General features: G+C 43.3%; 1 protein-coding gene and 1 pseudogene across 1 annotated transcript; both read left to right on the top strand.

Annotated features, from left to right (window-relative positions):
- Nucleotides 1–37504: 37504 nt before the first annotated feature.
- On the top strand, nucleotides 37505–49331 carry LOC121282089 (pepsin A-like). Its single transcript, XM_041195548.1, has 9 exons — nucleotides 37505–37590; nucleotides 38805–38964; nucleotides 40378–40495; nucleotides 42130–42248; nucleotides 43491–43690; nucleotides 44213–44332; nucleotides 46042–46186; nucleotides 47804–47902; nucleotides 49167–49331. Exons 1-9 carry the CDS (start codon nucleotides 37535–37537, stop codon nucleotides 49314–49316), a joined length of 1167 nt encoding a protein of 388 aa, XP_041051482.1. The 5' UTR covers nucleotides 37505–37534; the 3' UTR covers nucleotides 49317–49331.
- Nucleotides 49332–55393: 6062 nt separating this feature from the next.
- LOC121281869 lies at nucleotides 55394–67467 on the top strand (annotated as a pseudogene).
- Nucleotides 67468–67671: the final 204 nt, after the last annotated feature.

Here is a 67671-nt window from a genome sequence, read left to right as displayed (position 1 = left end):
TAAATCAAGCTAAAAACAATTGTGTTAGAGCCACAAAATATCAATATCACAAGAAGATAATTCACTGCTGGATACAACATTTAACCAGTTCATGTTTGAGGCATCCCATCCACAAACATTCACTCCCTCCACCACCAATGCACACTAGCAGCTGTGTGTTCCATCTGCAAGGAACTCACCAAGGCTCCTTTGACAGCACCTTCCAAAAGCATTAAATCTACCATCATAAGGACAAGGGCAGCAGATACATGGGAGCACCACTAACTGGAAGTTCCCCTCCAAGCCACTCATCATCCTGACTTGGATATATATCGCTGTTCCTTCACTGTTGCTGGGTCAAAATGATGGTACTCCATCCCTAAGAGAACTGCGGATGTACCTACACCACAGCGGTTCAAGAAGGCAGCTCACCACCACTTTCTCAAGGGTAATTAGGGATGGGCAAGAAATGTTGGCCTAGCCAGTGTTGCCCCCATCCCATGAAGGATTAAATCAAAGTTTGCCACTGCGGAGGTTGAAGAACCTCTGATGTTGAATTTCTTGGAGGGTACTAATTTATCAGGCTTGCATTGAGTGGGCGCAATTGACAACATCAGCTGCAACAGTGATGCCCTGCGATTTAGAAAAATCATCTGACTCCAACAAGATGAGTTTTGCATTTGAAATTTAGAAATATACTCTTTCGGTGTACAAATTTCACTTCAGAGTTATGTTGTGCTGCTTTAAAAGCCCTGATCTGGGACTTGGATATGTCACCTAGGCTTACACATTTTATGCCATGTTAAAATATGGATCTTCTGTGAGTTCAGGTGAACTTTATCAAGGAAGACCAGATGGATTCACCAAGTGCTCGATCCAATATTTATCCCCTCATCCAACACCACCGAAAGAGATTTAATGTTTTTTTTTAATTTCTTCTTAGATTATGAGTGTTACTGCAAGGCCAGTATTTATTGCCCACCCGTAATTGTCCTTGAGCAGGCAATGGTGAACCCCCTTATCAACTTTTCTGCAGTGGGATGATAGAACTGAGCAGCTTGTTAGGCCATTTCAGATGCCTGAAATGCCTCAGATGGTAGTTGTGAGTCAACCATGTTGCTGTGCGGCTGGAGTCACATGTAGTCCAGACCAAGTAAGGACGGCAGATTCCCACCCCTGAAGGGCATTAGTAATTCAGGTGGGTTTTACTCAGTAATACTGTAGTCACATTATCATTTTTAATTAGACAAGTGCTTTGTTCCAGGTTTATTAATTAATTGAATTTAAATTCAGCAACTTGCATGGTAGGATTTGAACTCATGCCTCGGATGTATTGCTAGGTCATGTCACTGACCACCCCATCCTTGCATTTCCATCCCATTGTTGCAAGTCGGATTTTCCTGTGTACGACTGGCTGCTGCCTATATGTACAAAGCAATTAGGCCCATGCTTGAGTATTAACTTGTTCCTCCACGGCATTGCAATTGAATCCAGCATTTTCCAGCCCAAGAAATAGAAAAAGCCAAGCTTCCTGCTCCTGTTTATTATCCACTGGACTCTGTGGATTGTTGTATCCCTGGACATTGCAAACAGGCAAGATTACAAACTGCGATAACCATCATTGTGTCCAACAGCCCACTTGCATTCATTATAAATGCTCAGGTCGTGAAAGGTCATTTGGGAGAACTCAGCAGTTGCCAATAGAAGAGAAAGTCAACATTTGCTGATAATCTTTGGGAATTAAAACCATACTGAAGAATTCTGGGCAATCATTTGTAAATAGCTGATTTGATAAACCATGTGTTTTTAAAAAATAACTTGTGGGTTGGGATTTGGAATTTTTTTTTAAAATGTAGTGACTTGTTCCAGTATATTATGAACTTTCAGTCATTGCTTTAAAATTTTAAACACATCTCCTGACCACCGCCCCCCCCGCCCAACCCCCAAAGCCTGTCCACCATCTACAAGGCACAAGTCAGGAGTATGATGGAATACTCTCCACTTGTCTGGATGAGTGCAGCTCCCCAACACTGAAGAAGCTTGGCACCATCCAGGACAAAGCAGCTCACTTGATCAGCACCACATTTTCAAACTTTCACTCCCTCCAGCACCGACGCCCAGGAGCAGCAGTGTGTACCATCTACAAGATGCACTGCAGCAACTCATCAAGCTTCCTTTGACAGCGACTTCCAAACCCCCAACTGCTACCATTGAGGAGGACAAGCGCAGCAGTTGCATGGGGATATCACCACCTGGAAGTTCCCCTTCAAGCCACTCACCATCCTAACTTGAAAATATATCGCCGTTCCTTCACTGTCACTAGGCCAAAATCCTGGAACTCCCACTCTAACAGCACTGTGAGTGTACTTGCACAACCCAAAGTACTAAAAACACTGGTTGAGCATTTAGGACTCACTCCAGACTTGGAACAGGTAGAAAATACAAAACCTGTAAAGGATCAGGTCACCTTAGTCAAAACTCACCTAAAGGAGTGAAAACTAGAGTTAGCGCTTCAGGCAAAAGAGAGAGAAATAGAATCCTGAGAGGAAAGGGAGGAGAAAGAATTCCAGCAAAAACAGAAAGAAAGAGAATTCCAAGGGGAGAGAGAGAGAGAGAGAATGTGTTCTTTCCAGCCAGAGAAACTTGCGAGGGGGTAACATGCAGAGACTGATAGGGAACTGAGACAGATTGCAGCAGCTAGGGAGAACTTGCCCTTACCTAGAGGTAATTTAAATACCCTCAGCCCAGAGACGAATTTCGATATCCTGAAATATTCCCGATTTGGCCCCAAGTTTGAAGATGAGGGTGTGAAAACTTTCTTCACAGCCTTCGAGAAACTGGCAGCTCAATTAAAATGGCCAGCAGAGTTTGGACACTCCTGAAACAAGGTTAGCTAGTAGGAAAGGCCCGTGAGGCTTATTCCATGCTGCCGGCTGAGATTTCTGTTAGTTACGATTAGGCAAACGCTACTATTCTCAGTACCCATGAACTTGTACCAGAGGGATATCACTAACAATTCCAGAACTCCCATAAAAAACACCCACAGACATTTCTGGAATTCGAAAGAACTAAACACTTAGCATTTGACTGTTTGGTTTGAGCCCTAAAAATTGTCTGCGCCTACCAAGGCTTAAGAGAAATACTGCTAGAGGAGTTTAAAATCTTTTTCCTTTACAGCCTTATAACTCATATAGAGGAACAAAATGTTTCCAAGTCAGAGGTGCAGCTTTCATGGTTGATGACTATGATTTAACCCATAAACTTGGAAACCAAAACAAATTTAGATCTAGTAGCTCTTACCAGCAAGGGAGAGATGGAAACGAGATAGATGGAACAGAAGTAGACTCCAGAAGAAAGGAGAATAGGAAAGACCGTGCAGGTCAATCCCCAACTTTTAAAAGAAAGAAGCTGGAGAGTAAATCAGCAGGGCCACACCTTCCAAGAGAAAAAAAAACTGTTGGTTTGCCAAGAAACTAGCAGAAGGAGCTGTGGTCAGAACCACGTCCATATTCCTGAAAGTATCAAGCCCAGACTTAAATGGGATGTAGGTAGGACAAGATACCTACAAAGGCTTCATACTTAAAGGGACTCATTTTGTATCACAATCTCCAAGAAAGGGAATACATTTTTAGAGGTACAGGTGTTTTCAAACACTGCTTGTAGTGAAGGCTGCTGAGTTGCTACCCAAAAGCAGGACAAGTATCACAGTGCTAGTAAAACAGCTTACTGGCACATGTTTAAAGGTTCTCCTAGTAAAAATTCACCTGCAAAGTAAGTGGGTCACCTAGGTAGTGACAGTTAGGGTTGTGCCATAATTATCTGTAAAGGGAGTGGACCTTCTTCAGCTGCAGAGAGCTGAATAAGTTCTTAATATCCTGATGGAGCCGCAATGAATTAGGGAAATAACAGGAAAGCCAGAGGACTTTCCAGAGACCAGCTGAGAGCCTACCGAGGTAGAAAGGGTCAAGATGGAACCCATAAAAGCTAAACAGGCCAAAAACAGGCCAGTAGAGTTTAAAGAGGCCAAGGAAGAGCCCATAGAATTTAAAAGGAAAAAAAAGATGCCTGGTTAATAGGCACCTTCTTTCAGGATTTAAATAGGGAGAGAGAAACTTCCCAAAGTAGCAAACAGACAGTGAGGGAAACACCTCAGCCAGTTGAAGAGCCACAGGGGTACTGGGTAACCACCTGTGGGGAGTAGTATCCCAAAGGACATGGGGCACATTGGAGACCAAACCATTCCCAAAGTAACAGAGAAGTCTTTTTTTATGTTCAATCAAGGTATGATGGCAATTGCCCATCCCTTAGTTTAGAGGGCATTTGTAAGAGTCAGCCACATTGCCATGGGTCTGGAGCCACATGTAGGGAGAAGAAGGGACATTAGTGTCCCGGATGGGTCAGCAGTGGTTTCATAGTCATTATTAGACTTTTAATTCCAGATTTTTTGTTGAATTTAAATGCCACCATCTACCATGATGGGATTTGAACCCAGATCCTGAGGGCAGTACCCTGGGTTGCTAATCCACTGACAAGACCATTACACCACCACCTCACCTGTCAATACCATTTAAGGTAAATCGTTCTTATTAAAGCCAGAAGGGAAGTCTAGGCGGAACTAATGTGGAAGTAGCTACAAAGCTATCACAGGATCAGATTCAATACTCAAGTCCACCTGAACCCAACAGTTTAATTTCCAGGGCCACTGATGATAAAATGCAGGGAGTGGACCCAGACACCACACAGGCATCTAAAAACAATACAACCGGCACCATTGTTGTAAGGGTTGTTAGGATGTCTCAAGAAGAAGTTCAGAGGCTTGTAAGGTTGCAGGTTAAGGGGGGAATTTTATGGCCCTGCCGCATTGGGCGTGGGGCCATAAAATGCAGTGACTTTAGCAGGACCGGAAAATCCTGCTGGCAGAAGGGGCCGTAAAATTCCACCCTAAGTATTTATTGGTAATACATAATGATATACATATGTACAAAGTATAGCCCAGACTAGGAGCTAACTTCATGTTGACTTCTACTAAACTCTCTCCACACTCAGTCCACTACTTTGTGACTCTCTACATCAGAATGTGGGTGGTACTGTTTCCCCAGTCCCATCTTAACTCTTGCTATGCCAAACACTCTTATACTACACTTTCCCCCAAGTCTTTACTCAACATATTTCCAATGCAATCTGTCTTTACATGTTACCCCTTCTCCCCCTCCAACAAATCTCTGACTTTGTAATTTCAGATGGTTTGGAGGCTTGACAATTCTTTCAGCTCCTGTACTTGTTACAGTTGAAGGACTGGTAGTCATAGTTGCTTTGGGAAGACTCTCTGCTCCATTCTGAGGCTGCCACATGGGAGTCATCAGCCACGTCCTCTGTGGGTAGCCCTTGTCCCCGAGGAGCCATCCCTGCAGCCTCTGTGGACCCTGGAAGATGTCTGGGACATGAGACCTACTGAGAATGTAGAAGTCATGGACACTCCCTGGGAACCGTGTGCTGACCTGTAGGATGTGGTTGTGGTGGTCGCATATGAACTGAACATTCAGCGAATGGTAGCCCTTGCAGTTGATTTAGTTGACCACTTGTTGCCATGGAGATCTAAGTGCCACGTCGTTGGCACCCTGCATCTGTGGGAAACCTGAGGTCTGGGAAATTCCCAGCACTCACTTCCTGGCTTTCCTGATCCCAGTCAAAATGCACTACATTCTGTGCCTCTACAAAGATGGTGTCCGTGACCTCATGGACGCATTTGTGCATGGAGGCTTGTGAGATCCTGCATAGGTCACCTGTGGAACCCTGGCAAGAGCCAGTGGCATAAAATTTAAGTGCCATGGTCACTTTCATGGCCATTGGCAGTGGATGGCTTCCATGTCCCTGTGATGCCAAATCCTGCAGCAGGTGACAGTTCCCTAGACATGCGCAATCTTCAATGTCACTGGTTCTTGGCCATCGGCAGGAATGACAAGCGCCATCGATAGACTCTGAGTGTCGCTAGGCGCCAACCAGTGACATCTCGCTGTGGCTCTTCAGCAGCGTGCACAGGAGCCCCAGCCACCCCTTCTTCTTGAGGGTGCTGCTCCTCCCTCTGTCCAGCTAGGTGTTGTCCGTCCCTCTATTCTCCATCGTCTCTGCTCTCTGTAGGCCATGAGGCATACAGCTAGGTCACCAGACTCCAAGTTCCTGATGTACCTCCTCCTGCTGAATGATAAAGAGAGACATGTGGGTTAGCATGGGTGTACTAAGAACCTCTCTTGGTTAAGTCTGAAGGCCTCTTAATGCGTCCCTGAGAGTGCTGACCACCATTTGGATGGCCAGAGTTTAGTGCGCTGCACGGCTGCCTGAAATCCCACCCACCTCCACCCCATAGCACCCTACTAATTGGCAGCAGCTTTGCCCATTGGACTGCAGGCTGTGCTCTCAGTTCAGGCGCAGGCATTCTCCTAACCTGCACTGCAAGGCTGCACTGTTAGCTTCAACCATGGGGGAGGCTGGTCCAAACCAGGATGATGACATTGCAAAGGGGCTGTGAGCACCTCCAGCAGTGACTGCTCCATGGCCAGATTTAGCGAGGAAATAATATAACGCGCCCAGCCGTCCAACTGTTCTGCAGTCCACTAAAACGCTCATTAGTTTGCAATGTGTGTGAGGGGTGAAAAGCTCTGGAGCATTTGGTGTCACTTACAGGTGTTGCTTGCCTGGGCGGATAAGCTAGGAGCCCGACTCCATTCACATCAATGTGGCTGCGCCTGAGCTGTCTCAGCTGCAGAGGAATGGTCACTTTGTATAGTTTCCCTAATGCATGGCCACTTCTCCCATCCCCCTCCCATCCCCCACTCCCCACATGTGTTTGTGCACTACCATCAGATGCAGTGCAGCCCTTGCTCCCCATCCCTCCCCACCCCCCCACCCCACCCCTCCCCTCCCCCACCACCACAACTCACCCCAACCACAGTGCAACCCTTGCTCCGGCACCACAAGGTCAGCCAGCTGGGAAAGAGTGACTTGCCTGTGCCCTCGCCTGAATGGGCGGCGCCTCAACCTTGTAGCCCAACAGGCGACCCTTACGAGGGCTGCGCAGCGTTAATATGCGCTCACCTCTGAGTTTCCCTCAAAGTGCAGCCCACCAGGCGCACACCTTAGAAATGCTGCTGTGAAACGCGTCAATGATCTGATGTGGGGTGCGGGGGTCGGGGGAGATGATTCCGGGGAGCTGAGTGATATGCAGATATATTAAAATGAAGTTCCCGATGTCCGGCGGTGGGAAATGTGGCCCTTCCATTGACTGGTGCAGTGGACGATCGCAAACTGGTTTCGTGACAGAGTGAAACCGATTTTTGGCCTTGCTGCCATATTGTACACTCACACCATGATGTCCAATGCCAACGGGCACAGAAAATTCCACCCTAAGTGTTTATTAGTCACACATAACTATATGCATATGTACAAAGTATAGACCAGAGTAGGAGCTAACTTCAGGCTGAGTTCTACTGGACTCTCTCCATACTCAGTCCACTATCATGTGACTGTCTACATCATAATCTGGGCAGTGCTGTTTCCCAAGTACCACCTTAACCCTTACTATGCCAAACATCCTTATACTACAACCATCACCCTAGAAATACGAATCATCAGTGGACCATGATCTAAATTACCAGACTCCTGGGCTGTTAAAGCAGCCAGGAAAGGGTTAAGAGTCTACAGGCAGCCCAACAAAACCATCAGAGTAACTTTCATATTGGAATTTTTGAAACAGAATCCAGCTTTGTGAAACCTGACTCCTCCCTAGGGACCAGCATGGTCAGAAATTCCTTCAACTGCATTGAGAAACATATGTCTGTCACAGTTACCATTGCTGAACCCTTCTATACTGATATTAATGAACATTCCCCAGATAACACATAACTGGGGATTTGAAGAAAAGAGAATGTGACAGAGAAACTGCAGTGGCACCAGATTACAGTGTGTGAATGTGCGAGTGTGTATGAAGAAGTAAATGTGTACATTGAGATGGAAGTGTGTCACTTCCAATATAATATGAGCTTTCAGTCACTACTTTAAAATTTTGGATACAAACAAACTTAAAATAATCTCTACCAACCATATGACCATTTGCATTTTGAGTTCCAGACAGTCCTGCATCTCTAGCAAATGCCTAATTAAATATGGACATTTACAGCAGCTCTGAGATGTGTCCTTCTATTGTGGACTTTAGATGTGGGACTTGCTTAGTAGACAGACTGCAGCCATACTCTGGTATCTGCTCAACACTTGATTACTAGTAGTACATCTAAACAGGTTACAGAGTAGGCATGTCCGTCCTAGGCATGGTTCCAACCTCGCTTTCAAGGGTTTAACACAAGACTGACTGATGTCAGTGGTACATCGCTATCTGTGTCATACATTAACATATCCCATCTGTTAATCCTTTATACTACACCTCCCCCAGGCATACTATCCTGCTTTCAACAACAACATGAAGCTATATCTTTAGCTATTTACACTGCAATTCTGTAACTCCCTTTTTACAACTAAAGATTCAATCCACGCCTAACCCCAATATTCCCCTCCCCAAGTCACAGTCCTGGGGATTCAATCTCCCACAGAATTCTCGGCCCTTAAGGAAGACATCTTGGAGACATAAAGGTTTTCTTCTGCATCTGGTAGGACATCATCATCTGCAGAATAGGACAGCAATTTATCGGCATTGCTGTCAGAATAGTTGGGAAGCTGAATGCAGGTTTCAGAATGACTTAACTGCAAAGACAACAAATACTTTTCAACAAAAGATGGATCCAGGAGAGAAGACTGAAGAGCATCAACCTTTGGACCTGTTGGGACTAGAAGAGGAGAACTCAGGACACTCTGAGGAACTTGTTACTTCCTCGAAGCAGACAGTGAATGAGCTTAAGAAGAGAAATGACCTTCAGTTTCAGGGAAGACTGTCACAGCTGGATCATCCATCACTGTGTAGAAGAATGAAAAGTCATTGAAGACCTGAGACTTCAATGAACTTAGATGACAAAGGAAAAAGCAACCGAATTCCCATAAGACTGTCAGGAAAAGAAGAAGAAATGATTCCCAATAATATTTTGGGAGGACTGTTCGTTTCCTGTAGGCAGTGGCAAGCCTTATAGGGCAACACTTCTCTGTGTGAGGCTCCTCCGCTCGGGCAATGGGAATAAATGCTGAGGATATGAAGGCGAGACAACCTCCATCTTCTGTAATGAGACACGTTTCCTGTAGACAATCAATTCAAGACAAGACCGCTGTATAGGATTCTGCAGCTTCAGAAGTGCCAGAGATTCTGTGCTGACATCCAGCTCTGGAGGGAAGGAGACTTTCAACTGGGGCTGAAATATAGGTGCCAATTGATTTTCATCCCTGGAAGGTACCAGCTCTTTCACAGTGTGATCCTCCATGGACTGTGACAAGGACTCAGGCAAAGCATTCTCTGTGGAAGACCCTTCATGAACCACAGGGGAGAGGCAGGGCAAAACAACGGCAGGTTCAGCGGAACCAAGATTTGAATGCTGCTCAGCTACCAACAACTGACTTCTCTAAAAAGGCAACAGGGACTTAATATGGTGCGTCCATCAACCAGACAGACAACCTCAATCTCCAACAGATCACTCAGTGCAGCAAGGGATTCTTCCTCATCACTCTCTAGAAAGAACTAATTCATGTCCAGCAGGTCTTCATGCTCACCATCTGCCGCAGTGCTTTCTGTATCACCACGTCTGGCTTTACTTCATGAAGAACTGAGAGATTCCTAACTTCAATCTCTGTCCAGGGTCCAGTAGGTGGTGTCTCTGTTAAAGAATGGAACTTAAGGCTGATTGTATAAATTTGCTCAGCTTCTGAAGGCTGAAGTTCCACTGCTTCTAAATAAAGGATTGAAGATTTTTGCATAAAGACAATGAGCTATTTAAATGATGAGCATCATCTGTTTGTCTAGGATTCCTAGAAGTATGCCAATATTGTTGCTCAATAAGGATGTATGTTGATTGTGAAGACCATAGAGAGAATCAATGATCTGTCACCCCTTGTGGCTAAAAGGAGCAATAATCCTGCCTCTGATTGGAAGGTCTTTGTTTTCTGAAATTTGTAACATGATGTCTGATGGATAAAGGGTCATTGATTGAAGCCAGTCGAGGTCATCGCTAATATATTAACAGCAGCTCTAGTATCAATTTTAAAAGTAGTGTTGAAGACTTGAACTTATAATGTGACTGACCAATATTCTGGATGAAGACTATCAACTAAAGTTAGGAATTCTGTAACCTCCTCTTTTTCTTGGCTTTCTATTTCTTAGATGGGATGTGCCTCATTAATACTTTTTTGTCGTTTACTTTGATTAGAATTGTTGGATTGTCAGGAACGATTGAAATGTCCAACTTTGCCGCACTGGGAGCATTCCACTGGACTGCTGGGCAGTTCTGACGCCTATGCTGGCTTTTTGTGCCACAATGCAAGCATCTCAAAATGGCTGCTGGCATGGTGTTTACAACCCTTTCGCCCAGTTTTTCGGGCTTTTGTACAGGTGGGGCTACCCAGTCCACGGGGTCATATGAAGCCTTGGAGTTATGCCAAATTATCACCCAATTAAGTGCTCTAAGCTCAGCCTGCCTCATGTACTGGATCACTTGATCCAAGATAAGATCACCTTTGGTCTGCAGAAGGTCAGAGAAGTTTTTCATCTCAGACACTCATAACTATGGATTAACCCTTCCTTTAGAGCCCCATATCCACAAGACCTAGCTAGACGATATACGTCGTTTACAGATAATTCAATCGATTCTCCAGGTTGTTGCAACTGTTGGCTAAAACGTGCAAGTTCAATTCCTATGTTTTGCTTCAGGCTAAAATAAGCGAGATAGGCTTTAAGAATGGACTCAGAGTCCACAGTAGACTCCTGCACTCCCTGCTTTAGGAGAAGATCATCTGCTACTGGACCTACTGCATAAAGAAAGGAACTGACTTGAAACTTTGGCTCCTTTTCATGAAGGCCTGACGCTGCTCAGTACTGGAGAAAATGACATTTTCGTAACTCCCACTGCTGACCTCATCCAAACTAGGCTGGGCTCATCCAAACTAGGCTGGGCTCCTCCAAACTAGGCTGGGTTTGTCTCAAAGCATCAAACAACAACACAGGATGTGTAATCAACACACCGGCTTTCATGGAAAAAGGCTTTCATGATAAGGGTTCCATTTTGTTGTATGTTTTTAATATAACAGCAGAAGATGTTCTGTTGAGACAAAGTTCCATCAGAAAGCCACCCAACCAGCTGTAAGTCAATGAAGCAGCCAAGGTAATAAACGTGCTTGAAAGTGGAAAAAAGATTCCACTGTTCCAGCTTCAAGTTCACCTGAGAACCAACTTCCTGGCAATTTGACTACAAGGGGCCTCGCAGCTTACTGAGAACCCTCTGCTCCACAAGCCCTTCACTGCAACATAGAGAATCAACCTATCCAGTCTGGGATAAGATCCAGACTGAGACAATCATACATTGTAATTGCGTTGTTTTATCTTCACCTGTATCTAATCTTTGTGTTTATGATAGCGTGTGTGAATCAAGTGAGTGAGACATTGCGTTTTAAACATCCGCGGTAAGTATGTGATAATAAACATCCTTCTTCATTTTAAAACTCACAAACCGCTTGCTGCTGTGAATTATTTAATTAGGATTATCACTCTGAGGGTAAGAAAATACATACCCCTTACATACAAACATATTGAACATGGGCAAATAAAAATACATTTTGTCCGTGACAGTAGGTAAATGGAAACACTTGATTGAGAAACTGGTGAAAATTGATTTAATTGCAAATGGAACACATCTAAGTTAATTACAGTTAAAAGATAACCTATGTTTCAATAAGGTCAAAGTTGATAGTGATAAACTTTAAACAATGGATGACCCATCTTTGAGTTTTGGTCGGCCATGAGGTTTATAGTTATTCCAATAAGGGATTTAAGTTATTCATATTTACAAATTTGTTTGAGCTTCATTTCATTTGAGACATACATTTTTTCACGTTCATTTGTTCATGGGAAATGGTTGGGCATTTATTGGCCATCCCTAAAAGCACCTTCTCATGGGCAACTAGGGATTGGCAATAAATGCTGGCCTAGCCAATGATGCTCTCATCCCGTGAACAAATAAATAAAAACATGTAGGTCACAGGTGAAAAGGAACTAAAACCAGTTTGTAAAAAAAGGAATTTCTTGTTGCACTCAACAAGGCTGGAGAAAGAGCGATCATATCAACTAGAGATAGAAATTATTCATGTGGGTCACAAAATCAAAGAGGTGTTTTGGAGGTGAAAGGTAATAAGTTTACATTTCTGTTTGGGATATGGCAAAGCATGCCACATTGATATAGAGATGGGCTGTGGGGTTAGGGAGATTTCTTAGTTTAATTTATCTGTGCATTTACTCACTGAGACAGTCAGTTAGCGTGGAAGCAGTCAGCTTGGAATAAGCAGAGAGAAAGCCAAGAGCTGTGAACCAGCTATGGGACTAGGAGCAGAGAGGGCCATTAGGAATCACACGGCTTCCTAATTTTGAAATCGCTAAGTACCTTGCAAACCCCGTGACCTCTACTACCCAGAAGGACAAGGGCGGCAGACACATGGGAACACCACCACCTGCAGGTTCCCCTCCAAGCCACACACCATCCTAACTTGGGACTATATCACTGTTCTTTCGCTGTCACTCGGTCACAATCCTGCTCCCTAACAGCACTGTGGGTGTACCTACACCACATGGGCTGCAGCGGTTCAAAAAGGCAGCTCACCACCACCTTCTCAAGGGCAGTTAGGGATGGGCAATAAACGCTGGCCCAGCCAACGCCACGTCCTATGACAGAATAAAAAAGGAATGCGAATGAAGCCTACACTGGAACTAAGGAGTCTACAGTTTTGAGGCCTTAAAGGAAAGTTGGAGAGTCACTTAGTCAAAAGCTAATGGAAGGATCCCCATAAATCTTGCACTTTGGAGAATACATGGAATACTGAGGAGAACTAAAGTGAATTCTGGAGAGCTGTGACATATCTTTGGGTTGGTTCTAGGAAAAGAAGTGAATTAACCTTCGAGGTTCTTATGAAGTATAAAAAATTTTTGGGGGAATGTCAAGTGGAGCTGAGTTTATAGCACAGGTGTTTATAAACTAAGGTGTTAATTCAGTATTGTTAACTTTGTTTGATTTCTTTTTATATACAGTATAGCTCATTTTTGTTTAAAAACACGAAATTTGTAGCTCTTCCAGTTAATCACTGGGCATTCAAATCTTTCTTTAAAGGTTAATGGTCCCTAACAGGATCATAACAATCCTCATCATGCTCGGCTGAGGCTAATGAATAGATGTGACACACGCCTTTTGTTCCAGTTTTCACGCTGATTCTTGTTATAGAAACTATCCACGGGGATTACGATCGGTCACCTTGTATCTGTTGCCAAGACGTTCTGGAAGGTTTTAATTTTCCGTTCAGGAGGAATAATTGCCTTTACATATAACTATCAACTGACTCCCCTCTGCAATGTATAATAATTAATTGATTATTTCTTGCTCCAATACATATCTCTCATGTGCACTGATCCAACAAGGACAGAGACATAGTTCAGAGCAGCACATATTAGGAGAAGATGTTCTTACCAAAGTTGTTTCTTAAATGTGGGTAATTTATATGCCCTCCATGTTACCAATTTTGTTTTCCCCAAGTTAGATTGTTATACTTTCTGTGAGGTGGTAATGCAAAACGTAGTGAGCCAACAGATGAATGATCCGGTGCATCAGATTTTTTCTATTCCACCAATGACACAATAACCTTTAATTCTTTAAGGCTGAGATAATTTTTTTAAGTCCTGCACGCAATCTTCTGTGCAATCATCCCTACTCTATCCTTGAAATGCCCTTGTTATGTCCATGTCAAGACTTTAGTAGTTATATGCACTTCATTATATTTCTGTACAATTCTACACACTGGCTGTGTTCAAAGATTATGGACTTTTTTTCTACAGAGATCTAACTGGATTAACATCAACACATGTGCACTAAAATCGCAAGTAGAAATTCTCAAACAGCTGTTCTCCATTTACTGCCAACTGTCATTTTCAAGGAGTTGTTATTGAAGGCTGGAGTTCAAAGTGCAGTAACTTTGTACACATGATACTTTCAAATGGTCACTGACGAGGGAAAAAATGATCGCATATCGTTTTTTGTTGATTAACTGAATATGGTGAAGAGCTCACAAATGGAAATAACTGTGGGAATTTGCAAGAACTTTTCTTAAAAATGCATCACAATGCTTAAAATAGTTGTTTCAATTGATTTAACATGACCTAATAAACCTGGAGGTTCCCTACTCTAGACCAATAAGGATATTTGAGAATTTTGTATCAAAGCTCACCAATTCTTCCAGCAGTTTATGATAACATTTGATTGTGTAACATCTACCCAGTATGACCCTCAGCATTTATTTTCTTATGTAGTTCATGAGAATGGTTCCAGGGCTGAGACACTTCATTTATGAGGAAAGATTAGAGAAGTTGGGACTGGTTTTCCATTGGAGAGGAGAAGGCTGAGCGAAGACTTGATAGAAGTTTTCAAAATAATGAGGGGCCTGGACAGAGTAGTTGGGAGAAACTGTTCCTGCTCATAAACAGATCGAGAACCAGAGGGCACAGTTTTAAAGTGTTTTGCATAAGGAGCAAATGAGAGGTGAGAAAAACTTTTTCACACAGTGAGTAGTTAGGGTTTGGAATGCACTGCCTGGAAGTGTGGTGGAGGTAGGTTCAATTGAAGCATTCAAGAGGGCATTGGATGATTATTTAAATAGAAACAATGTGCAGGGTTAAGAGGAAAAGGCAGGGGATTGGCATTAAGTTAAAATGCTCAGAGAGCCATTGCAGACACGATGGGCCCAATGGCCTCCTTCTACACCGCAACAATTCTGTGATTCTGTTATTTTGTTTGGAAATACGGTGAGTGATTTTCCCTTTTAATTGGTTAGATCATTTGGTTTAACAATTTGAGTATTGCTCAAGAAAGAGACATGTCGAAGCTTTTCATCTTGCACTCATCAGGACATTCGCAAGAGTACCAATATAAAGGGAAAACAACAATTTATACTGTATGTGAAGAGAGTGCTGATTGGTTGGCAAGCAGACTGTGATTTGTAAAGGTGTTGCCATGGAGAAGGGTGATGGCGACTGACAGTTAACTGCCAAACATTGTTTGAAATTTAAACCAGGCAGCTTGACACTGATTGGTCAAGGTATTGCCCTGAGGAATGAGTCAGCAAATGGCTGACACTTATTTTGTTTAGCTGAAACAAGCGCAATGTGTGCACATGTTCTTTCTGTCTGCAAAGAACAGGGCCCTGTGCATTAATATGTGTAGCTTCCAGTACACACACATGTGCCACACAGCGAGACCAGCTGACAATCTTGAATTGGTTATCAGTGTAATCCCTAGCACACAATTATAATTTTTGTTAAGCAAATCACTATATTATTCAAATGGTATTCATTTCACATCACTAAGTTAAAGCTAAATTTTGCATTACAGAAGTTTTTGAGGGCAAAAAACCCTGGAAATACTTGCATTTCAAATTTGACATTGAGCTATGCTATTTTATTCATGGATTAAATTCTGGTTAAATTTTCCGAAGAAATAACTAACTTGTGTGACAGCAAAGAGATAACTCGCAGTTATATGCATTCAAACACACATTTCACAACCACAGGTGCTTCACGAATCTGAAAAACTTTGAAATTGTAGTCACTGTTATAATGCAGGGACACACAGCAGCATGTTTGCACACAGCAAGGTCTGATATACAGCAACGAGATAAGTGACCAAAAAGCTGTTTTGGGGGTGTATGTTGGTGGAAAATATTTGGCTAGCATGCCAGGAGAGCTCCCCTGCTCTTCAGCTAATACCATGAGATCTTTCTCTCAAAGCCAGAGAGGAGTGTTAGAACTCAGATAGCCAGAAGGTGATGAAAAGAACTGGAGCCCAGTCTTCATACAATTACAAACTTTAATATTTACAAAGACACACATTACATATCGAGCACCTGCAACCAATACCCACACTTCCAGTCTGTTGCTTTATAGGTATATATACATATATGAGGACAGGTGAATCCCCAATTAATGCCCACCTGATAAACACAATTAACCCCCAGTCAATATACAATAAGCAAAAGATGTCTCCACTGAGCATCTCACTCTAAAGTTAGCACCTGCAACAGGGCAGGACTCTCTCAGTCCTGCACTGGAGCAACGGCCTGGATTATTTGTACAAATCTCTGAACTGGGGCTTGAACATACAATTTTATGACCCTGAGGCAGGAGTGCTGCTGGGAAATCAACCTTGGCACCTGCGTTGTTGGCTATCTCACTGCTGCCTGTTTCTACAGCAATAGGTAGAAGTGGTGGCATAATGGTTTTGTCACTGGACAAGTATTCCAGAGGCCCAGGGTAATTTTCTGGGGACCTGGGTTTGAGTCCCACAATGGCAGATGGTGAAATTTGAATCCAATACAAATCTGGAATTAAAAGTCTGTTGATGACCATGAATTATTGTTGCAAAAAAAAATAATCCACCTGTAGCCTACATGTGGCTCCAGACCTACAGCAATGTGGTTGACTCTTAAAAATGCCCTCTGAACAAGAGCAATTAGTGATGGGCAATAAATGCTGGCCTAGCCAATGACACCTACGTCCCATGAACAAATAAAAAAAAACTTCTTCAATGTAGAGGATAAGGAAAGAAAGAATCACAAGCCCCTTCTGGGTGCTCCCTTTCTGCCTGGACCTTGCCATCATGACTTCCCCTCAACCAGGGTTGCCCCTCATCTCCTTGCTGAGAGACCCCAGACTTGCCAGGTCCTGAGAGCTCGGGCACTTTGACTGGAGGGACTGCACGCGGCCACTGCTTCTGGTGCCATTACTGGGAATGCAAAGTTGCCAGCCAATCGGATTGCTGGGTGAAGGGGCAGAAGAGTCACCTCCAGCCAATTGATGCTCCAATGGAGTGTTAAACAGCTGCAGGGCTGCTGTGATCCGCAGGTTGCCCGTGGTCCTTTTTGTTGGTGGGACGGCCGAATATCTCACCCGTAGTAATGATAAGAAGAAGGTTAAAGGATTTAACACTTTGAAAAGGACTTGAGAGGTTATATAGAGAATGGTTGTAGAAATTGATGAACCTGTAAGAATGGAGGAGGAATTGCAAGTGAAAAAGAGGCAGAGAGTGCCCCCCACCCCCTCCCCCACCTTCCCCAATACAGCCCTCGCTCTGCAGCCTGTTCCCTTTCCTGAGGCTGCTTCTCCCCATTCCCCGAGCAAGCCCCAGCCCTGCAGCCTTCAAAAAGCCACCCCGGCCTACGGCTGGCCTGGTAGGTAAAGACCTGCCCCTGAGCCCCCCATAAATGTGATGAAGTGCTGCCTGTGAATCCTGGCGCTGATGACCACGAGTGTTGCCCGCAGCAAGGTCGGCAAACAAACCTCGAAGTCCCGAGCGGAGTGCAGGTCGCTGGGCGCATGTCGCATGTTGTGAAACACGTTGTCAGGCAATCACACCCACATGCCCAGATAATCCAAAGTGGGGAGATGATTCCGGTGAGCTGGGCTTACGATGATGTGCAGATTTATTAAACTGACATTCCTGACGTGAGGTGGTGGGAAATGTGACCCCCCATTGACGGGCAGGGCAGACGATCGCTAACTGGCTTCATGACGTCGTGAAACCGATTTTTGGCCTTCTTGCCATATTGCCCCTTTCCACCTGCCATAATGCCCCACACCAACGAGCCGGAAAATTCCGGCCAATGTTGGAAATGACTGATGGTTTCTGGTAGACCTACTGACTTGCAGCTTCTTGCCTGATCAATGCTGACGGTTACTGGGTCACTATTTCTGGGCAGCCTCAATGGCTTGTGTTGCAAGATGAGCTTTTGCCAACGCCTGCAGCATTGTTAGCACCAGATAGAGACGATAAACCACCTGTAATTCAAAGAGCTAATGGTCAAAAATCTCAAAAGCATCTCAAACATAAAATTTATTATTCAGTATAACACATAGAAACAGAAGAGTGATCATTTATTCTCACTCATTGTCCAGGATTTATTTCCTGTGATGGGATTCTCCCCAGTCCCTCCAGTGAGAGAACTCGCAGGAACCTGGCATCACTTCCATGATGCGAGTACTCCTGCCCGATATTCCTACACCGCAGCCCCCCACCCCACCCCGCTGACATGCCCACTCTGCTGGCGTCAATTAAACTCTGCCCATCGTCTCTCTAACATTTAATGGCTGCAAACTTCTGCTCCCATATCATGTGATTTGAAAAGGAGGGATCGGGAGATTTCCATTTTCTGATGAGTGTTGAGGAATATGAACCCAACAACACAAGTTGCACTGATATATTTCCAGTTGATATATTTTGGTCTTTTTGTTTTTGCTGACAGTTTTCATACTTTAACACAATCAGCATTAGGAATCCACCACAGAGCTTAACCATCATCTTTGACACTGGCTCATCCAATCTTTGGAACCCATCAGTTTATTGTTCCCAATGACCATGTGGTCAGTAAATTTAAGGCTGCAGTTAAACATGCTTATCTTCTTGGTTTTTCTTGTTGTTAAGGGCAATTGTACAACTGGAACTGGAAGAGAATAATATTTCTGGACTGGCCACAGCTGGATAATGTGCTCTGTCAGATCGGATGAAACTCTAAAATTCCACTTGGTTATCGCCGGGTTTGGAAAGAAATTTACACAGCTTTGATTTCTTGGAGGTTTTAGCTGTAGTGTTTGTCTCCCTCTGATGATGGGTGAATCTTTGGGTGGATTCAAACTGCAAATTTAACAATAGTGTAGAACTAGCTTCAGTATGAAACCTGTAATGGTGTGCTCCAGATCAGTGAGGCAGAATTGCTGCAGCAACATGTACTTTTCCATGCATGTTGTAATCTGGAGCTATTGATAGTGATGGGAGAGGCGCCAACATTCTTTCCATCACATGACTGACCAGGAACCTCTGCCACTCTTACTGCCTGACATTTGCATGCATTGAAAGGATTTGCTGATAATCAGTCTGTTTGGTCAAATTATGACCACACCTTCCTTAGTTATTACATGCTGCAGTTGGCTCCAGAGCTTCTGATTCAGAAGTAGCGAACACAACCCACTGCACCATAAGACCTTCACAGTGCAAACTTGTAGCTAAGGCCCCATTTGACTCTGGAGTGAAGCACCTTAAAGGTAGTAGCCTCAAATTACCTTGATTAATGATAGATGAAGTGTACATCCAATGTAGAGTCAAACATAGGTGCAATGTTAGATCAGTTTTAAAATCGATATTATTCACCTTGCCTGTTCTCTAAAAATTCTTTCAATTCTTTAAATCCTTAATTCTTAAAATTTTTAAGTGGCATAAAAGAAATCCGCATAGGTGCATATCAAGACATGCACAATATTCATTCCTGTGCAGGATGGTTACAGGTAAAGATTCAGACTTTGAAGCAGCAAAGCAGATTGAAAACCAGAAAGAAGGATGTTACTAATGCTTCAGAATAATTAACCTTCATAAATAAACTCAACAAAATCAAAAACCTATAATGAAGACACAATCCCCTCAACCCTGTGTCTAATTGAAGATTACCATAAACACGCGTGCGGGTGCGCACACACACATGCACAGACACACATACATACATGCATGCACAAACACATACACATGCACATACACACATACATACATGCACACACACACATATACATGCACAGACACATACGTACATGCACACACACACATATACATGCACAGACAGACACGCATACATACATGCACACACACACACACATACACATGCACAGACACACAAAGATACATGCACACACATATACATGCACACACAAACACACATACACACACACACACACACACACACACACACAGTCACACAGTTCAATACAGACACAAGCATAAAATGTCTCAGACTCACCTAAATATTTTTCAAGCATGAAAATTTCTGTCCCTTCTCGATCATGTTCCAATGTTCTCCCTCCAAGGAAAAGGCAACCATTAATACACAGGTGAGGCTAGAGAAAATTGGATGGGGTGCTTGGTTAGAAGAGTAAACTTCCTCTTAACTGTGAAGACATTTGGAACAAATGTTTGATCCAGGATTAGGCTAACTGCTGAAACCTCCTTATTAATTTAATATAATGGATGTTTCTTTGCAGGGATGCATCACAGATTCACACCAAACAAATCTTCAACATATCATTCAAAAAATCAGTATGTGTCGATTCAGTATAGTACAAGTATACTGGGATATGACACTGTCAGAGTAAGTAAATTCTAACTGTCATCAAGTAAATCCAACCCCGTAAGAGTGATCACAAAAACAGAATTACCTGGAAAAACTCAGCAGGTCTGGCAACATCGGCGGAGAAGAAAAGAGTTGACGTTTCGAGTCCTCATGACCCTTCAACAGAACTGAGTGAAATTAGGAGATGGGTGAAATATAAGCTGGTTTAAGGTGGGGGGAGAGAAGTTGGTGGGGCGGGTGGTTGTACAAACAAGCAAGCAGTGATAGGAGCAGATAATCAAAAGATGTCACAGACAAAAGAACAAAGAGGTGTTGAAGGTGGTGATATTATCTAAATGAATGTGCTAATTAAGAATGGATTGCAGGACACACAAGGTACAACTCTAGTGGGGGTGGGGTGAAATAAGACGAACAGGGCATAAAAGGTATAGATTTAAAAATAATGGAAATACGTGGGAAAAGAAAAATCAAGATAAATTATTGGAAAAAACAAAAGGAAGGGGGAAGAAACGGAAAGGGGGTGGGGATGGAGGAGGGAGCTCAAGATCTAAAGTTGTTGAATTCAATATTCAGTCCGGAAGGCTGTAAAGTGCCTAGTCGGAAGATGAGGTGTTGTTCCTCCAGTTTGCGTTGGGCTTCACTGGAACAATGCAGCAAGCCAAGGACAGACATGTGGGCAAGGGAGCATGGTGGAGTGTTAAAATGGCAAGCGACAGGGAGGTTTCGGTCTTTCTTGCGGACAGACCGAAGGTGTTCTGCAAAGCAGTCGCCCTGTTTACATTTGGTCTCTCCAATGTAGAGGAGACTGCATTGGGAGCAACGAATGCAGTAGACTAAGTTGGGGGAAATGCAAGTGAAATGCTGCTTCACTTGAAAGGAGTGTTTGGGCCCTTGGACGGTGAGGAGAGAGGAAGTGAAGGGGCAGGTGTTACATCTTTTGCGTGGGCATGGGGAGGTGCCGTAGGTGGAGGTTGGGGAGTAGGGGGTGATGGAGGAGTGGACCAGGGTGTCCCGGAGGGAATGATCCCTACGGAATGCCGCCAGGAGGGTGAAGGGAAGATGTGTTTGGTGGTGGCATCATGCTGGAGTTGGCGGAAATGGCGGAGGATGATCCTTTGAATGGGAGGCTGGTGGGGTGATAAGTGAGGACAAGGGGGACCCTATCATGTTTCTGGGATGGAGGAGAAGGCGTAAGGGCGGATGTGCGGGAGATGGGCCGGACACGGTTGAGGGCCCTGTCAACGACCGTGGGTGGAAAACCTCAGTTAAGGAAGAAGGAGGACATGTCAGAGGAACTATTTTTGAAGGTAGCATCATCAGAACAGATGTTACGGAGGCGAAGGAACTGAGAGAATGGGATGGAGTCCTTACAGGAAGCAAGGTGTGAGGAGCTGTAGTCGAGGTAGCTGTGGGAGTCGGTAGGCTTGTAATGGATATTGGTGGACAGTCTATCACCAGAGATTGAGACAGAGAGGTCAAGGAAGGAAAGGGAATTGTCAGAGATGGACCACGTGAAAATGATGGAGGGGTGGAGATTGGAAACAAAATTAATAAATTTTTCCAGGTCCAGACGAGAGTGATTGTTGCTTAACAAATTCTAGGTTTTAAGTAAAAGATACAAAGCCCTTCAGAGTCAAACATATTAGGCAGAATTTAATGCTCTCTCTGCTATGGCGACTGGACCATTTAATCAGGTGGGAGAGTGGTTGGGAACCCTGCCTCCACAACGCTTGAGTATGTGGTGGGAAAGGCCATGAATGACCTTCCCACGCTACTGCCAGCTGAATCAATTAAGTGAGTAATTAGTGACCACTTAAAGATCTCATCCTGTCGTCAGGGGTATTAACCCAGTGGAGGGGGGAAGGGGCTCACCAAGTGTGGAACAAGACAAACAAAACCTGCCAGGGCTGCCTGGTACAGTGGGGAGGATGGGGGTGGGGGTGGAGTGTGGGGTGGAGGGGAGGGGGGTGTGGGGGTGGAGTGGGGGTAGGGGTGGGGAGAAGGGGTGTGGGGTGGATGGGGAGGGGTGTGTGGAGGTGGAGGGGGGGTAGGAGTGGGGAGGGCGGCGGCAGGGGTTGGGGGGGGCGGGCAGCAGGAGTGGGGGTGGGGGCAGGGGAGTGATGGTCCCTTGTGCAAAGGCACTCAGTGCTTTATCAATGGACCCAGCATCAGGAAGTGGGACCTCTGAGTACCAGCCCCCGCCCTTACTTCGGAACCCGCTTCCAACCATACCCTCACGCTCACCCCACGAGCCCCGTCCTGCCATGGCTGACTTGCGGCCTGGAATTGTGCAACGACCCTGGGCCTCGGGTGAGAGTTGTACCAGCAGTAGGCACCCCCCTCACAGGGAGCATTGCCGCCCAAAAGAGCTGCTGGCCTCTGATTGGCTGACAGCCCTTGACAGGTGGCATTCACGCTCTCTCCGCACTGCCCCCCACCACCACCCCCCCTCCCCCCACCCCCCTCCACCCCCCTACCCAGTGTCCTGGGGTCCTTGATCCTGGGGAAGGCCAGTCACTGTCCAGTTAAGTGCCTGAGTGGCACATAATGTAGCAGACAGCGAGAAGTGGGCTTCTCCAGCCAGCAGGTGAGAGTCAGTCACCTCCAGTAAATAACACCCAATAATTCCCACCAGTTCAGAAGCCAGGAAGTTGAGTGGATGAGTAACAATGATCATTTTTAAAACGTCCCTGTTCATGTGACTGAGTCATATGTGGGGACCTGTTTCTCTCAATTTTAAAATCTTTATTTCTGTGTTTGCCAATCTTCAGCTCCCTGAGGTAGCTCCCTGCCTTCAGTGCGCCCTCCCCACCCCCGCACCTCCACAGACTTTAGCGCCGCGCTCCTCCCACCCCCACCCCTGATTGGCCAGCCAGAGTGAAACTGTGGTTAGGGGGGGTGGGGGGGGGGCGCTCGCAGGCCGCAGTCTGTTTCCCAGCTGCTCCTGGGCCCACCCACCGCGCCAGCCCCACCACTGGAAAATCCTGCCCATTGGTTTGTCACTTTATCTTATTTTTCTTGGTTTCAAACATTGCTTATCCACAGTCAAGAACTTGGTTGAACTGTGACCAAACCTGGCAGTTTCTTTACCTACACCAAGGTTGATGGAATCCTGGGCTTGGCCTATCCTTTTCTTGCAGCATCAGGTGCTACGCCTGTGTTTGACAACCCGATGTCTCAGCACCTGCTGCAGGAGCCTGTCTTTTTTGTGTACCTAACGGGGTAAACGTCTTTCAGCATTTGTTGCTCCACCTTATTTCCCTGAATGAAGCAGGAACTCTTTTTTTGCAAGCGGAAGCAAGAACAGTGATCTTGCCTGAGTTGGCGACACTCTTGCTTTTATATCAGAATGTGACGGGCTCAAACATGAAGCAGAACCTGAGTATCAAGCGCAGGTCAATACTTTAGGATGGTATTGAGGGAGCATCTCCGTGTTGAAGATACTCTGAAGCATTAAGAATGGGCTGCATTACCAATGGTAGCATCCTCCCACCGAGGAATTAGACTGCCTATCCATTTAATGCATGGTATCTTTCTACTCAGTTCCCTGAGTTAATTTGTAGGCCTCTGCTGTGTACTAACAGCCTGGCACATTTTTCTTCACAGCAATATAAATTATACTTCAAACGTATTAATTAGTTGACAAGCACATAGGGCCACCCTGAGGATGGTGCACCACATCAATGCAAGTGGTTTCCTTCAAAGTTATTTGGTTTTAAACCTTGAATATCTTTTCTGGTTCTGTCAGCCCAATTTAGAATTGAAACCAAATAGAATCCACCAGAGCCCTGATCATATCATGTTTAATTCATTTAAAAACATGATTGATCATTTGGAACTGATAGCATCCAATTGGATGGTAGGAGATTCCTGGAGCATTTATGATAATATTGCAATTAATATCTTCAAATTTTTGATTGGGAAAATTGATGAATTGGATACAATATCCAGCAATCACATGCTGGACCTCTAAAGCAGAAATATGTCAATGTTGATGATATTGTTTCTTTGTCTATGTGCTTTATTTTATTATCTTTTGTTTTACAGACAGGATGGTCAGCCTGGAAGCAATGTTCAATTCGGTACAGTTGATTCGAGTTGCTACACAGGCCAAATTCACTGGGTTCCCGTCACTCGCGATGTCTATTGACAAATCCTTATTGACAAGTAAGTGATTAACCATTTAGAACAGGATTAGTTCAGAAAATGGCTTTCGACAAATCAACTTGGAAAGGATCAGCTTTTGTCAAGACAATATGCTAATGATACATCTCTTTTTAATTATTGGCGAACAAAATTAAGGCAGCCTAATTACAGTAGAAATCTCATTTGCTGTCTTTCAGTCTTACAATCAGTGTTTAACTCCAATTATATGAACGTTGGAAAATATATTTGACATGACTTTTTCATCAATAGCAAGTACATGAAAATACTCTTGGTAGTGAAATGCCTTAGCTCATGCTGATTCTGTTTAAATCTTATTCACACAATGAGGCATGTAGCCTTGGACCAAACATAACCAAAGGCTTTATTGGCACTTTTGTTGGGTTATTGGTGTGACTGGGAGAAAGGGCCTGAAGTTGCTATGGAATTTTCAGTACAAAAGCATGTCACCAATTTGTGGAACTGTTGGAGTCATTACAAATCACTTCTGGCTGGCTGTCAGCTGTGCCCATGAATGAGGTTGCCATCATACTGTTCCGAAGGAGCATTGGGAAACCAATTCCTGGCATCTTCGGATCAACAGCTTCTCGTGCCAGTGTATTGATATTTTGTGCTTCTCTACTGAAGACCCAGAAAATGCTTTTACCAAATTACATTGAAACATACGGGCTAAAAGAAAAAAAAGGAATAATAACTTAACCTATTTTTAAGATCTCAGTTGCATCAGCATTTATTGAAGTTATAATGAATGTTTCAGCAAATTAGGAAAACCAAGCTGGAATTATTTATTGTCCAATACCTGAGGCAGTTTTCAATCTTTGACTAACTCTTGATACATTTTTCTCCTTCAGAGTGACAATCAATGGTGAGCTTGTGGCCCGAGGAGGTTGTCCTGCCATTGTTGATACTGGCACTTCTTGTTGGTCCCAGCACAGCCACTGACATTATTCAGTGGTACAACTCCAGGTTACTAAGACCAGGTAGAGAAAACATGTTACAATATTGGGCGTGGTATAGGAGTGTAGGATGCGAATCAATTATATATTCACAATGAAGCCGAGAGCTGATCATTTAGGTTATTACAAATTGAAAAGAGATAGTCCATAGATTTTGGCTTAGAAATCGATGTTTGAAACCTTGAAAAATCCCTCGAAAGGGGATTGTCTTATACACCGAGATTAAAAGTGAACCACTGGTGAGGGTGTGGTAGGTGGCATTTTGCAATGTTATCAGCATCCGATGTAAAGAGTGGGCATGTCTTAAACTCCCGCACATCTTCGCCTTTGCGAAGATGTCAAATACAGACGGTATCGCCCTCTTGATCCCTTCGGCCCAGTTATAAGGTACCAGTAAGTAAACTTTCATTTGTGAGGTGAAAAAGTGAGCCTTACTGCCGATGTGAGTATATCATGTTGCGGCTGAAAAGGGGTCAACTTATATGCTGTGTATATGCAAAAGTATAACTTTGGGGGCTGAAAATTTTGGGTCAACTTATAGACCAAGATTTACAGTATCCATAATAATTTTGCAAATTCTCATATATAATTGGCATGGTAAATATTCCCTGAGATCATTTTTTTGGGGGATCTGTTTACTTGTGTAGGGGGTGGTGGTGTGTGTGTCAGCTTCACCTCTGACTTCTGAGTGGTTCAAATCGCTCCCACTCCCTCGGTTCTAGACCTTGGACTTATTTGGGGGTTGTGACAAAGTGCAGCAGAGAACTGGTTTTGGTGCAAGAAAAAGAAAATTGGGTTTATTGAAGTCACAAATGAACTTATAACATTAGGATTACACTGAGATTATACAGACCTACAAAGTGCACTTAGCTAAGAATGGGGAACACACGGCATAACGAGGGAAAATCATGCTACTAATCCCCTTACCCTTGTCCCACCCCCAAAACCTAACTAAATTGAACTAGGAGAGGTCAGGGATCATGCTCACCAACCCAGGGTTCCTTGACAGTTCGGAATCCAGCCAGGTAAGCTGGTTGCAGTTTTGGGGTATGCTCATTGTGTCTTCTGGGGCCTGCTGTCCCCACGTGCTCCTGGTCTGTGGAATATGCGAAGGTTCTTCATTTGGCTGGAGGGCGTGGTTGTGGGTGGTCGATCTTCGGGGGGGGCTGTGGTTGCGGCCTTGTCTTCGGTTGAGCCTGCCACCCCGTGCCCCTGGTCTCTTGTCAATGACTGTTTAAGAAATAAAACTTTGCATTTGAAATTTAGCATTGCTTCATTTTTAGTAATGTTTTCTGAGTAATTGGAAGAGTTAAATTACTTCCATTCCAGTCTATCTTATAGAAAAATAATAAAAATATGAGCAGCGGCAGAGAATGGGGTTTCTCCACAGCATCTTTCAAACCCGTGACCCCCATCATCTAAAAGGTGGGGGGGCAGTCGGTGCATGTGAATGGCATCACCTCCAAGTGCCACACCATCCGCCCTCCCATCCCACCAAGTCGCACAGCATCTTCACTTAAAACAATGACCATTTTCTGACTATCCTCAAGTCAGTCCCTTTAGGACTTCTCAAAGCTGCTTTGAATGGATGGGGCATGTACAGTGCAAAGTTCACTGGAGTTACCTTGACTTAAGCTCAAAAAATATGTAGCAAGTTTATTATAGGAGCAAGCAACATAGTCTAAGGGCATACATACAGTTTAAAACATCCAAAAAGTAGGACAAACTCAATCCAGCCAGTTACCCTCCCATCAGTCCACTCTTAATCATCAGCAAAATGATGGAAGAGGTCACAGATAATGCGATCAGTGGCACTTACTCAGCAACAGCCTCTCACTGACACCCAGGGCAGAATTTCCTGCCTGTCGGGTGGGCCTGACCCAATCTCCGGTGAGCGGGGAGCCGATGCCCACCAGAGAAGCAGGCCCCATCGCCATTTTACATGGACGGGCCAATTAAGGCCCACCCAGCATGATGTCCGCCGGGAAGCGCTATGCGGGTGGGGGGGAGGGAGTCCCCAAAAGCGAGAGTGCGCTCTTTCATGTATGCACATGATAAAGTGCACGTCTCCCTGAGGCTAAGTGCAGCCTCAGGGAGATCGCTGACAGTTATAAAAAAATGAAAATTAGAAAAAAAAATTTCCCAACATGTCCCCCTTACGAGATGGGACATGTTCATAATTTACATTATAAGTTGATTAAACTTTTTAAATCCCTACATGAAATCTCATCCCACCGCTGGATGAGGTTTCATGTTTTCTCTATTCCCCGCCGGGGCTCCTGGCTGACTCGGCAGCCTTAAGGTCGGATGGGCAGGTCCTTTATTTGTTTAAATGATCCCATCAGTGGCCTCAGTTGGCCATTGACAGGTCGGCGGGCCCACAGCTGATTTTGCTGTGCTCCCACCTTCCTGAAAATTTAAGTGGGGCAGGATGACATTGGGAGTTCTGCCCAACATCACCCCGTGTCATTTTATGTGTCAGTGAGAGGGCCCCGCCCCCTGCTCGCCAGTGGCAAAATTCTGCCCTCATTTTGGGCTCTGCTAGGGCCACTCAGCTCCTGACCTCATTACAGCCTTGATCAAAACGTGGACTAAAGGGCTGAACTCAAGAGGCGAGGTGAGAGTAACTGCCCTTGACATGAAGGCAGCATTTCGCCAAGTGTGACATCAAGAAGTCCCAGCCAAACTGGAGTCAATGGGAATCAGGGGGAAATCTCTCCGCTGGTTGGAGTCTTACCTAGCATAAGAGAAGATGGTTGTGGTTGTTGAAGGTCAGTCATCTCAGTCCTGGGACATCACTACAGGAGTTCCTCAGGGTAGTGTCCTAGGCCCAACCATCCTTACTTCATCAATAACCTTCCTTGCATCATAATGTCAAAAGTGGGGATATTTACTGATGATTGCACAATGTTCAGGAGCATTTAATGCAGTCCATGTCCAAATGCAGCAAGGCCTGGACAATATTCAGTCTTCGGCTGATAAGCAGCAGGTAATATTCATGCCACACACATGCCAGGCAATGACCATCTCAAACGCGTGAGAATCTAACTACATCCCCTTGACATTCAATGGCATTACCATCATCGAATCCTCCACAATCAATATCCTGGGTGTTACCATTGACCAGAAACTGAACTGGACCAGCCATATAAATACTGTGGCTACAGGAGCAGGTCGGAAGCTGGGAATCCTGCAGTGAGCAACTCACCTCCTGACTCCCCAAAGCCTGTCCACCATCTACATGGCACAAGTGAGGAGTGTGATGGAATACTCTCTACATGCCTGGGGGAGTGCAGCTCCAGCAACACTCAAGAAGCTCAATACCGTCCAGAACAAAGCAGGCCATCGTGAAACCAGTTTGCAACTGTCCGCTCAGCCTGTCGACGGTGGGCCGCATTTCCCACCATCGGACACGGGGAACTCATGGTTATACATCAGCATATCATTATAAGTCTAGCCCGCCGGACTAACCCCCCACTGCTGGATTGTCCACCCACGTCAGTGTGATTGCATGCAGACATGATTCACAACAGCAAACAAAAAGCATGCGTTTGGAGGGCTGCACTTTGAGAGGAACTTGGAGGTGAATGCACAGTAATGTTGCAGAGCGCTCACGAGGGATGCCTGTTGGATTTCGAGGTTGAGGAGCGTTGGTGGGGAGGGGGCGGGGGGCAAAGGTTGCCCTGAGGTTGAAGGTTTTGCATAATCATTTGGGGTTGGAGCCGGGTGGGGGGCCGGGGCGTGGGGGGGTGGGGGGCGTTGGTGGTGGTGAGGGAAGCAGCCACACATTAGGGACACCTTCTATAAAGTGACCATTCCTCTGCAGCTGAGACAGTTCAGGCACAGCCACATTGATGTGGTTGGAGTCAGGCCTCTAGCTTATCTGCCCAGTCAAGTAGAACAGAGGCATCAAAGTGTCCCAGAGATTTCCACTCCTTGGGTACAGTCTGCTAAGTAATGAATGTTTTAGTCAACTGCAGAACCTTTACGATGACTGGGCACGTTGTACAATCTCCTTGCTAAATCTGGCCATGGAGCAGTCACTGCTGGAGGTGCTCACAGCCCCTTTGCAATGTCATCATCCTGGTTTGGACCAGCCTTCCCAATGGTTGAAGCTAACAGTGCAGCCTTGCAGTGTGGGTGAGGAGAATGTCTGTGCCTGAGCTGAGACCACAGCCTGCAGTCCAATGGGCAAAGCTGCTGCTAATTGGTCAGGTGGAGTGGGCAGAGGTGCGTGGGGTTTCAGGCAACCATACAGCGCACTAATCTCTGGCCTTCAAAGTGGTGGCCAGCACTCTCTGAGGTGCATTAAGGGGCCTTCAGACTTAATCAAGACAGGTTCTTAGTATACCTACCTCTCTCTTTTGTCCTGCAGGAGAAGCACATCAGGATCATGGAGCCTGGTGAGCTAGCTGTATGCCTTGTTGCGTGCAGAGAGTGAAGGCAAAGGAGGAGAGAGTGACTGAGGCGTCTGGCTGTGCAGAGGGAGGAGCAGCACCCTCAGGAAAAAGGGGCAGCTGGGGCTCTGGCACACACCACCGGAGAATCGTCGCTGGGTCTTTAAACGCTGCCTTTCATTCCTGCAGATGACCAACAGCCAGTGTCGCCGAAGACTTCAAATGTCTAGGGGACTGGTCGGTCACATCTGCCAGTTACTGCAGGATTTGGAACCCTGGGGACATGGAGGGCATCCACTGTCAGTGGCTGTGAAAGTGACAGCGTCGCTCAATTTCAATGCCAGTGGTCCCTTTCAGGGCTCCACAGGTGACCTCTGTGGGATCTCACAAACTTACACCCACAAGTGTACCCATGAGGTCATGACTGCCATCTTCGCAAGGGCCACACAACTTTGTGCATTTCGCCCGGGGCCAGGACAGACAGGACGCAAGAGCGATTGGATTTTCCCAGAGCTCAGGTTTCCCAAATGTGCAGGGTGCAATCGACTGCTTTCACATGGCGCTCAGATCTCTGTCATAACACATGGTCAACTACGTCAACCACAAGGGATTCCATTCACTAAATATACAGCTGGTGTGTGACCATCACAAATGCATCCTGCAGGTGTGCACACGGTTCCCAGGGAGTGTGCATGACTCCAACATTCTTAGTGAATCACAGATCCCTGGAGTCTTCCAGGGACCACAGAAGCTGCCGGAATGGCTCCTCGGGGACAAGGGTAGGCAGTGGCTGATGATGCCTGTGTGGTGGCCTCAGACTGCAGCAGAGCGAAGGTATAATGAGGCTCATGCTGCATCTCGCAACTTGATGAAGCAAACCATCCAGGACAAAGCAGCCCACTTGATCAGCACCCCATTTACCAACATAAACATTCATACCCTCCACCACTGGCACTCAGTGGCAGCAGTGTGTGTACCAACTACAAGATGCACTGCAGCAACTTGCCAAAGCTCCTTAGGCAGCGCCTTCCAAACCCATGAACTCTACCATCTAGAAGGACAAGGGCGGCAGTGCATGGGAACACCAACACCTGCAAGTTCCCTCCCCTCCCCACACCCGAGCCACAATATGTCCTAACTTGGAAATATGTCGCCATTCCTTCACTGTCGCTGTGTCAAAATCCTTCCTAACAGCACTGCGGGTGTACCTACACCACAGGGACTGCAGCAGTGCACACCATCTTCTCAAGGGCAATTAGGGATGGGCAATAAATGCTAGCCTAGCCAGCGATGCACAAATCCTATGAGCAAATAAATAAAAAACATTTTATATTTACAGTAGAAGGTCTGTTATCTAACTTCTCCAGTGAACAAAATATAAGAACAATTATTCACTATAATACCTCATAGAAGTGATACACGTTTGCTGATATTAAATTATGTATTCAAGAAATAATTTTGGAGAAGTTCAAGTATATACAAAACTATTGCAACACATCTAAGAGTACTGGATGCACAGACATTTGAATACGTAGGGTAAGAGTAAATACTTATATTGTATAATGTGCGTCAGTGCAGATTTCATGGATAAAATGTATGACCAATGATCTCACCACCTAGTGGAGAGATTGGTAATAACAATAGTGTGATAAAATTCAAACAAATATAAAAGGCTTTTAAATTTCAAAGATCAACCCTCCATCGTCATTCATTTGCATGAATGATTAAATTACTTCTTTTCACATCAAATCTGTAACATTTCCAATGTGCAGAAATAGCTCCTTGGAAAGAAAAGACCATTTCAACTGCATGGGTCCCTCACTAATTTCCCCCCAAGGTGCAGGAGACTTATCCCAGAATCACAGAATCTTAACAGCACAGAAGGAGGCCATGCCCGCACCAGCTCTCCAAATGAGCATTATGACCTAGTGCCATGGCCCTGCCTTTTCCCCATGACCCTGCACGTCATTTCTATTCAAATAATCATCTAATGCCCTCTTGAATGCCTCGATAGAGCCTGCCTCCACTACACTTCCAGGCAATGCATTCCAAACCCTAACTACACGTTGTGTGATAAAGCTTTTTCTCACGCCACACTTGCTTCCTTTGCAAATCACTTGAAACCTGTGCCCTCTTGCTCTTGATCCTTTTACGAGTGGGAACAGCTTCTCCCTATCTGCTCTGTCCAGCCCCTTCATGATTTTGAACATCTCTATCAAATCTCCTCTCAGCCTTCTTCTCTCCAAGAAGAACAGTCCCATCCTTTCCTATCTATCCTCATAGCTGAAGTTTCTCATCCCTGGAACCATTCTTGTAAACCTCTTCTGCACTCTCTCCAATGTGTTCACATCCTTCCTATAATATGTTGCCCAGAACTGTACATAATATTCCAGCTGATATCTAATGAGCATCTTATGTAAATTCAACATAACTTCCTTGTTCTTGTACTCTATGCCCCTATTAATAAAGCCCAGGATACTTTATGCTTTATTAACTGCTTTCTTCACCTGTCTTGCCACCTTCAATGATCTATGCACTTATACACCCAAGTCTTTCTGCTCCTGCACTCCCTTCAAAATTTCACACCTTATTTTATATTGTCTGTCCATGTTCTTCCTACCAAAATGCATCACCTCACACTTCTCCACACTGAACTTCAGCTGCCACCTATCTGCCCACTCCACCAACTTGTCTATGTCCTCTCGAAGTTCGACACCATCCTCCTCACAGTTCACAGCATTCCCAAGCTTTGTATCATCCGCAAACTTTGAAATTATCTCCTGCAGATCAAGATCTAGATCATTAGTATGTATCAGGAAAAGCAAGGGTCCCAATGCCGACCCCTGGGGAACTCCACTAAAACTTTCCTCCAGCCCAAAAATATCCATTGACCATTACTCTCTACTCCCTAGTTTTCAGCTAATTTTGTATCCAGGTTGCTACTGTCCCTTTTATTCCATGAGCAATAACTTTTCTCACAAATCTGTTGTGTGGCACTGTGTCAAATGCCTTTTGGAAGTTCATGTACACCACATCAACAGCATTACCCTCATCGACCTTTTCTGTTACCTCTTCAAAAAACTCCAGCAAGTTAGTTAAACATGATTTCCCCTTTAGAAATCCATGCTGGCTCTTCCTTCTCAACCCATAATTTTTCATGAGACTCCTAATTCTATCCCAGGTAATTGTTCTAGAATCTTGCCCGCCACTGTAATTAAACTGACTGGTCTGTATTGAACAAGGGTATAATGTTTGCAATTCTCCAGTCCTCTAGCACCACTCCTGAGTCTAGGGAAGACTGAAATATTATGGCCAGTGCCCCTGCAATTTCTACTCTCACTTCCATCAATATCATTGAATGCATCTCATCCGGTCCTGGTGCTTTGTCAACTTTAAGTACCGACAGTCTATTCAACACTTCCTCCTTATCAATTTTGAACCCTTCTAGTGACAGAGTTTCCTCATCTGTCACCATGGCCTGGGTAACATCTACCTCCTTGGTAAAGGATGCAAAGTATTCGTTTAATATCTCAGTCATGGCCCCTTCGTCCATGTATAAATTCCCTTTTAGGCCCCTAATCGGCCCTACTCCTCCTTTTACCACCCTTTTACTATTTATATGTCTATAGAAGACTTTGGGATTCCACATTATGTTGGCTGCCAGTCTTTTTTCATAATCCCTCTTCGCCTCTCTAATATACTTTTTCATCTCCACCCTGAACCTTCTCAATTGTATTTTCTACCTGACACCTGTCATTAGCACACTTTTTATTCTTTATATTCATTTCAATCTCCTTTTTTATCCAGGGAGCTCTGGATTATTTTGCCCTACCTTTCCCTTTCGATGGAATATACCTTGCCTGTGCCTGAACCAATTTTTTTTTGAAGGTAGCCCATTGTTCAGTTACAGTTTTTCCTGCCAATCTTTCACTCCAGTCTATTTGGCCCAGCACCATTCTTACCCCATCAAAGTTGGCTCTTGTCCACTTAATTATTTTTATTCTGGATTGCCTATCGTCCTTTTCTATCATCATTTCTAAAACATACAATAAAATAATCACTGTCTTTAAATGCTCCCTCACTGACATTTGATCTACTTGGCCAGCCTCATTTTCAAGACCCATTATGTAATCAGATGGGGCCAATTAATTGAGAGTGATCAGAGGGAGAATGTCTTTCTGTGGAGAGGGAGGTGATTGGTCCAGACATGTGATGTTTTCTAATCATTCTGACTCCAGCATATGTTTCGCTTTACCTGCATGATGCTTCTGTCCATAGTTGACACACGGACAGCTTTGGCTGCAGAGTGTAGTAATCATCTTCCTAGATAATAACAGACAGGAGCAGGAGTAGACTGTGCGGCCCATCGAGCCTGCTCCTCTGTTCCATATGATCATGGCTGATCTTGGGCTTCAACTCCATTTTGCCAGCCATTCCTCATATCCCTTGATTTTTTTGCTAGGCCAAAAATCCGACTAGTTCAGCCTTAGATATATTCAACAATGGAGCATCCACAATTCTCTGGGATAGAAAATTGCAAAGATTCACAACCCTCAATTTGAAACTTTCTCCTTATTTCAGTCCTAAGTGATCCACCTTTTATCCTGAGACTGGTTTCCTGTGTTTTAGATCCCCCAGCCAATGGAAACAGCCTCTCAGTGACTATCCTATCAAGCCCCTTCAGAATTTTGTATGTTTCACCCCTCGCTCTTCTAAACTCCAGGGAATATAGGTCCAGTTTACTCAGCCTCTCATCATTTGACAGTCCTCTCATCCCAGGGACCAATCTCGTGAATCTTTGCTGCACTGCCTTCAATACAAGTATATGTTTCCTTAAACACGGAGAATTCAACTGCACACGGTCTTCCAGGTTTGATCTCAACAAAACCCAGTACAATTGTAACAAAACTTTGTAGTTCTTGTACTCCAATCCCATTGCAATAAAGACCAACATGTGCTCCCTTCTTAATTGCTTTGTACCAGCATGCTGACATTTGGTGTTGCTTGTGCGCACACACACACAAATCTCTCTGAATATCAATATTTACAACACTGATGCCTTTTTAAAAAAATATTCTGCTTTTCAATTCTGATGAGCAAAGTGAAGAAGGACCACCCAGGACCTCATCTGTGCACCATAAATTTGCAGACAGGTCAGGGGTGGGCTGGTAGGTGGTGGAAAGGCTACCCAGGGAATTTAACAGACCCCACTCCTGCAAACCCATTGGTGAGGGCCTGTAAAATTCTGCCCTATATCTTCTCATCTCTGGTGCTATTCTCCTGGATCTATGTTTTGTCTTAGCCTTGTCTTCAAATACTTCTCCATAATGCAGATCTCAAAACTTTTTCCCAACTGTTGCCTAACTGATATTTTGGACAGATTTGTCATTTCCTTGCTTTTGCATTCAATGTTACCAAATGTATAAAATTCAGAATCAAATTTCCCTTCATCACAGGCTTTTCACTTGTGAGCTAGTTTCTAAAGATCCATTTATCTGAAATCATTCTCCAATGAGAATTTACAATTAAAGGTATATTTCCACTTTCTGCTTCTTTACTCGAAACTTAATATTTTATATTTATCTGCATTGTCCCGTGTTTGTCACTATGTGGCCTCTAACCCAGAATGCCCAATAAAATGTACTGTTCTCTACAAGTCTCATGGTGAAACCCACCTTAGTTTAGCATCTTCCACAAATACTAGTCCTCTTTCCATGCCAATTTAGCCAAAGTTGACCACATTACCTTCCTCAAAGAATTCCGTTAAACTAATCAAGCCTTTTGAAAATCCAGATTAATACTGAGTCAGCTAAAGAATTAATTATTTTAAACTGACCGCAGTCTCAAGGGTATTCAATCCACTAGGAATGCCTAATCAAAAAGGTTTTATAATTTCAATTAATGGATGCTTTATCAGTCATCAAATTGTAATCATGAATAAATGCACCTTATCGCCTCGCTACTTGATAAGGCATTGTGCATGAAGCATGACCTTTATCATTAGCAGACTTGTACATTTTGAATTGAGATATATGGGGGCATGAGAGAGTTAAAGCAACAATGGAAACAAAACACTTTCCAACAATAATGATATCAGCTTAATTATTTATCTTATTATTTCAATGCAATTTTCTACCATCAAATCATAGAAATTTATAACAAAGAATTTACCATAGTATAGCACTTTTCACAAGCTCATTACATTGCAAAATGCTTCACAGCTATTAATGTCCTTTTAAAGTGCTATAACTGTTGTTTAACATGGATGCCAATTGCAGACTTGCAGACTCTCTCCACAGGTAGGCCCCATAGACAGCAAAAGAATGAATGACTGATCTTCTTTTAGCAGTGATGGTTAAGGGAAGAATGTTGGCCAAGCCATCAAGAGAACATCATACCCTTCTTGCACCTTGTGATATTTCTTTAATTTACTTCTGGGTGGATAGAACCTTGCTTTGACATGTCATTGAAAAGTCTATTGATAGAATATAATCAATTCTTCCTTTCTGGGCTCCATTTGCTTTAATTCACACAGATGAGTGATTACCAACTGAAATTAAAATGAACAAAATCAATTAGAATGGGGACATGTAAAAGAGAACTGTGAATTATTCTCAAAGATGAATCCCGAGGTACAAGGAAAACATTAGTGAATAATTGGTGGAATAACAGTTGAAGGACAATTTTGGTCATGAATAATCCACCCACGTCCCCATGAAAAATCAGTTGCTCCTTTAGGGGAACTTTAGAGTTGGAAATAACTCCTGGTGAATGATGTGGGATGGTGGTCTTGTGATGAAATGGATAGTATCCCTGCTTCTGAGCCTGAAGCTCTGGGTTTAAGTCCCACTCCAGGACTTAATAGCCAAGGAGGGTGCATTCATAACATGGGCCAAACATGTTGAATACAAACTTGTAAATCTTTCTGACACATGCCAAAGGCAGGTGGAAGGAGTGGGAGAGATTCTATGTCAGCCATATGATGGAAAGTAATTGGCGCCTCTAACCATCACCATCCATAGCTCCAGATTACAACATGCATGGAAAGTGTATGTTACCCCTGATGTTCAGGCCAATAGTCATCCCTCAATCAGCATCACAAAAATAGATTATCTGGTCATTCTCACATTCTTTCTGGGAGCTTGCTGTGTACAAATTGACTGCGATGTTTTCTACATTACGATAGTGAATATGCTTAAATGTTCTTTATTGGCCATAAAGCACTTTTGAGGCAAATTGGTGCTATACAAATGCAGGCCTTTTTCTATTTCTTAACTTCTTATAAAGGACCCACCTGCCACCCAACTTCTTTATCCTTGAAACATGTTCTAGGTTTCTATAATCGTAGAATGCTCCAAGTACTAAATGTGACCAACCTATAGTACAAGTTCCAACTGCAAGAATTAAAAGTTATCTTGTTTTTAAATATACATGTGGCCTTCTTATTAGTTCTAAAGTTTTATTTTTTGAGATTGACATGTCACATGGCAAATTGTGAAAACATCAGCTGATTATTAAATAACATGTATAATCTGAGTGTGCCCTTCCATAAGGACATCATTACAATGATAACGGTGATATTTTTAACAATCTACATTATTTGACTTTTTGAACAATGAAATAGGCTGATACAGAATCGTATAAAAACACCCAGAGCATTCACAAATCTCACAGACGTCCTGACAAGCGCCTGACAAGATGAAGTGGCTCCTCATTACACTCGCCTGCATTCAGCTCTCTGAATGTTTAGTCAGGTAGGACAATACGCAGTTCTGATGAAAGGTCAGGTATGTACTGTGCAACTGTCCAGAGTCTCAACGCTAGCTCAGAGTTGGAGACATTCGTGGAGAGTCACAGAGACCAGGGGAATTTCACATTGGAAGTTGAAACTTTCCAGGCAGTTCCCACTAGCTCAGTGCATGAGGACTTCTACAAAGTCCCGAAGCGCATCTTTGGTCGTATGTTCTGCCTCCGACAATCCGGAGAACAGAAGATTTTGAACACAAATTTCTTGCATCTAAATTTATATTCTTATGTATTGTTTCTTTGTCCTGCATTTTCTAGAAACATTTTTATGCAAACAATTTTGTTTCAGAATTCCGGCATCTGCAGTTTTTTGATTTTATATTAAGATCAGTGGGTGATGGTATTTGGTTCTCTTTCCTGTTAAACATTTCCAGATGAAATATTTCCCTACCGTTGAGGTGTTCTGTTAGATTATTCAACATATTTTTATCAACATATCTTTAATCTGGTGATGGTTTACCAGCTCCTGACAATCTCCTTCCAAGCATATTGCAGAGGAAAATATAGCATCAGCACAAAATAGTCAAAACCGTCCCCAGCTTTGAATTCTATGACATGCACTTGACTAACAAATACAGCAACTTAATATTTTCTTGGTTAGTCTAAATTTTCTGTACTTTCCCTTGCAGGTCCCACAAAGACACCTTGACCCATGCGCTGGGCTTTTGCAAAACCCTTCCCCAGATTGTGATCACTACTCGATCGCTGCCCCCAGCCCCTCCACTACACCACCCCCATGCCCCCACCCCCCACAATGACTACCTGGCTTCTGGGGAGCATCCCTGCGGGTCCCTGGCAAAAGCTTCCTGCCTCCCCAATTGCTGCTGTTTACCGGGAAGCGATTCCTGCTGGAGTTGAGTGGCAGTCCGAGTCTTCATTTGGAAATGAGGCCCAAGAGTTCAAATCTCTCCAGGCCTCAGCATACGAGTTTGCCACTCTCCACAGATTCCCCGAATCCAATGCACTGAACCTACACCGAGTTATTTTTCCGTATGCAAACATTTCAGTTAATGAGCTGTTTTGAAGCAGGAGTTTTGCAACTCTGATGTTTATAACCGTTATTACAGTGCTGGTTCACAACCTCTAGTTTGATTAAAAGACCTAGAAAAGTTGCTCACAATGTCGATTCAATTCTTACTGTGTCTCCTGTTTATCTTCACAGGGTTCCCTTGAGGAAAGATAAATCTACCCGCCAAGTTCTTAAAGAACGTGGGCTTCTCGAGGAATTTCTGAAGAACAACCATTACAATCCATATTCCAAATATGCAGGGCCCTTCAACACCCAGTCCATGGCTACAGAGCCTCTTTTAAATTATATTGACGTAAGTAATCTTTTCACTTTTGCTGAAAAAAGAGGAACAAATTCAGGGGGAAATCTAGCGGCAACTTCATCAATTGCAGCGGGAGTCAAGATCCTATCGGACATGGACATATGATCATGTCATATGACATATAAGATCCTGAGAAGCCTTGACAGGGTTGGTGGGGAGAGGATATTTCCTCATGTGGGGGAATCTATGACTAGAGCCACTGTTTAAAAGTAAGGAGTCCCCCATTTAGGACAGAGGTGAGGTGAATTTTTTTTCCCTCAGAGGGTTGTGAGTCTTTGGAACTCTCTTTCTCAAGAGGCAGAGGAAGCAGAGTCTTTGAATATTTTGAAGGCAGAAGTAGATGGACTCTTGGCAAGCAAGGAGGTGAAAGGTGTTTGGGGGTAGGCAAGAATGTGGATTTGAGGTTACGATATGGTGAAAGCAAATGAATGAACAAATATGGCAGATTAATGAGAACAGAGTGGCAAATAAAGCCACTCCATTTTAGCTGCTCCATCAACCGGGGAGAGCTAACACTAGCCCACCACTGAATTTGGAAGCATCATTTGTTCCAAGGAGTGGAGATTCTGGTCTGGGATATACGACTAGTGAAGATCACTCAGATAGGGTGGGGCCAGGTAGAAGTGGTTTGCAAATGTGAATGAGGAAGCTGACAGCTGGGAGGCAGTGTAGTTATGGCAAGGGCAGAGATGTGAGCATTCAGGAACTTGGAAGCAAAAGTTCAGCTACAGAGCACTAAACTAACTAATGCTTGTGAAGATGGCAAAAGAGACAGTTGAGAATTGGATTCTGAAGGTGCTGAAAGCAATGATGAGGGATTTTGAGCCTATGGGAGAGACAGGCCGGGTGAAGTGGGAACCGTGAGCTGTCTTGGTGATAAGCATAAGATAAGCAGGTCAAAGTTGAGCATAACTCAAAGTTGTACACCCTCTGATTCAGCCTGGCCGGACAGATTTGAGTCAGATTTGCCAGCACGAATCCAAGAAAGTCACTTTGCCAAATCCAAGGCCTGATGGTGGGCTGTGGCTGCACAAGACAGCAACAGACTGAAGTGGGCAATGGTGCCAGAGCAATGGGTGTCATTGGTGTACACATGCAAACTAACGCTGTGCTCATACAGAGGACCAAAACTGCCTCTGTCCTCGATTACACGGGTCTTTTTGTTCCTGTGACAGAGTGTCCAGGATTGCCAGATACAGCATATGGAGGAAAATCAGGCAGATTCCTATACAGTTCACACATAGGGCCTTCCAACCTCATTTGTTTCTATGAACTTCACCTAGACTCTCCAATACACCTCAGCACAGGAATGGGAAAATCTCCCCAATGTGTCTACATGTACAGAAATGCCGAATTGAGTCAATTCTAACTTATCTTGTTACATGTATTAAAATATTCCTACAGATGTCTTATTTTGGAACAATCAGCATTGGAACCCCACCACAGAGCTTCACCGTCATCTTTGACACTGGTTCATCCAATCTTTGGATCGCATCAGTTTACTGCAGCAGCCAATCATGCAGTAAGTATTCATAGGGCAGAATTTAACCCCTGTCGGGTGGGTTGAGAGGGGGCAGGTGGGAGAGGGCAGGAAGCCAGAGCCGATTAAGGCTCGCCCAGCGTGAAGCGTGAGTGGCAGCTCACAGCGCTGCCTGTGTGTGCCGGGGCAGGGACTGTAAGCACAAACTTCTCACATGTACACGAGTGCGTGCTTGCAAAGCTCGCTCAGGCACAGAGCTGCCTCACGGAGATGGAGACTTTTCAGACAAACAAATAAAGGCACATAAAATGTTATAAAACATGTCCCCTCCTGTGACTCTGTCACACGAGCAGGGACATGGCATTAATTAAATTTGACAATTTGTATTTTATTTTCATTTGCTTTTGGAAACCCCATTCCGCCCGTGGATGAAGTTTCCTAAAAAGTGCAAAGGCCACTGGGCTTTTTCGCCTGCCCACCAATCGTAAGAAAGAGGGGTTGACCTAGGTGTAGTTGGATAACAGGCATCACAGGGCAATTGCAGTTGAACTATAGTGAGTGTGAGGATGGCACAAGACTTGACAAGTGTGACATACCATGACAGCTGATCTCCTGGTAGGAATAGTAACAGGCAGCAGCAGCATGACACCTACGAAGGATGCTTAATAAAAGAAACTAATGCTTCAATAAGTGTTCTGGCATTATGTGACTCATGGGCTTTCACCCAGAGAATTGAGTTTGATTACAGCGCACGCAGGGTCAGCCATAGTCAATGGGTAGCATTTGTTCTTCCACAACAAAAGTCTGTGGCTTCAAGTCCCATTCCAGAGATTTGAACAGAAAAATCTGGCTGACACTTCAGTGCAGTCCTGAGGGAGTGCTGCAGTGTTGGAGGTGCCATTTTCTGGATGAGACTTAAAACGAGGCCTCATAAGCCTTTCTCAGGCAGAAGTAAAAGATCACATAGCACTGTTCCAAAGAAGAGCAAGGGTGTTCTTCCCAGTGTGTTGTTCAATATTTAACCTTTAACCAAACCACCAAATCAGATTATCAGCTCATTATCAGGTCATTACCACATTGCGTTTTGTGAGAGCTTGCTGTGTATAAATTGGCTGTTGCCTTTCCTACATTACAACAGTGACTACACTTCAAAAATACTTCACTGGTTGTAAAGCTATTTGGTATATCCTGTGGTTGTGAAAGGCATTATATAAATGCAAGTCCTTTTTTCGTATTGATGGGACAAAGGCCTCCTACATGAAATCAACTTGGCTAGTCTAAGTAGTTTCTTAGTGATCATGGACACACGGGATAACACTGCCCAAGTATGAAATTAATTGGCAATCTCACAAAGAGAAGCCATATGATGACAGTGTCAAGAAATATAAAATGGTACATTAGTGCATTGCAGCAGAGTCCCATTGTTGGTATCTTTCCTCTAATGCTAACCCGTGTAACTTGAACCTGTGAGCTCTTGATAATAATGCTGGTTGCCTGATATGTAACGTAGTTCATTCACCAGCACCAATATCCCTCACATAAATGAGTGTAAAATTCAACAGAAACAAATAGAACTACAAACGAAGAATTAGAAAAAATATTTTTGGTAGGATCTATGCTCGACCCAGTAGTGGAATAAAATAAGCAAACCATTAAATCGAATACTATTTTTACAGAAAACCACAAGAAATTTGCACCAAGCAAATCATCAACTTATCAGGCAACAAACCAACCACTTTCCATTCAGTACGGTTCCGGCAGTATGACTGGGATCCTGGGCTATGACACAGTCACTGTAAGTACATTGTAACTTATACTAATAATGTTATAACAAAACAGTGTCAAAATTCTTCAATTGCCCATTCAACTGTGGGTTTGCTGACTATTAATATCTTCTACTATCAGATCCCAGCCTTCAGACTGACCAGAAACTTAACTGAACCAGCCACATGAATACTGTGGCTACAAGCGCAGGTTAGAGGCTGAGAGTTCTGCAGTGAGTAACTCACTCCCTGACTCCCCAAAGCCTGTCCACTATCTACAAGGTGCAGGTCAGGAGTGTGATGGAATACTGTCCACTTGCCTGGATGAGTGCAACTGCAGCAACACTCAAGAAACTGAAGCCTATTTACACAGAGGCAACAATGCATACCATCTATAAGATGACCCTTAGCAACTCACCAAGGGTCCCTCAACAGCAACTTCCATACCCTCAACCTCTACCATCCGCAGACATGTGGGAACATCATCACCTGCAGGTTCCCCTGTAAGTCACAGGCCATCATGGCTTGAGCTACATCAATGTGCCTTCACTGTTGCTGGGTAAAAATCCTCCCTAACTCCCTCCCAAACTGCACTATGGGTATACCTACACCATGAAGACTGCAGCAGCTTGGGATGGCAGCTCAACATCAGCTTCTCAAAGGCAATTAGGGGTGACCAATAAATGCTGGCCTTGCTAGCGATACTCGTGAATAAAAAAAGAGAAAATTCCTTTTGTCCAGCAGTTATATGTCCTGTAACAAAGAGCTAAAAAACATTGGCCTATCATTTTCACCATTTCTGAAATTGCAGATGATAACAAGACTAATGAAGGTGGTGGTCTCCGATGACATGAACATGATAAAAAACAGGCGGATTTCAATAGCTTCAAGGATGTTACCAACAGTTTTTTTTAATTCTAATATCTTTCAGGGTTCAAGTCTCATACTCACCCGGAACCCCAGGTGGGGTACACATGCACTGTTTGCTACATAGCCAAAGAGACATCAGGTTCCTGTGAGGTTAGGGGTTTTCAAAGCAGCTGTGGATTTTCTACCCTCATATCAATAAAAGCTGTTGCTCAGTTAAAATTGAATTTTGTATCTTTGTAAAGTGTCAGCCCAAGGAAAACCAACCATCCCATCATGTTAGACTTTCTCATTACTGTTGTATTCATTAAATTAAACCCATGTATGAACTGGCTAACAATATGGTTTATTGATGATTCTCAGTAGAATAGTTCTTCAGAACAAGTTAACTTTCCTCTTTCTTCTAGGTATCAAGCATAAGTGTCAAACACCAGGAATTTGGGTTAAGTAAGACTGAGCCTGGACGCTCATTCTCCAATTCTCTATTTGATGGGATCCTGGGGCTGGCCTATCCAAGCATTGCATCATCTGGCGCCACACCCGTGTTTGATAACATGATGTCTCAGGACCTAGTGAGTCAGGACCTGTTTGCTTTTTACCTGACCAGGTAGGTTTTCTGACCTTACAGTAACTTCCATTTCAGTAGCACCCTACATAGTATGGGCATTTACTTAAGGTCACAGCAGAACATTCTTTCTTGAAAGTTGATGAATACAATGGTCTTTCCCTGCCCTTCTTTGCATTTTTCCAGTGACCCTAATGAACCATTTTCATATCAGGCAGACCCTGTGTCTTCTAGCAAGGTTCTGAGCACGTCCAACTGGATCCCAGTGGGCAAATTCAACTCCTTTCCAGTTATAGAAGGGAACTGGATAATTGCAATCTCGTTCAGGGAATTTGGAGTGAACAATGTTGAATTTCAACCAACACAGTGTAGATCAAGTGTGTGTTTTCTTTTCTTTCGGAAAATATTGACTTTGGTCTGATTCTCAAGGTTAATGATAACACATTGTGTTACCTCGAAAGAAAAGATGTTGCAGCTCAGGATTTTTGGAAGTTCTGTTTATTCTCATTTCAATGTCAGACAGGCCATTGCTGAAATTAACATTCTAGTTGAATTGTTTTACAGACAGCCTGGTGGGTCCGGAAGTGAAGTTGTATTTGGTGGAGTCGATCCAAACCACTACACAGGTCAAATTAACTGGGTGCCCGTCACTCAACAAAGCTACTGGCAAATCAGCTTGGACAGGTAAATGACCAATCCATTTTACAACTGGCATAGATTCTGTAACAATCACATTGCACTCAACATTACAAATCATGTCTTTGATGTGGAAATGTCAGAGTAGTTGTCGAGTTACTGTGTAACAGTTTTCAACATTCAGGAAAAAACACAGGGAACGAGCCAACAAATGGATAACTTCCACATCACAATTAGACCATTGTTTAGATCCAGCCTGAGCGAACAAAAACTTAATGTATCTAAGGGTAAACTTATTGCAGAACGTTACAAAACCACACTCTCTCAGAGACCTTGGCGAATCATGTGCCAACTATTGAAGCTGCATGATTTGCTGTCCATTAAAATGAATCGATTAACGTTAAGGAACAGGGAATTGGATCTGCTGCCTATTCATGTGTCAAGGTACAAATTGCCAGGAAAATGTGCTGGTGTTTTCTACAGTCAGCCGGTGGTCCCTGCTGCCATGTTATAACCCAGGTGACAAAGTTTAAGCTGAACCCTCACAAGAATGTAAATCATGGGCTGAATAATGGGGTCCGGCCGGCAGGTGGGCGAGGGGTGGGCAGGAGGTGGTTGGAAGGGGCGTATAAAATTGCTGCCTTTCCCGTCACCAATCTACCCACCCCCAAACCCTCCGTAATTTTACACATCAATGGAGGCAGTGGGTAACCCACCCACCCTTGAGCCAATTGAAATCCTCATTAAGGGCCTAATTCCACCCCACTGCAAATTTTCCCAGGGCGGGCGGAGGTCTGAGTGAAGTTTGAAGGTCACCAGGTCCCATTCCTGAGGCTTTTGGAAGGGGAGTGGTGACGGGACAGCATTCCTCCTTTACCGGCTGCTTGGGTCCATTGGGGGGGTTGGGGGGGTGGATTCCCCCTAAAATCAGATGCTACCTCACCCTTACCAACTGCAAACCAACCACTTTCAGTTTTCCTCCCTCCTCCATTCTGCGCACTCCAGCCCCCATTTCTCCTCACTGGGGCCAACTAGCCTAGACCCGCCAAAATCCAGGCAACGTGTCTCCCCTTCTAGCCCCATTGCTGATCTCCACTAGGAACTAGATGCAGTGCCAGCAGTGGCCACTATGGTGGGATCTGTATTAGGGGGATGCAGCAGACCAGACAAAATTCCATTGATTTTTGGCAGGAGCGGACAATCCTGGCAGCAGGCGGGGCTGGAAAATCCTGCCCGTGATGTCATTGGAACATCTAAAATGTTTAAGGGGCTTGGCAGAGCAGATGCTAGGCAGATGTTTCTGTACTTCTGGAAAGTACAAAATTAGGGGCTAATGCCTCAGAATAAGTAGACGGCCAAATTGGACTGGAAGAGAAATTTCTTCACTTGAAAAGTGGAGAATCTTTGGAGTTAACCCAGAGAGTTGCATATGCTCAGTCATTGGGTATATTGAAGAGAGAGATTGGTAGGTTTTTGTATACTAAGAGAATTATGGTTGTGGGGATAGTGTGAGAAGGTGGAATTGAGGTCAAAGATTTGCTATGATCTTATTGAATGGCTGAGCCATTCCGAAGGGTAGTACTGCCTACTCCTGCTCCTATTTTTCATGTTCCTATGTCATTGTAAAGAGGTGGGACCAGTGATCAAAACCTTGGTCAAAAAAGGTAGAGTTTCAGGAGTAGGTTAAAGGGGGCAAGAGATTTAGAGGTTTATGGAGGGAATGGGTTCAATTAATGCTTACCGCTTTTTGTTTTCAGTGTGTCAATCAATGGGGAGGTTGTGGCCTGTAGTGAAGGCTGTCAGGCCATCGTTGACACTGGTACTTCTCTGCTCACTGGCCCCAGTGAATCCATCAGCATTATCCAGCTAATGATCGGTGCAACTGAAGGATACGGAGGCCTGGTAAGCTTCCATGGAACACACCAAGTTTTATAATCAACCAAAGGAGATTCTATCGATGTACTTTTCATTTTGTAGCATTTATAAGATGATGATTTATTTAAGAGTTTAATTTTTTTGAAAAAGTTTGAAAACCTGAATACATATATTGTCATTTCTCTTCCATTATTCCTTAGTATCACAAAACACTCTTCAGAGGTACAATATGGGGAGAATGGGTAATAATATGGATTTGCCTCCTGCCTTTCACTTTCACATTTGCATTTCAAGATTGCTTACACTAAAGAGATAAAAATTTCCAGCCTTTGCTGTAAGGACCCTATGTGAAAGGAGTTTTGGCAATCAGGATCAAATTCCTTAATGGACATTGTATCTCAGCGCAAGCCTTGCTCTAATTTACCAATAATTGGGAAGTTATAAATAAATTGTAAATTATAACTCTGGGAGGCCACAGGATATTTGGTGTGTGCCACAATAGTGCAGTATTTGCAGTTCTTCTGAGGTTAGGGCTCAGGCACCTTGTTGGGGTAGAGTAGAGGGGCTTTTAACTCTGCTGTTCCCGACCATGGAGTGCTTGGATGCTGACAGGTACCTGAAAACCTTCCATTTCCTAGCACTAACATCTCTCATCTCAATAAGCATGACTATTAACTTTAAAGATTCACAGTGGTGCCCTGGTATCCAACTTTTGTAGATAGCTGCAAGGTCCAAAAGGATTTCAGTTGAAATGAATACATAGGACAAAGGTCCATTGAATATCCACTGTAAGACAGAGGAAGTATAACATTAAGGCTACAAATTCGGCTGGTCCCCATTTGGTGTTCAGGATCTTGTGAATGTGGATCTTCCAGAAATTTCAAACCGGAACATTGATGTAGGAGGATTTTGAAGAGGGATGGTCCATTTGCATCCAGTAATTCCAACCTCTCAAATGGATCGGCAATGCTAGGACACCAGGAGAAACCAATCTGGTAAATGATGGGTGTGAATCCCACATCGTGACCTGGTTGGTAGCTTGCCTGTTCCACTGCAGGAAGCCTTGTGGTGAAAGGTAGAACTGAACCTTACCATTACAAACTTTACATGCTTCTATTTATAGAACTAAACATGCTTAAACATTATAAACATGCTCCTCAACACCGAACAACCTCAGTTTCAGTCTCCTCCTATATATAGGAGCACAATTAAATCCCCCAGTTAATAGCCACAAGCTGAATACATTGAATTCATTATTTTATAATTAACATTGAAACCCTAAAGAATGTTTTCTATATGGCGGGGGTGGAGTTGGGTTTCCCAGCGCCTCATCCTTCTTAAGCCTAGCAAGTAAGAGCTAATTTTCCAGTCTTCAGGGCCAAGTTGGATTCATCAACAAACACTTAGTGGTCAGGTTTCCTGCCAATAGGTTGCAGGGAGCTTCCCACAACCTCAGCAAGTTCACTAACAGGAGCATCTCAGCACCTGTGCTGCAATGTAAACCACACCTACTTTTAAACATGTCCAACTGCACATGCAATAATGGCATCTTTGATTTTACAAGTTATACAAGTATTTCTTGCAAGTGCTTCTCTGAGAACACTCTGCTCACAATCATTAACAAATACTTTGCCTGTTTTACAGTCCTCCATCAACTGTAACAATTTGCCCTCCATGCCTGATGTAGTCTTCACAATCAATGGAATTGACTATCCCCTTACTCCATCTGAATACACACTCCAGGTATGTAATTGGATGAATTTGATAAACCTGACTTTGAATGGCTTGGCTGTGTTCTCTGACTTCAGTATCCAGTAAAATTGCTTGTCAGCTCACTTCAAGAGAAATTAAGCAGAACATGAATGAAAATGTACAAAATGATCGGGTGAAGTAAATATATTACAGTTAGTGATAAAAATAAATTTTCATATCAATTAATAATGCAAGGGAGGGTCTTTTTTTCATGAATTCTTTCGAGATGAGTGTCACTGTCAAGGCGAGCACTTATTGCCCCATACTCAATTGCCCTTGGGAAGGTAGTGGTGAGCTGCTTTCTTCAACCACTGCAGCACCTGTTGTGAAGGTATTCCCACAGTGTTGTTGGGTAAGGAGTTCCAAGAATTTGATCCATCAGCGATGAAGGAATGGTGATATATGTCCGAGCCAGATGGCATGTGACTTGGAGGTGATGGTGTTCTCGTGCAACTGCTACTCTTGTCCTTCTAGATGGTGAAGGTTTCCGCTTTGAATCGTCTTATTGAAGACGACTTGACAAGTTTCTGCAGTGAATCTTGTAGATGGTGCACACTGCAGTCATGGTGCGCTGTTGGTGGAGGGAGTGAGTGGCCTATCAATCATGTGGACTGCTTTGTCCCAGTCCAACTGTGTTGTCACAACTGCACCATGAAACGTGTAGTGTAGAATTGTATCTGCAGCACAGCAGTGGCCCAGAGACTGATGGACCAAATGATTTACATTTGTCTTTGCTCCATTAAATAGAAACATCAACCAATTTTATTTCAGCCCATTATCCCTGTGTGAGACATAATGTTTCCCAATTATCCAGTTTTGAATCATCAGTGATTAAACATAATTCATCCATTATTAAGTTTCACCAAATCATCACTCTCAATAGTGAAACATTGCCAATTGATTCATTTTTCTAGTGTTTCTAATAGAAATTTATTTTCTCATCCCATTATATAACTTCTTGACCAGCTATTTGACAACTGTGCTCTCAAATGAGAAACTTTCTTTACTCCTTTAACCTGGAAAGTTAGTGGGTGATAATTGACTGGGAAAGTTGGTTACGGCTGACAAAACAGAATCAAGAGCAGAGATAAATTGTTTGCAGTTCATTATTTTGATTTGAGTAAACATAGAGTAATGACAAAAGAGTAAAACATGGCAGGTATTTTCAGTTTTTATTACTATACTTACACAAGGATCAGTATTTGCTATGAAGTAGTTCTGGGGAACTAACTCTCACACTTTGCATCCCTTCCAGGATCAAGGTACTTGCATAAGTGGATTTGATGGCATGTATCTTCCAAGCGCTTCTGGAGGCCTCTGGATTCTGGGAGATGTCTTCATTGGACCATATTATTCCATCTTTGACAGAGGAAACAATCGTATGGGCTTCGCCAAATCTACCTAGTTTAGTCTTCCAGGATTTAATTTAAAGCACATTCTGAGCCCATTTTGAGGTTTTGCTCATTCATTGGCGATGATTGAAGTAGTGGGCCATAAGGTAACACAAGGTGAAAACCTAGGAAGTCTCCAGTTCATGAGTGCTCAAGGTCATCTGATTATGCATGAGATGCAGCAAGGAGGAACTCTAAAATAAAGTCAATGAGCTGGAACCTTTTAATTACATTTGGATGAACCCTTACCACACTGACCCAGACATTCAACAAAATGGCTCGACAAAATGTGCTTTAAATGGTTACTCTTGCAAAGTCAACCTTGGATGATAAACCGCTTTGTGGATACACTAAGATTTTCCTTCTACTCTCAGTAGCCCATAATCCTAAATGAAGAGCTGCCTGTACTTTGGATTAATTGCTATGTACATTAGATCACATGTACAATGATCTATTCCGGAGCCATAAGCTGTCGATATGTTTTGCCTTAATCTAGGCTTGTACATGGAAAGCACGCTAGATGAAGTTAGTAAAACACATTACAGAATCATAGAATTGTTAGAGTGCAGAAGGAGGCCATTCAGCCCCTTTGTGCACCAGCTCTCTGGATGAGCAATTCCCTTAGTACCATTCTCCTGCCTTCTCCCTGTGACCTCGCCCATGCTTCCTTCTCAGAGAACAGTCTGCTTCCCATTTGAATGCTTCAACTGAACATTCCCCCATCAGAGTCTCAGGCAGTACATTCCAGATCTTAGCCTCTTCGGCATAAAGAATTTTTTTCTCATGTTGCTTTTGTTTCTTTTGCCAATTACTTTAATCTGAGGCCTCTCATTCTCGATCCTTTCACGTGTGGGGACAGTTTCTCCCTATCTACTCTGTCCAGACCATCATGAGTTTAAATGCACAATGTATGCAATGTCTCTGTCCATTATGAACAGAAGTGTGAACCATTCTTAATGTAGTAGATGAAGCATCTCCACATGATTTACCTACACAGATTGCTTGGTAAATTGGCACGTTGAATTGCCCATCATTATAAAAGTGCCTAAGTTTACTGCCTAAGCCGAACTTGTGACAATTATCACCATTGTGAATTTTACTAAGATCTTGCAGTGAGGTTGCTTCTTGTTGGTGAACGCCAGACTTGTTTTTATCTTTACTGAGAATCTTTTACTTCTTTATTAGCAAATATAATGACAATAAACTTTGACGAATTGCAAGCATATTGTCCGTTGTTCCTGTTTTGGCTCGCTATGATGGTGGGCTGCACTTCACTTCAGTTACTAACACATTAGTTCTCAGGCCTCATCTGAATAATGTGAGATGGCCCACCTCATTTTCATATGTAAGATGCTTATCACTTGTTTTAAGTGTCCACCAGGAATAGCTGAATAAATGGCCAGTCCTAATATCAAGCAGCACATTTATTCAGACCTCCTTGGGGCACAGAATGTTAGTGGCTGAAATTAGTCCTCTTTAATTCCATTTTCTGCCTGCAAAGATGATGTAATGTGGCCCAATTTCTATTCTCATAAGTCTAAAGACGGCTATTCCTCTGCAACATTTCTACATTTAGCATGTTATGTCTCAAATTGCTTCAAGGCTGTATCCCAATATACTGTTTGCTGAAAAAAATGATCTAACTTGCATTCAAATTCATCCGTTTTGTCATGCTATGACATCATGTTGACCCACAGTCTCATCCCTCGGTTTGGTGAAGGTTGCAGGCCACGCGCAAGCTGCACTTAGTGACCATAGGAACATAGGACTTAGCAGCATGAGTCGGCCATTCTGCCTTTTGAGCCTGTTACGCTGTTCAATAAGATCATGGCTGATCTGGTTGTGGCCTCAACTCCAGTTTCCTGTCTGCCCACCCTAACCCTTGATTCCCTTGTCTATTAAAGAATCAGTTTACCCTGCCTTGAATAAATTCAATGACCCAGGCTCCACAGCTCTCTGGGGAGAGAATTCCACAGAATAATGACCCTCTGAGAGGAAAAATATCTCCTCATTTCAGCTCTAAAAGGGAAACCTCCCCATCTTAACCTGTGTCTCCTGGTTCTGGTCCCCTCCAGAAGTGGAAACATCCTCCCAGTATCAAATTACCTAAGGATCTTATATCTTTCAATAACATCACCTCTCGTTCCTCTAGACTGCAATGGGTATAGGCACAACCTGTTCAATATTTTTTCACAGGATAAGCCCTTCATCCCAGGAATGAACCAAGTGAAACTTCTACGCATTCTTGGAATGCAATCATATCTTTATTTAAATAAGGAGATCAAAACTGTTGACAGCATTCCAGAAGCAAAAACAAAAGATGCTGGAAAAACTCAGCAGGTCTGACAGCATCTGTGGAGAGAATGATACAGTTAATGTTTCCAGTCCGTATGACTCTTCTGCAGAGCTAATGGGAAGTGGAAATGTAGTGAAATATATACTGTTTAAGGGGGGTGGAACAGGTGAAGCTGGATAGAAGGCCAGCGATAGTTGGAGGCAAAGGAGAGATTGCAAAAGATGTCATGAACAAGCATTCCATATGTAGTCTCACTGATGTCCTCTACATCTGCAGTAAAACATCCCAACTTGTATATTCCATTCCCTTTGCAATAAACACCAACAATCCATGTGCCTTCCTCATCACTTGCTCTACCTGCACACTAACTTTGTGTGATTCATGTACCAGGACACCCAGACTCCTCTCTACCACTGAGTTATGCAATTTCCCTCCATTTTAATAGAATACTGCTTCTCTATTCTTCCTGCCAAAGTGGACAAGTTCACATTTCCTACATTATACTCCATCTGCTTTGTGTTTTGCCCACTCACTTAACCTGTGTATATCCCTTTGCAGACTCTCTACCTCCTCTTGATAACTTACTTTCCTACCTATCTTGGAAATTTGCAGATTTAGCTCTCCGAAATTTGGTCCCTTCATCTAAATCATTGATGTAGAATGAAAAAGGTTCAGTCCCCATCCTGTGGCCCTCCTGTCAAACTGAAAAAGACACATTTGTCCCTACTCTCTGCCTCTTGTTCACAAACTAATCCTTTATCCATGGTAATATGTTACCCCTTATATCATGTGCTGTTATCTTCTGTAGTGACCTTTGATGTGGCACCTTATCAAATGCCTATTGGAAATCCAAGTGCACCAAATCTACAGGTTCCCTGTTATCCACCTTGCTTGTTACTTACTCAAAAAAAAACTCTAAGAGATTAGTTAAACATGATTTCCCTTTCACATCTCATGTTAACTCTACCTGATCAGATTATGATTGTCGAAGTATCCTGTTACAACGTTGTTAATAATGAATTCTTGCACTTTCTCTATGACAGATATTAAGCTAATTGAACTGCAGTTTCCTGCTGTCTGTCTCCCTCTTTTCTTGAAAAAAGGTGCTCTGCTTTTTAATTTAGCCCTGCGCTGCTTATAATCATAAGATGCTGAAACTCTTTCCTAGCCCTATCAATGCTGTTGGTACCAATGTGGATCACGCCAGCTGGATCTTCCCCTCCTCACTACAAGTTCCTCTCCAGCCCACAGCATACGTCCCATACTCTTGTACTGGGCGGGCAACACAGCTGTCTGGAATACCGCTCTAGGCTGCAGAGAGCTGTATCAATCCCCCTGACAACACAGTCCCTGACTCCCACTACATTCCTATTAACTGCCCAGCTTGAATGAATTCATGGATACATAGGCCTGAATTTTTCACTCTTCGGTGGGGGGGGGGGGGGGGGGGGGGGGGGGGGGGGGGGCGGGGGTCAGGTGTGTGCCCGACACTAACGAGCATAAAGCGACGTGCGGTGTAGTCGGCCAAGCGTCTTGAAGTCATTACGGACTCGTGCGGAATTTCGGATAACAGGAGCGCACAGAAATCGAATGCGCGCCCACCCACAATGAAAAGGCCTATTAAGGCCATTAAAGTAATAATTACGCTCAATTTTTCACTGCCCGTCCAACGGGATGGTCAAATGGGCAGATAAGTGGCAGAAGGAATTTACCCTGAAAAGTGTGAGGTGATACACTTTGGAAGAGTAACTTGACAAGGAAGTATTCAATGAACCACATGACACTAGGAAGTTCTGAGGAACAAAGGAACATTGGCATGTGTTTCCATAGATCTCTGAAGGCGGAGGGGCATGTTAGTGGGGTGGTGAAAAAGGCATATGGGACACTTTCCTATATCAATCGAGGCATAGATTACAAAAGAAGGGAGGTTATGTTGGAATTGTATAGAATCTGGGTGAGGCCACAGCTGGAGTAGTGTGTGCAGTTCTGGTTGCCACATTATAGGAAGGATGTGATTGCACTGGAGGGGGTGCAGAGGAGATTCACTAGGATGTTGCCTGGGATGAAACTTTTAAATTATGAAGAGAGGTTGGGTAGACTGGGGTTATTTTCATTGGAGCAGAGAAGACTGAGGGGTGACCTGATCGAGGTGTACAAGATTATGTGGGGCATGGGCAGGATGGATAGGGGGCAGCTGTTCCCCTTAGTTGAAGGGTCAGTCACGAGGGGGGCACAAGTTCAAGGTGAGGGGTAGGAGGTTTAGGGGGAATGTGAGGAAAAACCTTTTACCCAGAGGGTGGTGAGAGTCTGGAATGCACTGTCTGGGAGGGTGGTGTAGGCGGATTGCCTCACATCCTTTAAAAAGTACCTGGATGAACACTGCACATGTCATAACATTCAAGGCTATTGGCCAAGTGCTGGTAAATGGGATTAGGTAGGTTGATCAGGAGTTTCTCATGTATCGCTACAGACTCGATGGGCCGAAGGGCCTCTTCTACACTGTGATTCTGTGATTCTGTGATGCTGTGGGCTTCTCCAAAATGGTCTTTGTGTGCTCATTTTTTCCTGCAGAAACACTTCTGGTTCGAATTGAGAATTTAGCGGGCCCTCAAGATTTATCTCTCCCAGCCAGCTTCTTCCAAGGAAACTCGGTCCCCTGCTCTGACATTACAAATAGGGGTCATTTTGCCGATGTTCCTCATACTGCACCTTGAAGTATCATACCCTTTTCATAACTATTTCTTCTCCGATGTATGTCCTCAGCTTTGTGTCCGAAACTTCTAACTTCAAAGGATGGGTTCCTTTATTCAGATATCTAAATGTACGCTCTCTAATGATAGACATCATCGCTCCTGTATCAATTCCCATCTTACTGGGTTGTCCGTTAACTGTAATGTTTACTTGGATTGGCTCGGTTCTACCCTCTGTGAGGCTATATAATGAATGGATGTCTGATTCTATTTCTTCTGCATCATGTAGATAGTATGCAACATAGCCACAGTGTGCAGATGTTGGAGAGAGTGTCTTCCATGGTGTTTGGCTCATCTGGTTAGCACATCAATGGCTTCCCAAAATTTGTATCAATTCATTACTATCCTTAAATAAGAACTGTGGAGATAAAAAACAACATACACATGACATTGTAGCAGCAACATTCACAGCCAACCTGTGTATTTCTGACCCTTACATATCAGAAAAGAAAATCTGAAAGCACATGTGATCTCATTACATGAATCACCAAAATTTAAGCAACAATTTATTACAGATTGCAACGTCCTTTTTTTCCTAATGGTGTCAACATGCTATGAATTTTGGGACAAATGCCCATTCAATGGGTGCTTCACAGAGAAGTCAACTGACATTATACAAAAATAAGTTCAATGATATCCTGACACAAATTCATTGCTTATCAGTCTCTGAGGCTATATGTTCAAATTACAACACCCAAGTAATTAGACGAATCATTTATCATCAATTTGTAAATAGCATTTTAATATCTTTATCAGTTATAATTGTATTAATAAAAGTCATTGCTATTTAATTATGTGACAAATTGTAATTTTGGGGTTTGGGGTCATTGAATTAGGCAGCAATATCAGCTTTTCCAACAAGGTCATCATGTTTGATATCTACCAATTATGGAAAAGCTCTTAACTGCCTAATCTGTTATGCATATCTAAAGACAATGGAAAGGATTGATTTGGACCACTATAAAAGCAGCAACAACTAGAGCCCATTTGCAGGAGCATTTGATATTTCCCTTTTGGAGTCATTTCACTACACCAAGGGACAAAGATGAAGTGGTTGCTCTTTGCACTCGCTTGCATTCAGCTCTCTGAATGTTTAATCAGGTAAGAATCTATGATCGGAGTCTTGGTTCTGAAGTTAGATATGATATGACTGTTTCCTCACAGATGGAAGATGATAATGCCATCAAAATGTTTTGAGTTTGCCTTGAACATTTCAATTCTAAATCTCTCATCTGCCACGAGGAACAGAGGAACAGGAATAGGCCATTGAGCCCCTCCAGCTTGTTCTGTCAGTCACTGAGATCACGGATGATCCTCTGACCTAACTCCATATTTTTACCTATATCTCTTAATACTTTTGGATAACAAAACTCTCTTAATCTCAGGTTTAAAATTTACAATTGACCTAGCACCAATTGCCACTTGTAGAAAAGAGTTCCAATTTTCTACCCTTTGTGTGTAGAAGTGGTTCTTAATTTCACTCCTAAAAGGTTTGACTCCAATGTTTAGATTAGCCCCTTTGTCCTTGACTCCCCAAACAGCAGAAATAGTTTCTCCCTATCTAACCTGTCTGTTCTCCTTAATATCTTGAAAACTTTGATCAAATTGCCTCTTAATCTTTTAAATTCTAGGGAATACAACCCTGGTTTGTGTAATGTCCCCTTAGCCCTTGGAATGCAGTTATTATTCTGGTAAATCTATGCTGTACTCCCTCCAAGGCTAATATATCCTTCCATAGGTGTGGTGTCTATATTACTCCAGGTGTGGCCTAACCAGGGATTTGTATAACTGAAGCATGTTTTGTACCTCCATGTATTCTAGTCCTCTAGATATAAAGGTCAGCGTGCCATTAGCCTTTCTGATTATTTTCTGTACCTGCTCATGACAACTTCTTTATATTAACAATGCCTGTGAGCTTAATGGGCTGATTTGTCTTTGTGCCCAATCTTCCTGTCAATTTCCTGGTTACATAGTTATAAAATGACTATGACAGATCAGAAAATTGGATGAGCAGTCTTCCATTAGCTTCTCCCTTAGTCCCTCATGCCTGGGGTGTTGCAGCCAACTGCATTTTGTGTACTAGATAGCATACACACTTTTCATATTGTAGCCTCAATAAGGCCCCAGGACACACGAGAATTACTTAGAATACCTATTATATTTGAGAAGATACAAGTGGGCTTTTGCCATCAAAGTCCATTTTGAGTAGGTGGAAGGGGAGTTCCCTGTGTAATGGGGCTCTTAAAGATGAATAGGATTGATTTTCTTTCTGCAACATTATAGTTTTTTGCATTTCTAATAGATTGGCCAACATTGATGAAATTTGTCATGGGTATGGAATATTTTTTTGTGGGGGTCAATTTTGATGTAATTATTATGAGAAGTTTTTTTTTACCAATATCCACAAGGAAAAGCCTGAATATAGCAGACATTAAGTGAAGTGTCTATAGAACTTTAGCTGAACATGAACTGGAGAGAAAAAGGAGATTCAGTGATAAATACTACATTCTGGAAAGGAAAGAAAAATCCCTTCTCAGTGCTCCACAAACAATCAGCATGCATCTCAATCCATGAAGCTGTTATTTAAACAGAAACTGTCAGATATTGATAATCCCATTTTGGAAATAGTTGTGCTTATTATGGCCTAATCCTGCTCCTAATCTGTATGTTCTTTTGTGTGTATCCCTTCTCACATTAATCTCTGTTTTGTGTATATGCCACTTTTGTTTACGAAACTGAACATAGTCTGTGTGCATGACACTGTGAGGTGTAGAGAAAAATGTAGAAGGACATATTTGCCCAAGTGTTGACCCACTTTCACTCCTATCATTGCAGAGTGAAACTATTTAAGGGTAAATCTGTCCGCAATATCTTGGCGAAACGTGGTTTACTCGAGGATTTCCTGAAGAAACACCCATACAATCCCCTTTCCAAATTCCGTGGGCCATCCCAGCAGGACTCATCAGGGTGAACAGAGCCACTATTGAACTACCTGGATGTAAGTAATCTGTAGTGTTTTTAAGGAAGAGCAGCAAATAGAATAGAAATGGTCATCCTGATTGATTTGATTGCATTCTGCCCTTCATTAACCCTGCCACTGATATCTGAAATCTAAAAGTACAGCAAATATTGCTGGCAATCATTTTGCAATAGATATATTTTAGCACAGCGCTAAGAGAGTGTATCATTGAAACTGAAAATAGCCCCTTGCCATTCCTACATATTTTACTAAATGCTGATTTGCTCCCATTCCTCATTACGTGAACAAGTGGAATATTTGCCAAAAGTAGCCCTGTCGCCTTTAGAGATCTTTGTTAAGCATTTGGAAAACTACTTTGTTTTAATTAAACTGCAGGGGCAGTAAAATTGTAAAATGGATGCAAAATTCGTTCCCATTATGGTTGGGTTAAACGCACTTCCTAAACTTAGCTTTTAGAAAACTCAATGCTTAAACACATCAGATCTGTAACACATCTCTACTGTACTTTGTCTGAGAACCAAATCCATTTCTAATTTCACATCTTCCTTTTAATTTCCTGACAGCTGTCATACTAAGGAACAATCAGCATCGGGACTCCACCTCAGAGTTTCCTTGTCGTCTTTGATACTTGCTCTTCAAACCTTTGGGTCCCATCGGGTTACTGCTCTAGTCCAGCATGTCGTAAGTAAATCTAGACCATAGAAGGAATTCTCATAATGGCACATTTTGGTACACAGAACCTTGGAGGTGATGCAGTTAATTCTTTCCAACTCCAATTTGCTTCATTATGATTTTACAATGCAATTGTTAAGCACAAAATTCCCATTTAGATTCGCTGTTGTGTAATTCAAATAATTGGTTTCTTCAATTTCTTTAGCCTTTGGATCATCAGGAATAGTTCTTATCCAAAAGAAGGTGGGAGCTGGGTTGATTCAGGATCCAACTTTGTATGTTATAGCTTAGATCTCCAGGTCAGTAATCTAAAGCAGGAAGTCCTGTGCCTCTTATTTTCCCAAGCACGTTGTGTTCATGACCTACTACTGGCTGAGTCATCGATGTTACAACCAACCAATGAAATATTAGAAGGATGTAAATAATTTCCACAGATCAAGTTTTTATTTCCAAATGAATGAAACTGGGTAAACAAAACGGTTGCTATATGAGAACTACCTCCTGAATTGACCTGGAGCTGGCAGACCTGAGTTATACTGTCTGCCCAGTATTAGTGTTGAAGCAGGGAGGGGGGAATGGGCTCTTATGGTAATCCCGTAGTTTTATAGTCACCATTACAAATACTCGCTTTTGGTATGAAATTTATTTGTAATTAATTGAATTTAAATTGCCCAGTTGTTGTGGTGGGATTTGATCACATCTCCACAACATTCGTCCAGGCCAAATTGTTGTTGTATTGAAATGAACACTGTAATCTAATGATACTAACAGGACAAGATGTGCTTTTCTTGTAGGTGATCATCGCAAGTTTAATCCACAAGCGTCCTCAACATTTCGCCTTTCAAACAAGTACCTTTCTATCCAATATGGTACAGGCATCATGACTGGCGTACTGGGATATGACACTGTCAGAGTAAGTCAAACTAGCTGATTTCCCATGCCTGAGGACATGACTTATCTTTAATAAAGTCACAATGTCTCTGTCTGATCAGCTCACACTTGTTTAAGTGTTAGGTCACTCTCACCTCAGTCGCAGATTCAAATAGTAACTGAGTGCATTTCAGAAATAATTCATTGGCTGTAAGACATTCTGGGATATCTGAACAACATCTGACGGTGCTACATAAGTAGCAGTTACTTCTTTCTTTAATTTACAATCACTTTCTGGTCCACCTTTTTTGGCACATCATCCCCAAAATACTTTGGGGCCAGTATAACAGCATCTATCTAGAATTGGCCAACTATGGGTGCACACCTGGCCCAAGCAGTCAGAAACTCTGATGCCCAGCTGGTATTTTGGGAAAGTTTATCCAAGGTTCCCCTGACAGTCCTTCCATTTGTTGTGGAAGAAAAGTCACTTGAAGGACATAGATGGTTAAAGTCAGAAAATCTTTATTTTGAGCAGGGAAGGGAAAGAGCTAAGCTATAGAATCTCTCAGAGAGCAGTTACAATAACAAACATTTATACACAATACAGCTTCAGATGGCTACATGGCCGAGTATATTTTGGCAGCTCATGGACTTCAATGTGTCCCTGCAAAGCACATCACATCATATTCTCATAGTCAAGCTAGCTCATGGGAAAGTACAAAATGGAAAAAATTACAAAGCTTATCGGCTACAGGAACTTCATCTCTAACAAATCACATTTAGAAAAACAGCCCAGGTGTGTCAGCAAAAGATTATGGAAAAATACAGCAAAAGAATCTGCTTTCATGAGTATAACTCAAAGTAATCTTTTATCCCTTTATTTCACAAATCACATATCTTACTCAGCCTCTGGAAGAAGAGATGGTGTTCCAGAAAATGTTTAAAACATGATGTGTTTTTTCAATGTCTTGGACAGGTGGGGAACACATTTGCCCATTTGGAGACTGCATTGCCTCACCTCACTAGATGTGTTGGTGCCCTATGATGCACCAGAACCTGATTGAGACGTTGGAGTGGGAACTTCTGGTGTAGGGAGTCTGTATCCCTGTCTTCACACTCCCGAAGGCATTCATCTAGCAACGGGCAGCAGGGGGTTCTACACCTTGCGAGGGCAATTTCAAACAGCAGAGACCAAGATACTGGCAGAACCCCAATGTGATCATTACTACCAGGCCTATGTTACTTGAGCTTCTGACAGAATGACCTACCATAAGATATTTAAACAGTTTTCGTTTCAATTAGGTATCCAACATTGATATCAGCCACCAAGAATTTGGTTTAAGCATCACTGAGCCTGGCAGTTTTCTTTATTATGCTGAATTTGATGGAATTCTGGGACTGGGATATCCAAATCTTGCCTATGGAGGTGCCACAACTGTTTTCAAAAACATGATGTCTGAGCATCTGCTGGAGCAACCTGTGTTTGCTTTTTATCTGACCAGGTGAAGTATAATGTTCATGACTCCTAAATTAATCTTTTCATAATGAATATCCAAAAAAATCTGCACAATCATTGCCTTTGCTTTCCATTTTCTCTTTATCAACACCATTAATGTTATCAGCTGGATTTTTCTCTGGTATAAATCTGTAGGTGACAGTGTTGGGAAATTAAGCAAGATAAGGATTGGAGGCCGGTAGTCAGATAACCTTCCCCATCTGCACCAGAGCAAAGTGTCTTCCAGCTCCCCCAGCCCCATCTGACACAGGGTCTTAGTCACTTGACTGTTGACCACTCAATGCATTTAAATGATGGTAGGGGACAGGGTGAGGGAAACCAGCCAATTTCCCTCTGTTCTGCTTTAGGTATGGCCAACCTCAACCTGGAATCCAGGATATTGCAGCAGTACAACATGCAGCAGAAGTAGGAAGCAACTAATAACTCTGTTAGGAGTGCAAAGGCTAGCAGTGGTCATCTCTACATCCCTTCAGGCTCCTCGCTTTTCCTGGAGGTCCCACAGCCCATGAAAAGCCTCTCTTCCATAAAAAAATTATTTTATGCCTTTGAATTTCTTTTCCCCTTTAAGAATCCTCTTCTGTTCTGTTCCAGATTTCCTACCTGCCTTGCACCAACAGTCATTCTAGGAGTCCATCCTGCCAACTTAGACTGTGAACCTGCCCTAGCATTGATTCCAGCCCTGTAGACTTCAATGAAGAGAATCGTAGAATTAGGCAGCACAGAAGGAGACCAATCGGCCCATTGTGCCTGTGCAGGCTCTTTCAGGGAACAATCCAATTAGACCGACTCCTTTGCCGTTTCCCCATAACCCAGATTTTTTTTCCCTTTTTAAGTATGAGTCCAATTCTCTTTTGCATGTTACGATTGAATCTCTTTCCTTCTGCTCAGGCAGTTCATTCACAATCACAACAAACAAAACCTGACTAGATCACAATGTAAATATTTAAAACCATGGGGATTTACACTCTTCTGTTGTAGGATTTAGCTACATCCTACTGGATAGTTTTTATATTCTCTAGGATTTACAGTGTGATTTCCAGCATCTTCACAGCTACTTTCAAACACATTTTTGACAAAAGGCCATTCTGATATGATCTTTAAAAGGTGACAGAAATTGTGAACCTGCACACTTCCCAATTTAATTTCTTTTCACTTTTGATTTACAGACAGGATGGTGAGTCAGGAAGTGAAGTTGTATTTGGTGGATTTGATCCAAACCATTACACAGGTAACATCAACTGGGTTCCCGTCACTGTGGAAGAATACTGGCAAATCCTTGTGGACAGGTAAGTAAATGAACATTAAAAAATTCTTATGTTCTGGAATAGAATCAAACTACAAAGATGTTCGTTGTGCTGAGAATTCATAATGATAAACAGATTAAGTGTTGCACAGCATTTACTGGGCAGTTTAACATGATAGCATGTTAAAGAAAAATATTAGGGATTAGATGGGAAATGCATAATTCAGAGTTTTCAAATTCAGGTCAAGAAAAGATCATTTAACCTTCAATTGTGCTCCATTGTGCTCTCATGGACTTCCACCCCATACCTCCTGATGATTCTCTACATCTTCCAAATCTACCAGATTAGAAGATCACACAGCATGATCAATATCTCTATAACCCTTAACCCCTACTCAACTGACATTGATCCAGCTCCTTATAATGACACCGTCCCCTATTCATGTTGGGGTTGCTGAAATGCAAGCCAACGGCAACTGCATTGGTGGAGCACTTTTCACTTATTGGAACAACCAAAGGCACTATGAAGATTGAACAGTGGATGGAGCAGGTATTTAAGGAGTGATTAGAGGGAGGTAACTAAAAGCACAGTTAAGTAATTGACTTTTGAGGATGAAGAAAGTTTTGAAATAGAATTTTCAACAAAAAAAAGCTATCATGACTCTGGCACCATCAGCAAGCATAAGATGCACAGTAAATGGGGCATAAAGCGGACAGTGCATGCTGTTAGTGTTGGAGGAGATCACAACGATACAGTAAGGCAAGGCGGTGGAGGGACTTGAGCATCAAGAGGGAAACTTTGAAGCCAATACGCTGGATGACTTAGAGTCAAATGCAAACCAGAAAAGTGAGAATCAAAATACACAAACCTGGCAAAAGATTGCAAGACAAATAAAATTTTAGAGTTGAGAGAATAATAAAAGTAGAACCGCCGTATTAATAGATTCAAAAGCTCAATCAAAGTGTTATATTGTATATTTACTGAAAGTATAATGGCCAAATTCAATTTTGAAACCTTCTTGATATACGATGCATACATTCACATACATTAATCTCCATAAACAGTTGGCATTTAGATTTCTGAAAATGGTCACATAATCATGAATGTCCTTTTCCTCCCTAGTGTGAAGGTCAACGGCCAGGTAGTGGCTTGTGAAAGCGGTTGTCAGGCCGTTGTCGATACTGGCACCTCTCTGATTATTGGCCCTGTCTCACCGATCCAGAGAATTCAGCACGAGATTGGTGCAGAAGCACAACTTTATTCTGTGGTAACCTGCATTGTATTTTATCATAAGAAGGAGATGATTTCACCTTAAATCTTTGAGGACACAAGGTCTTAAATACATTGTGCAATTTTGGTCTCCTTATTTTAGGAAAGATGTAAATGTGTTGGAGGCGGTTCTGAGTAGGTTTACTAGATTAATACCTATAATGAGCAAGTTGTCTTATGAGGAAAGATTGGACAGACTGGGCTTGTTTCCATTGGAGTTTAGAAGAATGAGGGGTGACTTGATTGAAGTATACAAGACCCTGAATGGTCTTGACAAGGTGGATGTGGAAAGAGTGTTCCCTCTTGTGAGTGAGCCCAGAACTAGGGGTCATTGTTTTAAAATTGGGGGAGTTGGAGAAAAAAAAAGTTCTCTCAGAGGGTTTTGCAACTTTGGAACTCTCTGTCTCAGAAGAAGGTGGAGGCGGGGTCATTGAATATTTTTAAGGCAGGGATAGATAGATAGATTCTTGTTAGGCAAGGGAATCAAAGGTTATCAGGAGTAGATGGGAATGTGGAATTCGAAACACAAGCAGATCAGTCATGATCTTATTGAATGGTGGAGCAGGCTCAAGGGATGAATGGCTTAGTCCTGCTCCCATTTCTTATGTTCCCTAAATTAAAAGAGGCTCAGATGCATTCATTACAATAGTTTACACATATGCTAAAATTAAGGAAAGGCTCAGAGCAAACTGATGGACAAGAATTCATTTTAAACATAAATGAGACCTGTGGTCCCAGATAATACCACTGTTATTTCGGGCTCGGCATGATACTGAACTCTTCTTTCGCCGTCTTCGTCTCCGGGCTCACTTCTTTGGGCAGGAGTCCTCTCCCAGTTCAACGGATCCTTTTACCCATCTTCAATATTCTCCCTCCACCTGGACCCCTCCCTCTGGATTCTTACCTTCTCTCGATCTTTTCATTGAGAACTGTCGGCGCGACATTAGTCGTCTCAATTTCTCTGCTCCTCTCACCCATTCTAACCTGTCTCTCTCTGAACTTACTGCACTCCATTCTCTCAGGTCCAACCCTGACATTGTCATCAAACCCGCTGACAAGGGTGGTGCTGTTGTTGTCTGGCGCACTGACCTCTACCACGCGGAGGCTGAGCGTCAACTCGCAGACACTTCCTCCTACCTCTCCCTGGACCATGACCCCACCACTGAACATCAAGCCATTGTTTCCAGGACTGTCACTGACCTCATCTCCTCTGGGGATCTCCCTCCCACAGCTTCCAACCTGATAGTTGCCCAACCTCGGACGGCCCGCTTCTATCTCCTACCCAAAATCCACAAACAGAACTGCCCCGGTAGACCGATCGTCTCAGCTTGCTCCTGCCCCACAGAACTCATTTCTCGTTATCTTGACTCCCTTCTCTCTCCCCTTGTCCAGTCCCTTCCCACCTACATCCGTGATTCCTCTGACACCTTACGTCACATCAACAATTTCCAGTTCCCTGGCCCCTACCGCTTCCTCTTCACCATGGACGTCCAATCCCTCTACACCTCCATCCCCCACCAGGATGGTCTGAGGGCCCTTAGCTTCTTCCTCGAACAGAGGCCCGAACAATCCCCATCCACCACTACTCTCCTCCGTCTGGCTGAACTTGTTCTCACGCTGAACAATTTCTCCTTCAACTCCTCTCACTTCCTCCAAATAAAAGGTGTGGCTATGGGTACCCGCATGGGCCCCAGCTATGCCTGTCTCTTTATGGGGTATGTGGAACATTCCTTGTTGCAGTCCTATTCCGGCCCCCTTCCACAACTCTTTCTCCGGTACATCGATGATTATTTCGGTGCTGCTTCATGCTCTCGTCAGGACTTGGAAAAATTTATTAATTTTGCTTCCAATCTCCACCCCTCCATCATTTTCACGTGGTCCATCTCTGACACTTCCCTTCCCTTCCTTGACCTCTCTGTCTCAATCTCTGGTGATAGACTGTCCACCAATATCCATTACAAACCCACCGACACCCACAGCTATCTCGACTACAGCTCCTCACACCCCACTTCCTGTAAGGACTCCATCCCATTCTCTCAGTTCCTTCGCCTCCGTCGCATCTGTTCCGATGATGCTACATTCAAAAACAGTTCCTCTGACATGTCCTCCTTCTTCCTTAGCCGAGGTTTTCCACCCACGGTCGTTGACAGGGCCCTCAACCGTGTCCGGCCCATCTCCCGCGCATCCGCCCTCACTCCTTCTCCTCCCTCCCAGAAACATGATAGGGTCCCCCTTGTCCTCACTTATCACCCCACCAGCCTCCGCATTCAAAGGATCATCCTCCGCCATTTCCGCCAACTCCAGCATGATGCCACTACCAAACACATCTTCCCTTCACCCCCCTTATCGGCATTCCGTAGGGATCGCTCCCTCCGGGACACCCTGGTCCACTCCTCCATCACCCCCTACTCCTCAACCCCCTCCTATGGCACAACCCCTTGCCCACGCAAAAGATGCAACACCTGCCCCTTCACTTCCTCTCTCCTCACCGTCCAAGGACCCAAACACTCCTTTCAAGTGAAGCAGCATTTCACTTGCATTTCCCCCAACTTAGTCTACTGCATTCGTTGCTCCCAATGTGGTCTCCTCTACATTGGAGAGACCAAACGTAAACTGGGCGACCGCTTTGCAGAACACCTGCGGTCTGTCCGCAAGAATGACCCAAACCTCCCTGTCGCTTGCCATTTTAACACTCCACCCTGCTCTCTTGCCCACATGTCTGTCCTTGGCTTGCTGCATTGTTCCAGTGAAGCCCAACGCAAACTGGAGGAACAACACCTCATCTTCCGACTAGGGACTTTACAGCCTTCCGGACTGAATATTGAATTCAACAACTTTAGGTCGTGAGTCCCCTCCCCCATCCCCACCCCCTTTCTGTTTCCCCCTTCTCTTTTTTTTCCCAATAAATTATAAATATTTTCCTTTTCCCACCTATTTCCATTATATAAAATAAAAAAAAAAAAAAACCCACTAGAGCTATACCTTGAGTGCCCTACCATCCATTCTTAATTAGCACATTCGTTTAGATAATATCACCAACTTTATCTTTAACACCTATGTGTTCTATTGTACTATTGTTGTTGACATCTTTTGATATTCTGCTTCTATCACTGCTTGTTTGTCGCTACAACCACACCAACCCCCTCCACCTCTCTGTCTCTCTATCTCTCCGCCCCCCACACACACACCTTAAACCAGCTTATATTTCAGCTCTTTCCTGGACTCGAACTCAAGTTCTGTCGAAGGGTCATGAGGACTCGAAACGTCAACTCTTTTCTTCTCCGCCGATGCTGCCAGACCTGCTGAGTTTTTCCAGGTAATTCTGTTTTTGTTTTGGATTTCCAGCATCCGCAGTTTTTTTGTTTTTACCACTGTTAACCTGTTGTTTCTGTTCTACAGCTTGGTGTGAACTGTCGTAACCTGCCCACCATGCCCTATGTGACTTTCACCATCAATGGAATTGAGTACCACCTTTCTCCTGACCAATATGTGCTCCAGGTATGCTTTAAACCTTAGGCTGGCAGAATGTCCACAGCATTGTTCATCATCTCACCGTGTCTGATATTTGTAAAGGTTTCAGTGCAATGGCTGTACCTCATTTATATTTATATTTACATGGAACTTTTATTCATTATTTCTTCCACTCCACTTTCTTTCATCAACTTTAGTTGAAGTACAACTGCACAATTAGCTGAATGACTTCCCTTTGTTCTGTGAGACTCTGTTCCTTTAAATACAGTTCTGTGGCTACCTGCTGACCCTAGTACATGCTCAAATGGTTCTTGCTTAAACTGTGAGTCAGGACCGCACGTTTTGTTGAGTTATTCAACAGTGTACCACACTTTAGGCCAACTCTGTCTTTACCCGTTTGCACACATTCCAGCGCAGTAATCAGGAATGGGGGCTCAGGCTGATTGGTCGTCCACTCATAACATGTGGCAGTTCCAGCCTAATCATTTTCCCCAAATCACTAGCACACATGCCCTGAGAATGAAAGTCTCTGCCCGTTCTTCTTCAAATAGGGTTCTCACTCACATCACTCCTTGACACAGCACCATCAACAAAAAGGTGAACTGTTAATTCATCCAATCGCCAAACATGCATTCTAGTCGCATGAAAGTTTCTGCTGTATTTGCCATTTGGCATTTTAGCTTCAAAGTAATTCATTGTGCAAAGTTCTTTTTGCTTTCTAAGAAATGTCAGGGTGTTCTGGTCATCATGAAGTTTGGGGCAAATGCTTCTTCTCCTGCCTGTTAATTTAGTATGTTTGTATGTAATATAGCTTGTCATAAAAGCAAGTGCATTCTTATAAGCAAACAAATGTAGGGAAATCTATTGATTTGTTCTTCATTGCTTTACTTGCAGAACAATTACAATGGCTACAAATATTGTGAAAGAGGATTTAGCACGATGGCTCTTTCTGATTCTGAAGACCTCTGGATTCTTGGAGATGTCTTTCATTGGAGTCTACTATTCCATTTTTGATCGAGGAAATAACCGAATGGGCTTTGCCCGGGCTGTCTAATTTGTTCATTCATGGCTTTGTTTAAATTGCTTCCTCGACCTCTCCCCGATTCACATTTACAAATCTTCCCAACAGTCCTCACAATTCCCAAATGCAACAGGCATCATGGTGGTACCAATGATTTCAAACAATGTTAATAATTTACACAGATGAAGAAGGTATTTGATTTTAAACCAAGCAACGTGCGGGCTGCCTGTTTGGCTTTGAATCTATTTAGTGTTGTACTTTGCAAAATATTATTGGAAAA

The sequence above is a fragment of the Carcharodon carcharias genome, chromosome 9, assembly GCF_017639515.1.
Source record: "Carcharodon carcharias isolate sCarCar2 chromosome 9, sCarCar2.pri, whole genome shotgun sequence".
NCBI classification, from domain to species: domain Eukaryota; kingdom Metazoa; phylum Chordata; class Chondrichthyes; order Lamniformes; family Lamnidae; genus Carcharodon; species Carcharodon carcharias.
This window is presented reverse-complemented; position numbering and strand designations above follow the sequence as displayed.

Excerpts from the sequence above, each read along its gene's own strand:
- LOC121282089 (XM_041195548.1), top strand. The coding sequence starts at position 37,535 with ATGAAGTGGCTCCTCATTACACTCGCCTGCATTCAGCTCTCTGAATGT. Across the intron at positions 44,333-46,041 it reads TGGCAAATCAGCTTGGACAG|TGTGTCAATCAATGGGGAGG; the intron begins GTAAATGACCAA and ends TTTTGTTTTCAG. Across the intron at positions 47,903-49,166 it reads CATCTGAATACACACTCCAG|GATCAAGGTACTTGCATAAG; the intron begins GTATGTAATTGG and ends CATCCCTTCCAG.